General features: G+C 57.3%; 10 protein-coding genes across 16 annotated transcripts; 5 read left to right on the top strand and 5 right to left on the bottom strand.

Moving 5' to 3' along the window:
- Window positions 1–2,989: 2,989 nt before the first annotated feature.
- CD14 (CD14 molecule) lies at window positions 2,990–5,836 on the bottom strand. Its single transcript, XM_032447400.1, has one exon. The coding sequence runs from the start codon at window positions 5,815–5,817 to the stop codon at window positions 4,291–4,293; it is 1,527 nt and encodes a 508-aa protein (XP_032303291.1). The 5' UTR covers window positions 5,818–5,836; the 3' UTR covers window positions 2,990–4,290.
- Window positions 5,837–6,023: 187 nt separating this feature from the next.
- TMCO6 (transmembrane and coiled-coil domains 6) lies at window positions 6,024–12,715 on the top strand. Of its 5 annotated transcripts, none has more exons than XM_032447398.1 (12): window positions 6,024–6,619; window positions 7,634–7,764; window positions 7,903–8,012; window positions 8,088–8,271; window positions 8,467–8,571; window positions 9,190–9,275; window positions 9,737–9,853; window positions 10,087–10,198; window positions 10,282–10,456; window positions 10,927–11,018; window positions 11,551–11,718; window positions 12,164–12,715. In XM_032447398.1, exons 1-12 carry the CDS (start codon window positions 6,049–6,051, stop codon window positions 12,335–12,337), a joined length of 2,025 nt encoding a protein of 674 aa, XP_032303289.1. In that variant the 5' UTR covers window positions 6,024–6,048; the 3' UTR covers window positions 12,338–12,715. The 5 variants fall into 5 exon arrangements, 4 of the variants coding, with proteins under 4 accessions (XP_032303289.1, XP_032303288.1, XP_032303290.1 ...); XM_032447397.1 differs by having other exon boundaries at window positions 10,924–11,018; XM_015876260.2 differs by lacking the exon at window positions 6,024–6,619 and adding an exon at window positions 7,366–7,533 and having other exon boundaries at window positions 10,924–11,018.
- On the bottom strand, window positions 12,643–13,985 carry NDUFA2 (NADH:ubiquinone oxidoreductase subunit A2). Its single transcript, XM_015876266.2, has 3 exons — window positions 13,852–13,985; window positions 13,666–13,772; window positions 12,643–12,830 (listed from the first exon to the last, which is right to left on the bottom strand). The coding sequence occupies exons 1-3, from the start codon at window positions 13,953–13,955 to the stop codon at window positions 12,739–12,741; spliced, it is 303 nt and encodes a 100-aa protein (XP_015731752.1). The 5' UTR covers window positions 13,956–13,985; the 3' UTR covers window positions 12,643–12,738.
- A 28-nt stretch (window positions 13,986–14,013) lies between these two features.
- On the top strand, window positions 14,014–21,418 carry IK (IK cytokine). The gene is made up of 20 exons (XM_015876259.2): window positions 14,014–14,136; window positions 14,255–14,321; window positions 14,479–14,571; window positions 14,992–15,051; window positions 15,280–15,447; window positions 15,532–15,646; window positions 15,896–15,966; window positions 16,070–16,116; window positions 16,348–16,511; window positions 16,617–16,725; window positions 17,150–17,189; window positions 17,593–17,794; window positions 18,103–18,121; window positions 18,715–18,793; window positions 19,094–19,174; window positions 19,607–19,664; window positions 19,865–19,953; window positions 20,255–20,363; window positions 20,955–20,989; window positions 21,147–21,418. The coding sequence occupies exons 1-20, from the start codon at window positions 14,121–14,123 to the stop codon at window positions 21,172–21,174; spliced, it is 1,650 nt and encodes a 549-aa protein (XP_015731745.1). The 5' UTR covers window positions 14,014–14,120; the 3' UTR covers window positions 21,175–21,418.
- Window positions 21,419–21,594: 176 nt separating this feature from the next.
- On the top strand, window positions 21,595–23,706 carry WDR55 (WD repeat domain 55). Its single transcript, XM_015876130.2, has 8 exons — window positions 21,595–21,667; window positions 21,745–21,875; window positions 21,962–22,059; window positions 22,122–22,209; window positions 22,281–22,460; window positions 22,592–22,691; window positions 22,790–22,959; window positions 23,120–23,706. The coding sequence occupies exons 1-8, from the start codon at window positions 21,650–21,652 to the stop codon at window positions 23,439–23,441; spliced, it is 1,107 nt and encodes a 368-aa protein (XP_015731616.1). The 5' UTR covers window positions 21,595–21,649; the 3' UTR covers window positions 23,442–23,706.
- A 257-nt stretch (window positions 23,707–23,963) lies between these two features.
- DND1 (DND microRNA-mediated repression inhibitor 1) lies at window positions 23,964–26,951 on the bottom strand. Of its 2 annotated transcripts, none has more exons than XM_032447376.1 (4): window positions 26,483–26,951; window positions 25,515–25,632; window positions 24,951–25,412; window positions 23,964–24,868 (listed from the first exon to the last, which is right to left on the bottom strand). In XM_032447376.1, the coding sequence occupies exons 1-4, from the start codon at window positions 26,918–26,920 to the stop codon at window positions 24,360–24,362; spliced, it is 1,527 nt and encodes a 508-aa protein (XP_032303267.1). In that variant the 5' UTR covers window positions 26,921–26,951; the 3' UTR covers window positions 23,964–24,359. The 2 variants fall into 2 exon arrangements, with proteins under 2 accessions (XP_032303267.1, XP_032303268.1); XM_032447377.1 differs by lacking the exon at window positions 26,483–26,951 and having other exon boundaries at window positions 23,964–24,367; window positions 24,479–24,868; window positions 25,515–26,362.
- LOC107320369 (histidine--tRNA ligase, cytoplasmic) lies at window positions 26,708–33,911 on the bottom strand. Its single transcript, XM_015876127.2, has 13 exons — window positions 33,777–33,911; window positions 33,547–33,636; window positions 32,937–33,056; window positions 32,655–32,750; window positions 31,978–32,103; window positions 31,149–31,256; window positions 30,694–30,792; window positions 30,277–30,370; window positions 29,958–30,085; window positions 29,615–29,857; window positions 28,532–28,648; window positions 27,647–27,793; window positions 26,708–27,147 (listed from the first exon to the last, which is right to left on the bottom strand). The coding sequence occupies exons 1-13, from the start codon at window positions 33,849–33,851 to the stop codon at window positions 27,088–27,090; spliced, it is 1,503 nt and encodes a 500-aa protein (XP_015731613.1). The 5' UTR covers window positions 33,852–33,911; the 3' UTR covers window positions 26,708–27,087.
- A 50-nt stretch (window positions 33,912–33,961) lies between these two features.
- LOC107320370 (histidine--tRNA ligase, cytoplasmic-like) lies at window positions 33,962–38,499 on the bottom strand. Of its 2 annotated transcripts, XM_015876128.2 has the most exons (12): window positions 38,329–38,499; window positions 38,128–38,247; window positions 37,708–37,803; window positions 36,877–37,002; window positions 36,652–36,759; window positions 36,364–36,462; window positions 35,963–36,056; window positions 35,644–35,771; window positions 35,301–35,543; window positions 34,877–34,993; window positions 34,569–34,715; window positions 33,962–34,427 (listed from the first exon to the last, which is right to left on the bottom strand). In XM_015876128.2, the coding sequence occupies exons 1-12, from the start codon at window positions 38,461–38,463 to the stop codon at window positions 34,371–34,373; spliced, it is 1,470 nt and encodes a 489-aa protein (XP_015731614.1). In that variant the 5' UTR covers window positions 38,464–38,499; the 3' UTR covers window positions 33,962–34,370. The 2 variants fall into 2 exon arrangements, with proteins under 2 accessions (XP_015731614.1, XP_015731615.1); XM_015876129.2 differs by lacking the exon at window positions 38,128–38,247 and having other exon boundaries at window positions 38,329–38,498.
- Window positions 38,500–38,545: 46 nt separating this feature from the next.
- On the top strand, window positions 38,546–45,965 carry ZMAT2 (zinc finger matrin-type 2). Its single transcript, XM_015876132.1, has 6 exons — window positions 38,546–38,674; window positions 41,544–41,637; window positions 42,193–42,316; window positions 42,439–42,512; window positions 43,499–43,644; window positions 45,157–45,965. The coding sequence occupies exons 1-6, from the start codon at window positions 38,657–38,659 to the stop codon at window positions 45,298–45,300; spliced, it is 600 nt and encodes a 199-aa protein (XP_015731618.1). The 5' UTR covers window positions 38,546–38,656; the 3' UTR covers window positions 45,301–45,965.
- Window positions 45,966–52,808: 6,843 nt separating this feature from the next.
- On the top strand, window positions 52,809–58,622 carry LOC107320368 (protocadherin-10-like). The gene is made up of 4 exons (XM_015876126.2): window positions 52,809–55,757; window positions 56,709–56,767; window positions 56,864–56,952; window positions 57,169–58,622. The coding sequence occupies exons 1-4, from the start codon at window positions 53,280–53,282 to the stop codon at window positions 57,426–57,428; spliced, it is 2,886 nt and encodes a 961-aa protein (XP_015731612.1). The 5' UTR covers window positions 52,809–53,279; the 3' UTR covers window positions 57,429–58,622.
- The last annotated feature ends 2,693 nt before the right edge of the window (window positions 58,623–61,315 follow it).

Genomic DNA, 61,315 nt, shown 5'->3' with positions numbered 1-61,315 from the left:
CCACCTTTGGCTTTTCAACACCTGGAAAAAGGGACTGGGGGTGCCAGGAGCTCCAGGCACAAACTCATCCCACCCAAACCAGCTCAATGCAGACATGGGGCTGGGACACCTCACACAGCCAGGGGCTGGTGCTGCCCCACCACTGGCCGGGCCGTGGGGTGTCCATAAGTGTCTCCCACCTGCAGCTCCCGCAGGGCTCTCTGCAGCTCCCCCAGCACCCCGTGCTGCTCATTGCGTCCCGCTGCCTCCTGCAGCTCCATCCGCAGCCCTCGGATCTTCTCCCGTCGTGCTGCCAGCTCCCGTGCAGGGTCCCAGCGGGTGGGTGACACCGGTTTGTTCGCCCCCTTCACCTGCTCAGCCAGCGCCAGGGCAGCCCGGATCCGCTCTCTGGGGGTGTCTGGGGCAGCAATGAGCCCAGGGCAGCAGCTGTGCCACGTCCCAGGGCTGGCACAGTGCAACTGCTGGTGGGGACCTCGAGGTGCCAGCGCTACCTGGCAGCGTCACACACAGCAGCAGGAAGGTGAGGCTGTTCCCCTCCAGCAGCCGCTCCACGATCCAGGGCAGAGCTGTGCCTGGTGCTGGGAGCGTGGGATGGGGAGCCCTGCCGAGAGATACACGCACAGAGGGAATGGAGCGTGGAGCTGTGTGTGATGGCAGGGCCGGGCCCAGCTGCAGCTCCCACACGTACAGCTCAGTGCAGGCTCCCGGGGATGCCAGGATGCGCAGAGCCGAGCGCTGCTGCCTGCCGCCCTCCAGCTGCTGCTCCAGGGTGAGGGTGAAGAGGCTGCAGGCCCTGGGGAGAGGCTGCAGTGAGCAGCACTGCGTGGTGCCAGGACATGGGATCCCCACATGGGGCATCAGCTGAGCCCCCACCCCTGTGTGGCTGAGGGTCCGGCGGCTGGAGCAGCTCCCAGCCCCCACATGTAGATGCTGATGGCAGTTTGGGCATTGGGCACAGCAACCTCCATCGCCTCCTCCACCATTCTAGAAGCAGAGAGATGAGAGTGAACACAGAGAACCACGTCCTTTCACCTCTGCTTGCCCTGGCCCCTCGACCAGGCCCATCCCACAATGGGTGTTGGGGTCCCAGCCCCTGGGTCCGGTTACCCACAGGCCCAGGGGTGTGATGTCCATCATGTGCAGGGTTTGGCCATCAGGACGGAGCAGGTCCCAGGCTTTACCCTCAGCGCAGACCTGGAACAGGGCGGTGTTATAGGGAGGGTAGGAGGAGGAGGCTGCTGGCCAGCCCTGCTGCCATCGTACCTGCACCAGGCTGACTGTCTGCAGGTGTTGCATGTTGCTCCCTGCCACCTCCAGCTCTTGAAATACGGTGTTGATCACCTGGGGGCAAGCTGGGAGCTGCTGGTTCTCAGCATGGCTGTGTCTGACAGCTGTACCAGCAGGTTGGGACCCTGGAGCCCAGCAAGGTCCCATCTCCGCAGCCATTCCCCATGCCCTCACCTGCCAGATGATGTCCTGCAGTGGCAGCTGGGTCCCAGGACCATTTGGGTCCCACAGCATCAGGGACACACTGTAGCCAAGGGGCAGCAGAGCCAGCTGAGGTCGTGCCAGCTCCAAGACCTTCTCCTGGTAGAAGAGATGTATGTAGCAGAGGAGGAACAACCAGAACAGTGCAGGTGGCCCAGCACAGAGGACATTGGCATGGAGCAGAGGGCATGGCAAAGGTGAGATGGCAAGGGACAGCATGAATGGCACAGACAGTACGGCACAGCACGGAGACACAACCCAGCACCAAGAGGAAGCAGGGAGGGATGAGAAACAGCAGCAGAGCCATGTGTGGGACGAGCTCCAGGACCTGAGCACGCCCCAGGAGCCAGCAGGGACCACCAGCACTGCCCAGACAGGAGCCTGATGGCCGCCATGTGTCCATGGCTCGTCTGGCTGGACGCAGGGCTGCCCATGGTACCTGTCCTGTGTCCAAGTGGAAGATGTCATCCACAGCCAAGCAACTCTCCTGGCATGAAGGAGTGAAGACGTTCAGCTTCTCCCAGTATGACCAGTGCAGGGCAAAGGAAGGACTGGACACACTGGGCTGCTAATGGTTAGTGTGGCACAGAGGAGGGGGTGAGACTCCCAACCCTTCCCTGCTCTCATCTCAGGCCCAGGAGCCTTTGTCCCTCAGTGTCCCCACCCCGGCTGCTCTCACCTGGATCTCCTTCTCTGCAAGCAGCAGCAGCAGGGGGTCTCCACCGCCAGCTGCCCAGCTTTCCCCTGAAAACATTGGGCATGGACAGGGGTCACCCCAGCTGCCCCAGCTTTGCCCTGTACCCCGAGCACCAAGAGGCCAGCTCCCAGGGCTTCCCATTTCCCCGAGCCTTCTCACAGTGCCCACAGTGCTCAGGGTCACCAGGTGAAGGGAAGGACACGCTCTGCCCACCACCAAACCCCCCAGCACAGCTGCTGCTCCCAGCCCCACCTGCTGCCTGCTGCAGTCCCACGGCTGCTCGTACACACACCTCCTGCTCAGCTGGCGGGGACACGTGCATGGTGACAGGGACACGATCCAGCTCCTGCCCCGAGCACCACCAGGAGCTGGGTGAGCCCTGGAGGCCACCCCAAAACCAGACACGTGCGATGTGCCCTGCTCAGCTCCTCACCATCCACGGCTCAGACCCAGCACAGGGCAAGGATCGGGCTGCACAGGGGATCGTGTTCCTGTGCATTATTGATGGTGATTGGGTACAGCTGTGTCACAGCCAGGCAGGCAGGGGGTGAGGCACTTCGGACAATGTTATCCAGGGACAAGAAGCAGCCACAGCCCACAGGCTCACGTCTCCTGGAGACCAGTAGTACCAGGAGCACCCAGTTGGAGCTGAGGAGCTCTATTGGGTAGCAGTACAGGCTGAGGGGACAGGAGAGGGGTCTCAGGCCCTGCCTGTAGCACTAGGGTGGGAGCAGGCACACGTGCCTCTATCTGCCACCACTCCCTATAGGACGAGGTGACAGAGCTGGTCCTGCCCCTGAGCCAACCCCAGCGTGTGGTGTGATGGGATGTGAGCCATTGGGTGTAGATGGGGAAACCGCCCAGTGTGTCCAGCGGGAGCAGAGAGGTGCTGATAAGGGTCAGTGATTTCCAGTATGCAGGGACTTCCCTTCCTGCTCTGCTGGGTGGAGGCGCTGCTCCCAGTTCCCAGAACAAACCCCAAGGTGCAAACACAGATACCGTACACACCCGCTCACACCATGCATAGACAGCAGCGGGTGGGCAGCCTGGCCCCACAGCTACTCCCAGCCCAGCCTGCATGCACTGACAGCCACACACAGAGCAAGGAGAGGTGACACTAACAAGGCCCAGGAGCAGATTTTAATGGGAAAGCAGAACAGAGCATGGCACAATCACTGCCCACCCCCAGCCAGCCCCCTCTCCCCTCCCTGCTCCTTTCCCAGCCACTCGTTGCGATCCCCCTGTGCAGACATGATGGAGCCCACCAGCACCACAAGGATGATGGATGAGCCAACTGGGGTGAGGAGCAGCAGGGCTGGACATAAGGCAAATTGAACCTGGCACAGAGCACAGCAAGGCCCTGGGCTGTCAGGGGAGGGTCAGCCTCACCTCGGTGCCCAGGACTGTGATGGAACCGGTAATGTCAGGAGCCATCATGGACCAGTTAAAGGTCAGCCATGGGATCAGGCCCAAAGAGTTGTGGTCAGTGGAGTTAAATCCAGTTGGCGGCCAGTCATGAGTGGTGTCCAGTACTGGGACTCTTCTATTTAATATCTTTATTAATGATCAGTGGCTCCCTGACTTGGATCAGGAATGGTGTGCTGATTAGGGAGCTCATCCTGTACCCTGCACTGGTGAGACCTCACCTCGAGTGCTGTGTTCAGTTTGGGGCACCTCAGTACAGAAGGGACATGGTTGGTCTCTTCTACTGCTGACAGGATGAGGGGAAATGGCCTCAGGTTGTGCCAGGGGAGCTTTAGGCTGGATATCAGGACAAACCTATTTACAAAAAGGGCTGTTAGGCGCTGCAATGGGCTGCCCGGGGAGGGGGGTGAGTCACCATCCCTGGGTGTGTTTAAGAACCACCTGGACATGGAGCTCAGGGCCGTGATTGAGCTGAGGGCTGTTAGTGAGGGCAGGATGGCCGGGCTGCGGTTGGACTCGATGATCCTGAAGGTTCTGATTCTATCTCAAGAGATCTGTTCCAACCTTAATGTTTATAAGAGGATTCCAAAATTCACGTTGGGAAAACCATCCCTACTGCGGGACAGCGCCGGGTACAGCCCTGCCCGCAGTGAGTGCGCTGTGGGACACCAGGACATCCCTTACAATCGCTCCGCGCTGCCGCAATCATCCTGCCCGCGCCCCGGGCCACGCTGACACCGTGGCCGCACCCCCCGGCACCACAGCAGCCCGGCAGCCACGCAGAGCAGCGCCAGGACCGTGCAGACGGGAGCCAGCACTGCGGCGGGGCTGCACTGCAGCACGGAGGTGGGCACGTCCCGCAGCATCACGCCCCGGTAGCGGGCAGGAGCGCGGCACACGTAGCCCTGCGGCCACCCCCGGCCCAAACACCCCGCGGCCGCCAGCGCCTGCACGGCCCCGGCCCCGGAGCACGAGCAGTTGAAGGGGTTCCCGGCCGCCGTCACGTCCCGCAGGTTCCCCACGTCCCGCGGCAGCTCCGCGATCAGGTTGTTGTCCACGTGCAGCGTGAGCAGCGCGGGGCAGCCCCGCACCGACGGCGCGGCCGGCAGCGCGTTGTGACTGAGGAAAAGAGCCCGCAGGGAGCGCAGGGACACGGCCACGGTGCGGAGCCGGTTGGAGCTGAGGTCCAGCACCTCCAGGTCGGGCGGTAGAGGTGTGAGCACTTGGTCCAAACCGGCGCTGGACAAGTTAAGGACGCGCAGGGTGTCCGGCCAGCGGCACGAGGACGAGGCGGTGCCGGCGCTGAGCGCGTTGTGGCTGAGGTCCAGGTGCCGCAGCTCGCCCAGCAGCCCCACGGTGCCGCACACAGCGCGGAACGACGTCAGGTTGTTGTGCTGCAAACTCAGCACCCGCAGCTGCGGGAAGGAGCCCCGGCACAAGGCGGCTGCCAGGCCGGCATCCCCCAGGCTGTTACGGGCCAGGTCCAGCGAGCGCAGGGCTCCCAGCGCCCGGCCCAGGGCACAGGGCAGCGCGTCCAGCCGCGATGCGGTGACCGACAGCTCCCGCAGCGCTCCCAGCCACCGGCCGAGCGGGGACAAGTCCAGCTCGCGGCCCCGCAGCTCGGGGGCCGTCACGTTGTGGAAGCGCAGGGACACGATGGGCAGGATCCGACCATCCATGTCCGCCCAGCTGCTCCTCCCCACGAAGCTGCAGCTCTCAAACACCATCTCCTGCACCCGAGTGTAGGAGAAGAACCGCAGGACGCGGGCCAGGAGCACCTCGGGAACCACAAGGTCCGAAAAGATGATCTTCCTGATCTCCAGGGTGCCCAGCATGTCGATGGTGGAGTCGTCCAGCTCCTGGACGGGGAAGTCGGCGTATTTCTCCAGGTCTCCCCCCTGGAACTCCACGGTGGAGGCTGCGAGGCACTGGATGACGCTGCCGGCGCTCTGCTCGGTCAGCCTGTAGCACAGGCAGAACTCCTGCGTGCGGTTGAAGACGCACCGACCCTCGACCTGCTGCAGCCCCAGCGCCACGAGCAGCAGCGCGGCCCCACGCGTGGGGAGCAGCCTGGGAACCAGACGGCGCTGAGCGGGGCGGCCGGTGGGACTGCGGCCAATGGGGCCGCCCTGACCCACATCAGCCCCGCGGAGCGGCCCTTCCCGACCCCACGCTGCCCTCCCCGCCGGTGGGTGCTGCGCTGCCATGACTCAGAGCAGGGCTCCAGCCCCGCGCCGTCACCAGCACGACACCCCGCCCGCTCCACCTGCTCCTGCGTGGTGCCGCTCTGCCCCAAAACGAGACCTCAGCGGCAGCGGGGCTGCAGATGGGGCACGTCGCTGCTGGGTGCTGCCCACGAGCAGCCGGAAAACATCCCAGATTTGGAGAAACGAGAAACGCTGAGCGCAGCAGAGCCGGATCTGCTGGTTTGAGCCAATATGGGACAGCCGCAGCTCTGTTTCCGTGCAATCTGGGGCAGGAAATTGCAAAAGAGAGCTTTGTATTTTCCTTCTGCCGGTCCAGGGATGTTCCTCATTACCAGCCCCGACGGGAAAGAGGAAAATCATTTCTGGGGATGCCCGTCCCCCCCCCCGCCGGCACCACGTCCTGCTCCGCAGCCCAGAGAACTGCAGGCTGTGACCGGAGCAGTAACCTGGGGTACCCCGAGCTCCCAGGTTCGGCTGACTCGGCTCTGCCAAAAAGGTGCCGTGAAGGAGCCGGAAGGGCTCCGCTCCAGGGCTCCGCTCCAGCCCTCCGCCTGTCCGGCCCAGAGCAGCCCCAGCCCGCCCCGCGAGCCCCGCACACCCCCCGGGGTCGGAGCTCTCCCGGCGCCCACCTCCCGGGGGTCTCCGTGCCCGGCCGCTCCCACCTCCCCACCCCCCGCAGTTGGGCCGCGCTGTGTCTCACCGGGCAGCCCCGGCGCAGCGCTGTGCGCCCCGCGGTGCTTCCTCCAGCCGCTGCCAACAGCTCCGCGCCGCCGATCCCGCCTCCAGCGCAGCGGAACCGCAGGTGCGTCCCGGCCCCGGCGGCGCTTTTTAGCTCCGTCCGGCCCCGCTTCGCTTTAGCGGCTCCTCCCGCCGCTCCCGGCAACAGGCGGCACCGCCCGCATTGAGCTCCCGGCCCGGCCGCTTCCTGAGCGGGACGGGACCGCGGTGCCACGGGAAGCAGCGGGAGAGTCACTGTGCCGAGAGCGGCCCCGACGGCACCGCGGGACCGAGCGAGATGTGCGGGGTGTGCGGGATGTGCGGGGTGTGCGGGGTGTGCGGGATGTGCGGGGTGTGCGGGGTGTGCGGGATGTGCGGGATGTGCGGGGTGTGCGGGATGTGCGGGGTGTGCGGGATGTGCGGGATGTGCGGGATGTGCGGGGTGTGTCGGGTGTGCGGGGTGTGCGGGATGTGCGGGCAGCGCCAGCGCCCTGACCGCCCCGTGCTGCTGTTCGGGACCGTGTGAGTGTGTGTGTGTGTGTGTGTGAGTGTGTGTGTGTGAGTGAGTGAGTGTGTGTGTGTGTGTGTGTGTGTGTGTGTATTTATGTGTGTGTGTGTGTGAGGGCGGTGAGGCGCCGCACGGGGTGCACAGAGCGGTGGCGGTGCCCCATCCCTGCAGACAGACACGGTCCGGCCGGGCGGGCTGTGAGCACTGACGGGGCGGTGGGTCCCGGTGTGGGGCGGTGGGTGCCGCTGTGGCTGCAGGGGCTGGGTGACCTTTGGGGTCCGTTCGACACAAACGGCTCCCGGTTCCCAACAGCCCCAACCGACACCGCTCCGCTCCCATCCCCGCCCGGCGTTGTGGGCAGGGCCGGATCCGGTCACGCGGCGCCGCGCTCCGCCCCGCTCGTCCCGCAGCCATGTGGAGGAGGCGGCGCGGGGCCGGGCCCGGGGGCGGCGCGGAGCAGCTGCGGGAGCGGCGGAGGGAACGGGAAGCAGGTGGGGAACGGGACGAGGGACGGGGCTGCGGGGCGGGGCGGGTTGGAGCGGCCGCCCCGTCTGGGAGCAGCGTTGTCAGCCCGCACCGCTCCGCACGCAGCGCTGCGCAAGGCCCGGAGGGAACAGCAGCTGGTCAGCAAACGGCTCCTGCGGGAGGACGAGGCGGAGAACGGGCGGGATGGAGCGGGGGATGCGGCGGAGGCGGCCGTGGAACCGGCCCCGCAGGGCGAGGTGAGAGCGGGGCGGTCGCACGGCGGCGGTGGCTTCACGGGGCGGGACGGGCGGGCTGGGAGTGCGGTGCCTCGCGGGAACGTGCGCTGCGCCGCGGCGAGTCCTGACCCCTTCACCCCTTCACCCCGGTGCCGCCAGGTCTCGGAGCTGCTCCGGGGCGCACAGCGGGGCTGTGAGGATCGCAGGACGTGGCTGAGGCGGCTCCGCCGGGCGCTGCAGAGCAAAGAGACGCAGCAGCAGTTCGTCAGGTGAGCACAGCCCGTCCCGTCCCGTCCCGTCCCGTCCCGTCCCGCTGTGCAGGCAGTAGCTCCGTGTGCCCGCAGGTTGGACGGTGCCGTTCGGACGCTGGTCGGGCTGTTCACCTGCAGCCGGCCCGACGTGCAGCTGGAGGCGGCACGCTGCCTGCACGAGCTGTCCCACTCCAGTGATGCTGCCGTGGCCGAGGCGTGTGTGCCCGTCACCTCCTACCTGCTGACGTACCTCTCGGGACACAGCGTGGAGCTCACGGTGAGGCCATTGCCCCCTCTGACTCCCCATAAGCCTGTGGAAGGAGCTGTTCTGGCCGGCTGAGCCTGCTGCTCTCGTGTGGAAGTGTTGGTTGGAAGGGATGCTCTGGAGGGCTCTGTCCCTTTGGAGCCAGTCTGTGCCCTGCTCAGGTGGAGCTGGTCAGCCCTGCACGGAGATGACCTGCTCTCGTTTCAGGAGCTGTGTCTGTACACACTGGGCAACCTGGTAGTGGAAAGCAAAGTTGTGAGGAAGAAGCTTCTGCCTCAGGGCATTATTCCAGTGCTGGCATCCTGCATCCAGGTGGGTGAAGTAGCTCTTCCCACGCCCTTCCCCATAAAGAGACCTTTTCTTCGGCCTTCAGACACTGTCTGACTGAATTACCAGCCCTCCTTCCACATAAGCAGAGCCCCTTCTGCACAGGGCTGTCCTCTTGTGGGCAGGGGTCTCCCCTGGGCGCCCTGCACTGCTCTGTGTGGGCTCAGGTTACCACTTGTACCCCAGTCCAGCTGAACGTCTCATGTCCATCATCACCACGGCCTGCAGACATTCTCTCATGCAGTGAGCTGCAGGCGTCTTCCCTCAGTGCAGTTTGGGCTCAGCAGGTTTAGGAGGCCAATATAGTGAGCAGGGCCTCCCCTGCAGATATAGGGGTGCAGGGCAGCACCAATGCCATGTTTGGCTCCTGAATCCCCACAACCACAGCCCCTGTGAATGTGGGGGGAGGTGGGAAGGGGAGGGGATGCAGCTCAGCTTAAGTATAGCCTGTTCATGTGAGGCCTGAGCTGGAGTTACAACTCCCAGTCTGCTCCTTTGGAAGGCTGTGCTACATGCAGGCATTGCCCTTTCAGTGGCACACAGCTGGTGCTTTGGGCCCTCCTGGCTCTGCTGTGGGTGTCACTTTGTTCTGTTTGGTTGCAGTCCCCACATGAGGCCGTGCTGGAAGGTCTGGGTTATGTCTTGTCACAGCTCCTCCAGGCCAAGGAAGCCCCCACCGAGATCATTCCGTGAGTCTGAGCTTTGTACCCTGCACCACCACGTGCCCCGGGGCCCTGCGTGGTATTTGCGTGCCAGAGACAATGATGCATTTCCCATCCCAGTGATGTTAATAATTCAGAGCAGTCTCCTGCTGAACTATGGAGGCTGTTTTGTAGATCGGGGTGCCAGGATTGACTCTCTTCCCTCAGCTTAATCTGAGTGGATAGCTTTGGTATTTCAGTAAAGGACAGTGTGAATGGGGCAGGCCAGTGGGGAAATTCTGGCTGTATTTCTCTGGCTTTGGAAAAGATCAGTTTGACACCCAGTGCCAAAAATGTGACTGCAGCCGAGGTGTTTGAGTGCCCCCAGGACCTGCCACTGACAGGGGAGCATTGCTGATGCTGAGACTGTAGCCCTTATCCAAGAGGGTTATCAGTTATCTGTCCTGCTCTGGCCAGTGCCTCCATTAACTCTGCTGTTCTGATCCCAGGTTGGTTCTGGACTCCGTTCTACCCCAGCACATGCTTCGACTGGTTTGCTCTGGCCTCAAGTTTGGGACAGGAGCCGCAGTAGAGTTTGCATGGTGCCTCCACTACATTGTTTGTTGGTAAATGCATTTTTATCCTCAAGTTGAGTTCCCTGGGGGCAGCCAAACACAGAATAACAAAGGATCTACTGGCTGGAGCATAAGCCTGTGTGGAGCCCATGGTTGCGGGTTGGGATCCTGATTACCTTCCTTCACCCCTTTCCCTTTGGAAAGCATTTTCTCTTCCATCTGTACTTGGAGAAGGAGCAGGGCTGTTGTTTCCTGACCTACATAAGTAATGTTTTCCTTTGCAGCCATACACCCAACGTGGAGCTGATGTCTCTGGGGGCTGTGCCTGCTCTCACCTCACTCCTGTGTGACATCGCTTCTGAAATCTCTCAAAGTGATTCTGAGGGCCTGGAGCTGGTAAGACACAGGCAGGGTTGGCCTTTGTTTGTGTTGCTTTGGTGATGTGGGGCTGACCGAAAGGCTCTTCCATGCTGTCAAAGCTCATCTGCCCGGTTGTGCGGTGCCTCGGCAATCTGCTCGCAGAAGAGACAGGCCATGAAGCCCAGCCCCAAGATGAGCGCCTGCTCGTGGCCCTCTTCATCATCATGGAGTGCTGCCTGCAGCAGCACCCGTTCATCGTACCGGAGAGTCTCTGGCTGCTGAACAACCTCACAGGTGAGTGTCCCTGTGGGGCTGTAAGCAGAGCTTGAGTTGCCAGGATCTGCTCTGCCTGACTGCAGGCGTGGAGGTCATTGCACAAGGAGCCTCCAGCAGAGCCATGCTGTGTGGTGACACTGCCAGGCCCTGAGGGACTGCCAGGTGGCGTCTCGCATCATACAGATGGCACTGCGTTGGGGATGGAAAAGTGCTCTTTTCTAAGGCGTAACAGCAGAAATACTCCTGAATTAGCCAGGCTCTTCCCCTCACGCACATTTCCTCCTTGACTGAGTTTCCAGGATAGGTTTTGAGTTTGGTAAGGTGCAGTGAGACCCTGTCTGCTGGCACTTGCTTTGTCTAAGCTGGTCTGTCCTGTGCTGTGAGCATGCCTTGCACTTGCAAAGAGCAGTCAGCACATACCAAGTCTGTGCCTCGTGCATTGAGGCCTCGATTTCATTAATGTATTTATTCTCTGCCCATTGTAGCAGATGAGCCCTTCTTCTGCTCTGCTCTGCTCTCTATGGACTTGCTCCCAGCCCTGCTGCAGCTCCTGCCACATTCCCAGACAGTGAGCGTGTTGGTAAGGCCTTCCTTTGTGCCTCACATCTATGGAGAGCTCTGAACTTTCACAAACGTGAGTCGTGTGTGTGCAGTGCTCAAGTTGAAGTCAGCATGAGTCAGGTCTAACAACTTCATAGACAGTCTGGTGTGGTGGTAACGTCATTGTCTGTGTCCTCTGAAGTTGCTGCTTCTGCCTGGTCAGTCTTATCCTGGCAGAGGGATTCCCTGCCTGAGGACATGGGACATATGCTAACTTGAGACCAGGCCTGCCTGCACCTGGGCTGAGCCTAGGAAGGCCACTGCCACCTTCTTTTGGAAGCCTCTAAAGCTGAAGGGAAGGGTCTCAAGGGATGCTCTCCTAAGGGGTGATGAAACGGACTGCTCCAGAGGGATCCTGCTGAGAGAAAGCAGGACATGCAGACGAGCAGTGCCTCAGGGGATGGGAAAAGCTTTTGCAGAGCATTCAAAAGCCACCAGGAGGAGTTCTGAGGAATAGAGGAGGAGTTCTTTGCAGAGCGCTCCTTGTTCACTCTCGTGGCTTCTCCGTGCAGGTCTTGACAGTGCTGTGCAACATAGCAGAGAAGGGCCCAGCCTACTGCCAGCAGCTGCACCAGCAAGATGCCCTTCCTGTGCTGCTGCATGTTCTCATGGTACCCAACCCTGAGGTGGTGGGGCAGTGCCTGGAGCTGCTGCACCTCCTCTTCCTGCACTGGCCACAGGTGGGTGTTATCATTTAAACAGGAGTATTTTCACTTGTTCATTCTCTCTCCCCTCACTCCTCAGCACCCAGATACTCATCTGAAACGGGAACCACTTGTGTGACAGTCGGAAGCCTTTCTCTTGTCTCTGGGGGGCAGCTCCTTTATGATAATAATTTTTCTGTGCATGTTACTTGCCCCCTCTGTAAGTCAGAACTGTTATGTGGGGAAGCGTTGTTTTCCTTCCATTGTCCTCACTTTAAGCTCTACACACTCAGACCAGTGATCAGAAGAGCTGGATTTACCTGGTGGATCCCTTCAGCCCTGTAGTGTATCTGGTGGATCCCTTCAGCCCTGACCCCTGTGCTGAACAAGGGGAATCCAGGCCCAGCACTGATGGGGTAGATGCAGGCATGTCAGCCTGGAGCAGCATCCAGCCCACGCTCACTCCTCCTTCCTCACACAGGTTGCTGTTGACTTTGTCAGACAAGGAGGGCACCAGATGCTCGAGCAGCACCAGAACACCCCAGAACTCCAGGAGCGGGTGCGAGCACTGCTGGACATGGCCCTGCAGCCACTGGGTGCCTCTGTGTTTAGTTCTCCATCTGCTGCATCATCCACTTTCTCCCAGATGACATAACCTGTCCTCCTGACCTGAGGAAGAATAAACTGTTCACCCCGTGCCTTGCTCTCCTGCACCACTGCCTGAGGGCTCGTTGGGTGGTCAGATTATCTGCAAGCAGCAGTGCTGGCCCTACAGGAAATGCTGGTCATGGTGTCCCGGTCATGGTGTAAGCACTGTCAAGGTGCCCTGTGCCTCCCTGCTATGTAGGGCAGGGGCAGAGCTGAGCTGCAACCAGTACAGAAAGGTTCCTGTTGCTGCAGAGGAGGTGTACAAACACTGCTGGATTTACTGCTACAGTTTTAAAACCCAAGAAGCGATGCTCAGGAGAAGCATGTACATTTATGTGATTAAGTTAAGGACACACATCTTACATTAAACATTGCAAGTAAAGCATTCCGTGTGTTTGCTGGCTGTCTTCACACCTTGCCTTTCACAATGTTCTCCAAGGCCTTCGCCACTTCGTCCACACTGAGGTTATGCAGCGACACACTTTTCTCCTTGCCAAACTCTGCAGAAAAGAGGGAGGGTTGGGCTTCATTCTATTGTTCTGCTGAAGGGTGAACCAAGGCCTCGCTTTGGGTTTCCCAGGGCCAGTGTCACCACCCCTCAGCTCCCTGCTGTCCCCAGGTCCTTCCCGTGCCCTAGTTACTCTTTCCACCTTTCTTGACCCCGCTGCTCAGTGATATCCCTTGGAGAAACCAACGTACCCTACCACATTTGCTCACCTCTTAAAATCAGGGCACTGCAGCTGAGCAGAGGCCACTGTGATGTCCCAAAGTGATCAACCCGGTTTGGCTTTTGGCTCATGTAAAGACTATCACAACCCCCTCAGAAAAACTGTGCTGAAAAACTCACTGCTCCTATAGTAGCCCTTACTGGGGGCTCTATCTTCCTGCAAATCACAAAGAGACACAGATACCTGCAGGTTGGTGCTGGCACTAGGGTTCTCCTATTTGAAAGGTGAGTACATCTGGGGGGACCTCAGTGCAGCCTTCCAGTGCTTAAAGGGAACTTACAAGCAAGATGGAGAGCCACTTCTTACACTTTATGAGAACAGGACAAGGAAGGAAGGCTTTAAAACAGGGAGACTTGGGCCAGATGTGTGGAGGAAACCCCTCACCCGGAGGGCACTGAGGGGGCAGTGCTGCTCATAGCTGGGGGGGGGCCATTCTACGATGGGCCCTGAGCAGCCTGAGCTGGGGGGGAAGGTTGGGGAAGGCACTGAGCTGCTGCTGGCGGCTTTGGGACAAAAGCAAAGCACTCACAGCACACAGAGCACACACTCACAGCACACACACACCATACACAGCACACAGCACACTCACTCTCACTCACTCACTCACCGTATCTCGCCCACAGCCGGGGCTGCACCCCGGAGCACTCTCGGATGAGGATGGGGAAGTCGGGGTTCGCCTGCTTCAGCGTCACGTAGTGCTGCTCGATGAACTCCCTGCCAAGGGCAGCAGCCGTCACAGCCCGGTACAGCCCTATACGACCCTGTACAGCCCCCGTCCCGGTCCCGGTCTCACCTGACTCCCCGGCTGCCATCAGATCGCTGACACAGATGTACTCGCAGCTCCCTCAGCCCGCGGCCCAACCCGCCCCCGATGCCCCTCACCGCCGCCGCCGCCATCTTGAGCTCTTCCGCCGGAAGCACAAGGAGCGTGACCCCGGCACTCAGCCAATCGGAGCGTGACCCCGGCTCTCAGCCAATCGGAGCGTTTTTCCGGCCAAGTGGCCACTTCCGGCACTTCCAGCACTTCCGGCTTGACAGCTGAGGGGAGAGGAGTAGGCCGCGATGCCGGAACGGGACGGTGAGAGGAGCGGGGGGAGGGGAACGGGGGGTGTTGGTGTTGGTGTTGGTGTTGGTGTTGGTGTTGGTGTTGGTGTTGGTGCTGAGCCCGTTGCTGAGCGCTGTTCCGTCCCGTCCAGGTGAGCCGTTCTCCAACCCTTTGGCCCCCGATGGGCACGATGTGGACGACGCCCATTCCTTCCACCAGTGAGTACCGGGCGGAACAGCCCCGAGTGCTGCACACCAGGCACTGCCCTGCAGCACACAGACACTGCACACAGACATTGCACACAGTTACAGCCCCCGACCCGCCGGTCCATTGCACGTACTGGGAGCTGATGGCGGCTCTTGTCGTTTCCCCCAGGTCCAAACTGACCAATGAAGACTTTCGGAAGCTGCTCATGACCCCGCGGGCGACGCCAACATCGGCCCCGCCATCCAAATCCCGGCACCATGAGTGAGTTGGGGTCGTTCACTGCGCTGTGGGCACAGCATTCAGCCCTAAGGGTGATGGAGCTGCCTGGCTCCATAACCCCGTGCTCCACAGTGGGGTATTTAAAGTATTTTACTATGCTAGTAAGTGTGGATGTAGGGATGGGGGAGCAGAGCTTGACCCAGCTTTGTGCTGGGTGTGCAAGTTGCACGTGTGTGTTGTTGGACTTAATGTGAGAAACTGGTGGCTCAGAGCTGTTAGAATGTTTTACATGGATTTTAAGAAGCAGATCAGATTCTGCCAAGTGCAGATATGAGCTTTGGCCTCCTCTCCTCGTTGACACACTGGACTGTGCTGTTCCTGCCTTTGGGCTCTGTGATGTCCAGCTGGGACTCTCCCATCATGCTGTGCAGGTTGTAGCTGTTGTTTCTTACCCTTTTCCAGGATGCCCCGGGAGTACAATGAAGATGAAGATCCAGCTGCTCGTAGAAGGAAGAAGAAAAGGTAAGCATTGAAAGGACGTTCATCTTTTCCTTTTGGAAGGGAAGACTGAGCTCCTCATTACAACAGCTCCATCTTATCTGAGATGTTGTATCCCACAGTGCTTTATTTTGTGTGTGGGGAGGAGATGGAGAGTGGAACAGGCGTGTGCTGGGCATTAGAGGGTGCTGCACGAGCAGTGCATCAAGCACTGAATGTGTCACTAATGTTGGGCTGTTTCTCCAACCTCAGCTATTATGCGAAGCTGCGCCAGCAGGAGATAGAGCGTGAAAGAGAACTGGCTGAGAAGTACAGGGATCGAGCCAAGGAGAGGAGAGATGGTGTGAACAAGGACTACGAGGAAACAGAGCTGATCAGTACAACTGCAAACTATAGGGCTGTGGGGCCCACTGCAGAGGCGTACGTGAGCTTGTGACATGGCCTTCTTTTAACACTTTGCTCCACAGCAGCTGCCCCGTAACAGCCTCCGCTTTTGTTGCACAGGGATAAATCTGCTGCAGAGAAGAGGAGACAGTTGATCCAGGAGTCCAAGTTCTTGGGTGGTGACATGGAGCACACTCACTTGGTGAAGGGTCTGGACTTTGCCCTGCTGCAGAAGGTGAGTACAGGTATCACCACGCTGCTCTTCTGTTATCGTGGCCTGTCCAGCTGGCAGAGGTGGTGAGGAGGGGGTGGTGGTTCCTGCTGTCACATACTGTGGTGTTGCCAGCGCATTCCTGGAATGCATTGTCCTTGCATGGAAGGATTTATGAACGGCTGGGGACCTTGTGGCAGTGGCCTTTGTTGTTGCAATGAATGGCAGCAGTGTGACGTGGTCTGTAATGCACGGATCTACTCTGTGTGGTAGGTGCGGGCTGAGATTGCCAGCAAAGAGAAGGAAGAAGAGGAGATGATGGAGAAGCCTCAGAAAGAAACCAAGTGAGTGGTGGAGGGTTTTGCGTTGCTGAGTGCAGCTGCCTCTCAGAGGGGATGATGCAGAGGGGGTGAGTGCTTAGCATGCTTCGTTTCTGTGTCTTTCCAGGAAAGATGAAGATCCTGAGAACAAAATTGAATTTAAGACTCGGTTGGGTAAGGCTGTGTGCACGTGGCTGTGCCCTTATTTGTGTTGTGTTTTGGATGTGAGAGAAATGCTGAAGCGGATGGAAGGAGGCATATAGGGTTCAGGAATAATGAACTTGAGAGCACAACCGTGGCTCTTAGGAACTGATTCTGATGTTTCTGATCAAATAAACACAGTTCTTTATGGGCTTGTCCATTGCTCTCCTAGGAGCACCTTAAGAGCATTCCTTTTCCCTCCAGGTCGAAATATCTACCGCATTCTGTTCAAGAGCAAAGCCTACGAGCGGAATGAGCTGTTCCTGCCGGGGAGGATGGCCTATGTGGTAGATCTGGATGATGAGTACGCTGACACTGATATCCCCACCACGCTGATCCGGAGCAAGGCCGACTGCCCCACCATGGAGGTATCCAGCTGGTGTCCAGCTCCCCTGACTGTGCTGGTTTGAATTGCCTGGAGCAGGGCTTGCCCTCTGCAGAGTCAGCCACTGCCATGGGCATTTCTCTTTCAGGCACAGACTACATTGACCACAAATGACATCGTCATCAGCAAGCTGACACAGATCCTCTCTTATCTCAGGCAAGGAACTCGCAACAAGAAGCTCAAGAAGAAAGACAAAGGTAGGTGCTGAAGGGAGCCAAGTGGAAGGACTCATGCTTGAAGCATATCCCGAGAGAATGAGATACGTTTTGATTTCCCGCATTCCCTGCACTGTGGGGCAGTGAACTTGGAGGACAGTGACTTCCTGTTGCTCTCCAAACACTGCATCCTGAAGGCAGGGTGTTCACAGCTGAATAAGCGCTGAGAAAGTACAGCTGCAGGAGTGGCTTGTGCTGCTCTGTTATCCCCATTCTTAACCAGTTTCTTAGGGATCTGCCTTCTGTGGGGGAAGAACTTGATGGCTTGCTGAGGTGCTGAGCTGTGATGTGGCAACATAAGAGGAAGCTGGGAGGGTGTCCTCCAGGCCTGCCACTGTTTGGGCTGGGAAGCAGCACAGGTGGGGTGTGGAGCAATGTGCATCTTACTGCTGTTGTGTCCTTGCAGGGAAGCTGGATGAGAAGAAACCCCCTGAAGCTGATATGAAGTAAGTGCCCTTTTGCCACCAAAGGCTCAGGGCTATCTGCCTTAATGCCTTTTTGATCATCTGAGTTTGGAGAGTACTGGACTTAGTGTGTGTGGAGCAAGCTGCCTCTTTGGACATGCTGTTTTTAAGACAAGATGGCTAAGGCTGGAGACAAGCTTTGTTTTATCTCTTGATTGAGGCAGGCAAGGGCTGTCTTTTGTCCTGGTCCACAAGAGGCAAATTCAGACATCAGAAGAGAGCAGAAATGCAGCAGTACTTCTGTCAGGCAGAGAAGCCAGTTCTAGAGGGCATCCTTAGCTCCTTGTGTTGATGCTGCACATTCCTTTGTCAGGTTCCAGTTCAAAGGGAGGTGGTTGTGGTTTCTCTTACACCACCTGTAAGTATGGGCTCTTTTCCACTTTAGCATCTTTGAAGACATTGGGGATTATGTGCCGTCCACTGCAAAGATGCCCCGGGATAAGGAGCGGGAGAGATACCGTGAGAGAGACCGCGAGAGGGACCGTGAGCGTGACAGGGAGCGGGAGCGCGAGAGGGACCGGGAGCGGGACCGGGAGGAGGAGAAGAAGAGACACAGCTACTTTGAGAAGCCCAAGGCTGATGATGAGGTGAGTCTGCTTCTGAAGCACGGTGAGCGCAGCTGTAGGGTTGGTGTGGTCATACTCACAGTTGTGCCTGTGTCCAGCTCATGTTGAGCTCTGTTTCTCCAGCCAGGGGCCGGCGGGTGGTTGGGTGCTTGTCCTCTCTTTCAGCAAGCGAGGCAAAACTGGCACGGGCTGGTGGCTTTTGATTTGGTTCTGTGTGCATTTGATTGCCACGAACAATCTTAAAAGTGGAGCTGCAAGTCGTGCAGCACCATCATCTGCATACTTTCAGCCCTCCCAAGTAACACAGTATCTCTCCCTCTTCTTTGCAGCCCACAGACATTGACAAAGGTGAGTAAAGTCTTGTGCTTACTTGAATGAGACTGGATGCTGCAGTGAGGTCACATGCTGTTGCAGGCTGTTGAACAGCTGCTTGCCTTACCATCTTGCTTGAGCTCTGCTCTCCCAGAAACTGCTATGACAGAAGGAGTTGTCTGCTGTGGGAGGTGGGTAATGGAGTTAAAGTCTCTTGCCTATGAATTGCTGCAGGTGAGCCCTGGTTGAGGGTATACACATGTTTTTCTAGCAGCAAATTACTTATATGACCTTATGCCAGCTAGAAGCTGAGGAGGATTCAAGTTCTTCCTAGGATCAGCCTTACATGAATTCCCTCTGTCTGTGCTCAAACAGACGTTTGCTGCTCACTGTTGTTCTCCAGCTTCCCCTTTCCTACCTGGTGTGCAGCCTGTGCTCCTGTCCGCTACCCCATCCCAGTGTTGTCCATCCCACGTACCCTGCAGCAGCAGGCTGTACTTGCCTGCCCTAAGGCTGCCCTAAAGCTGCATGAACTGATCATACAGAAGGAGGCTCTTTACAGCCCCGGGTGTAATAAGGTGAGCTGTTTCCCCCCACCAAAACTCATCCTGCTGCTCTCCCTGCCCCAGGGCCTGGTTCTGCCAAGGAGCTCATCAAGTCCATCAACGAGAAGTTTGCTGGAGCTGCTGGCTGGGAAGGGACAGAGACATATCCTTTACTGTCTGAGCAGCCTGGCTGACTACAGGACCAGGCTTCCTCTGTAGGCCAGCTGTGCCTGAGTGGCTATTGGCTGTCCTTCCTTCCTTCCTGTGGGAGGGCTCTTCCTTCTGCAGTAGAGAAGTGCTGCTTGGGCCTTGTTACTTGTTATAAACAAAACATGAGCCCAGCAGCATCTGGTTTAGTTGTGTTGGGGCAGGTGTCTGCTGGGCGTGTAGGGGAGTCTGCTGTTTGCCTTAGCCTTAGCTGTACATGATCCTATCTGCTGTTGTTTTCCTTTACTGTTATTACATTGAAGAAGCCAGAAGACAAGAAGCAGCTGGGAGACTTCTTTGGCATGTCAAACAGCTACGCCGAGTGCTACCCTGCTACGTAAGGAAGCAGCAAGAAGCTGTGGGTTGGGAACAGGGTGCACCAAGGGGCCACTGTTCTATAGCAGCAGGAACTTGCTCCTCTGCACCACTGCTCCTTGCTGGAAGGAGCAGGCCTTCAACTGGCTGTGGTGCCTTGCCAGTCTATGCAACTTTTTGGTAAAATGCTCCTTGAGTCCTTGGGTCTCTAATCTTTGCTATAAATGATTCTTTGGAACCCCCTGCCCCTCGGTGCCAGGGAAAGCAGAGATGGCTGAGAATCTTCTGGGTTGGAGGAACTTCTCTCTGGTTAGCTTAGTGTTCAACCTGAGGACATGAGAGATGTCTGCCATGAGCTCACTGTCTGATTAGTATTGACACGTGGCTCCAAGATCCTGATCTGCGTCCCAGAGACCCACTCTGAGCACTTCCTGTGCTTTTTCCCCCCATACAGAATGGATGATATGGCTGTGGACAGTGATGAAGAAGTGGACTACAGCAAGATGGATCAGGTAGGCTGCCATAAGCTGAGGCCAGGTGGTGAATTGGGTATCACTGCAGGCCTCAGGATCTCTGAGCCAGGTCCATACTGGATGCATGAGTGTTGAACTGGGGCTGGTGATGTTCTGAGATCTTGTGGGCATATAAAAGGCTTGAAGAGTCCTGGCCAGTGTCAACTGAGGAGCTGCTGAATCATCTCTTTTTGCTGCAGGGTAACAAGAAAGGGCCTCTGGGCCGCTGGGACTTTGATACCCAGGAGGAATACAGTGAATACATGAACAACAAAGAGGCTCTGCCCAAGTGAGTGCAGCACTCGTGAAGTGCTAGATCCAGCTGAGGAACGGGTGGGTTCTGGGTGGGAATGGCAGTAGTTGCCAAGTCCAGGTGTTGGGGGAGCTTGAATCGAGAAGAGTAACCCCTTGTGAGGGCTGGAGGAGGAACCGTGGATTGTCTTTGCCCTTAAGAATGTCTGCCCAGGCAGCTTCCAGGGTTGTAAACTGGCTCAAGTGGATTACAGGCTTGTGACTGGGTCAGATGTGTCTGTTCTACCACCAGGACACAGAACTGCACCAGGTGCTGAGCTGTCTCATTCCTTCCGCAGGGCAGCCTTCCAGTATGGGATCAAAATGTCTGAGGGACGCAAAACCCGTCGCTTCAAAGAGACAAATGACAAGGCAGAGCTGGACCGGCAGTGGAAGAAGATCAGCGCAGTGAGTGCCTGGAGCTCTTGAGGGGCTTTTTTCAGGCCATGAATTACCAGCATATTCCTGGGTCAGGAGAACTCCCACCTGGCCCTTCACTTGCTGTGCTGGCATTTCTCTTTGGCCCAGTCCATGCCCTTGCAGCCAGGCATTGCTGCTGTGCGGGGGGGCTGTTTGCTTAGTACTGTGTAGCAAGTGGATGTGCCTCAAAGCTGCAGCTCTAAGCTGTTCAGGTGGGCTTGGAGGGGACGAGGCATGTTTTGTGGCTTCCTATTTTTTAAGAAGCAGAGCTGGGCCATCCAGGAGGAGGAGGTCTTGTCAGGGTGAGCTGGCCATGAGCACCCCCAGTACTGTGGGGTGGGTAGGAAAAAGTGAGAACAAAAGTGGGACTTGTCCTTGATGGCCAAAGGGGGAACAGGCCAAGTTTGTCCAGGCTTCAGGCAGCTTGTGGACAACATTGCTCCAGCTGCAGCTCTCACGCTGAGTGTATCTTGCCACCCTACAGTGCTTCTGCTGCTTGTTTTGTCCTTATGGAGGAGAGGGGCAGTTGGGTACCTGTATGTGCACAAAGAATAACAGGTGTTTTTGTTTTCTCCACAGATCATTGAGAAGAGGAAGAAGCTGGAGGCCGATGGGTTAGTAAAGTTACCTTTGCTGTCTCCTACACACCCTCCTGGGGGCTGCGGGGGGCAAAGACCTGTGCTGCCTCTTGGCAATGGGTCTGGAAGGAGGGGGGAGAACATTCAGCCCCTCCTGCAACCTCACCGGCCTTGTGCCCGTCTCTCCTTCCAGGGTGGAGGTGAAGAGGCCCAAGTACTGAGGCTGTAGCTGCCTCCATCTGCTCCTTGTGCAGCTGGAGCCTCGTCCTGCTGGGTGCAGAGTTCCCTCTGCCTGGGCTGCCATTCTCCTTCCTCCCCACACTGTCTTACTGCCGGCCTGCTCTGGGCAGCACACGTAGCCCCAGCCTCATCTGTGTGGCTGTGCTGGGGCTCTCTCCTTGAGTTTGTTGTACAGCTTGTGATTTACAACCCTCGTAGATGGAATAAAATTACACTCAAGGCTTCTGAGTGTGTGTACATGTGTGGGCAGCGTTGGGTCCGAGGGCAGGAGGGGGTGAAGGGAGCTGAAAACGGCAACACGGGGCGAGGTGTTGGCTGGGTCTGGGGAGGGGGGCGGGGGGAAACGAGACGCTCCGGGTTTCGAACTCGCGTCCTCCGCTTCACTCCGCGCTGCCGTCGGGGGGCGCCTCAGCAACGGCCGAGCCCGCGCATGCGCAGCAGGCGGCCCGCGGCAGCATGGCGGCGTCCGAGGAGGTGCGTGTTGGTGCGGGGCGGGATGCGGGGGATGCGGGGCTGCATCTCGCCCCTCCTGACCGCGCTCCCTCCCGCAGGAGCCGCCCGCGGAGCCGCAGCTCCCGGACACCCCCGTCGACATCTGCCTGGAGGCGGCGGCCAACGCCATCGCGCTGCACCCGGAGCGGGAGCTGCTGGCGGCGGGGGACGTGGACGGCGACGTGTATCTGTGAGTATCTGAGTATCCGCAATGATCCCGCACTGACCCCGCACCGCCCCGCCCCGCCCCGCGCTGCTGACGGCCGCATCCCGCAGGTTCTCGTTCCGCGCTGCAGGGCCCGGCCGGCAGCTCTGGTCCTCGGGTCACCACCTCAAGTCGTGCCGCGACGCCGCGTTCTCCGCCGACGGGCGCAGTGAGTTGCGGGGCGGGGGGCGGGGCCGGGCCGGGGCTGCGGTAACGGCGCTCGGTCCGCAGGGCTGCTCACCGTGAGCAAGGACAAAGCGCTGCACGTGCTGACGGTGGAGGACGGGCGGCTGGAAACGCGCATCGCCAAAGCGCACGGGTGTGTAACGGGACGGGACACGGGGACAGCGGCTGCAGCTCGGCCCCGGGCTGACACGCGTGCTCCCGCAGCGCCGCCCTCAACTGCGTGCTGCCCATCGAGCAGCACCTCGTGGCCACGGGCGACGACGGCGGGGAGCTCAAAGTGTGGGACCTGCGCAAGGGCAGCGCCGTGCTGGAGGCCCGGCAGCACGACGAGTACATCAGCGCCATGGCCGTGGATGCGGCCGGGAAGATCCTGCTGACCGCCAGGTACCGCGGGGCGGGGCTGCCCGTGAGCCCGGGGCTGCCCGCAGTGCACCCAGTGCTGCCCGCAGTGCACCCAGAGCTGCCCCTGGAGGCCCCGGACCCCCCGTCCCACGGTGCTGTTCCATGTCCCGCAGTGGCGATGGCACCATGGGAGTCTTCAACATCAAAAGGCGCCGCTTCGAGCTGCTCTCGGAGCCGCAGAGCGGGGACCTGACGTCTGTGGTGCTGCTGAAGGTAGGACGGGGCTGCAGCCCAGCACGTGCACGGCCCCCTCGTTTCCTTGCCATGCTCCGGCTCCTTTTGCCTGTGCTTTGGTCTGTTTTCTTGCCCAGCGAGGGAGGAAAGTGGCGTGTGGCTCCTGCGAAGGAACCATCTACCTCTTCAACTGGAACGGGTTCGGGGCCACCAGCGACCGCTTCTCTCTGAGGGCTGAGTCTGTGGACTGCATGGTGCCCGTCACAGACAGCATCGTGTGCACAGGGTCCCTCGATGGGGTCATCAGGTCAGCGCTGTGGGTGTGGGATGCAGCAGGGGGGGCTCTGGGGAGGGCAGGGTGAGCAGAGCTCCCGCTCAGGCTGTAAGGAACACATTGAGCTGGAGGGCTGGGCTGCCATGCCCAGGGTGCTGCCCTTGCTGGGCTCCATCCATTCCCTTTTCCCCAGGGCAGTGAACATTTTGCCCAACCGGGTTCTGGGCTGCGTGGGGCAGCACCTGGGGGAGCCCATCGAGCAGCTGGCCGTGGCTCCGGGCGGGCAGCTCCTGGCCAGCTGCGCCCACGACCAGAAGGTGAAGTTCTGGGACATCTCCTCGCTGGGCTCCATGGTGGTGGACGAGTACCGCAAGAAGAAGAAGCGGGGCGGGCAGCTGAAAGCCCTGAGCAGTAAAGCTGTGGGCAGCGGGGAGGACTTCTTTGCAGACCTGCGAGAGGAGCAGGAGGCCACGGCAGAGGCAGCAACAGGGAGCGACAGTGACGACAGTGACTGAGGGGCTGCTGGGGCTGTGGAGGTCCTGAGATTGGGAACAAGGCAGGGTGACAGTGGTAATGGTGATGGTGGGGCCTGTGGTGTGGGGACAGCAAAAGGAAACGGGGCAGCTCCCATCTGCTGTGAGATGTGATGTTCCACAGCGTCGGTGGGGACTGTGTCGCATCCCCTGCAGGCTGCAGCAGGGCAGATATATCAAGCATCAGGCAACTGTTAAGCTTAGGCATCAGGTGTATTAAAAACATAGTGCCTTTTGGTTTCTAGCAGCTCGTGCTGATGGCTTGGCTTGTCCAAAGTTCCCATAAGTTCCCTTATGTCCTGTCAGAGCAGACCCTGCCAGTCTGTCCCCTTCCTTATTACAGCCCCAGTTGATTCCCACCTCTCAGTCTGGGTCTCTGAATGCCCCAGGAGCTGTGTGTGCAGCTGACAGCAGGGTGACATCGGCAGGTGCTGCAAAACGAGGCTGAAGAAATGGACCCACCCCGGGAAACCACAGCAACAAAACACATCAGAACACCCCCAGTGCTTCCCAGGCTGCTTTAATAGCCAGCAGTGGCCACAGGCCTCCAGGCTGCGGGCAGTGCCTGCAGACAACCCAGGGCACCCAGCTGCCCCATAGAAACAATGGGGCCCAACACAGCCCCCCCAGCTCGCATCCTCCTGAGTGCCCTGCAGCACCACAGCAGCACAAAACTTCATCAACAGGAGAACACAGAAGCAGGCAGGGCACACCTGCTGCCCACAACAGAACCAGCGCCAGTGGAGACGGGGCAGCACCCGCATCCTCCAGATGGGCCTCAAACAAACTCCAACAAACTGAAAACAAGGCTGAACAGGAACATGGCCCGGCTGGGCCCAGCTCTGCTGCACGGCGTGACGTCAGGCTCGGGTTCATTTCATAGTGTGCCCGTGTGCGCCCTCAGTGCCCTGCAGGAGAGAAAAAAGTGCTGGTGCCACACGGTTCCTTCCATCCCATCCACCCCCCGCAGCCACCGGCCCCAGGAAAAGCCCCAGGTCGGGAGGTGGGAATGGACTCACCCAGCATGGCCAGCGCCAGCTGTGCCACCGCCTCTTTCATCTTCTCGTGCCCCACGGTGCCCGGCGCGTCCTCCGGCACCAACAGGAAGGTGCTGCAGAGCACGGAGCAGGACGGGGTCACCACCTGGCCCCAGTAGCGCTGCCAGCCGCTGGAGTTGGCCTGCTCACAGCGGGTGAAGAAGCGGGGGGTCCCCATGTGCAGCCGTTGGCACAGAGCCCCCAGGCGGCACAGTGATCCATGTGGCTCCAAGGATGGCAGCACCCGCTGGGGGCTGCCCATGCGCTGCATGTTGCTGGGGGGCGGCTCCTCCTGATGCTCCTGCAGCTGCTCCTTCAGATCCGGCTTCAGCCACTCCACCTTCACCTTCTTCTTGAACAGGGCGATGTTCCCTGGGAGAGCCACAACTGCATTCTGAGTCCATCCCACCTCCACCCCCAGCATCCACCCCATGGCCCCGCAGCCCCCTGGTACCTTCCAGCAGGGCTTTCTTGGCCATGGCAGCAGCGTGGTGTGAGCTGTACGTCAGCACGGCCACCTTGCCCTGCCTGCGTCTGGGGTCGGTGTGCAGCATTAAGTGCAGCAGCCCCTCGGTGGCCTCCATCAGCACAGCAACCAGCTCGGCGCGGCGCATGGTGCCGGGCAGCCTGCTCACACTCAGCTGGCACTTCTCGAAGCTGCGGCACACCAGGATGGCGTGGCCCTGCTGCACCTCCCAGTTGTTGAGGGCGGCGATGGCCTTCCCTGCGCTGTGCTGGTCGCGGTACTTGGCGTAGGCGAAGCCACGGTTGAGGCCGCTGAAGGTCAACATGAGGCGGAACTCGTAGAGCTGCCCCACGCTCTGGAACAGCGGGATGAGCGTGTCCTCAAACAGGTCCCGCGGCAGTTTGGCGATGTACACCTCGGAGCCGGGGGGCGGCACGCTGCCCACCCACCCTGCAGGCACACACACACACACACACACACACACACACACACAGTGTCACAGCTCTGCCCGTCGGGACCCCCCCCGGGCAGCACCGAGCTGATGGTACCCACCTGGCGGGGGGCCGCCGTAGCGCCGCTGCCCGTTCACCTGCACCAGGTGGATGCCGGTTTCTCTCACCCAGGTGAGCAGAGCCGTCCTGCTGCTCGGGCTGACGCCAACGCTCCATTGCTGAGGACAGAGGGAGGAGGTTGGAGCCGCCCTGGGCGGATCGTCCCGCTGCCCGACCGACCCCCAGCGCATCCGGCAGGAGGAGCCGGACAGCAGCGGGGGAAGGAGCGCGGCGCCGCTCTGCCCTCATGGGGCACAACCCAGCAGCGATCGCTACACGCGGCGAAGAGCAGCAGCTCCGCTCCAGCACGTGCGAACCGACGGCATCACAGGGCACAGCGCGAGCAAAGCGCGGCTCGGAGCGCGGTCAGCTCCGCCCCACGCGCGATGGTGGGACTCCAGCCCACCGCCCGGGCACTGCAGCCACAGGGAGGAGCCGAGGGCGCTGCCCACGCGGCAGCTCCATGACCGAGCGCTCGTTAAGCGCCGCCCGGCCGCAACGGCGCCTCTGAACCGCGGAGGTGGCGCGGCGGGACGCGGTCAGGGTGCGATGGGTCGATGACCGTGGAGACCTTTTCCATCCTTCAGGACTCAACCGCTCTAATCCCAACACACGCTACAATCCCGCCTGGTTGCGTTTCAGCCCCGCGCAATTCCGTCTCTTTGTACCCGCCGGGCTCCGCGTTTCCTGATGCGCAAAGACCCCCCGGACGCAGACACGGACCCCGCAGGGGCGGCTCCGAGCGGGTCCCGGCAGCGGCAGCGCTACATGGGGCTCCCAACCCCAGCGGCTCTGAGCCCCGACGGGCGCACACCCAGCCCGCAGCAGCCGCTCCGAGTCCCTGCCCGGCCCCACGCGCTGCCCTCGAGCCGCGCTGTGCGAAGCCCCGAAACAAGCGGGGATCCCCTGAGCGCGACCTCGCCCCGCATCCCCGCCCCGCACAGCGCCCACCTCCCGGACAGCGCCCACCTCCTCCTCCGCCATCGCGGCTCCTCGTGGCTCCCACCCGGCTCTGGAACCTTCCGCCGCCGCCACCACCCACCGCTGGGCCGCGACCGCCCCGCCCCGGGGAGGGAGGAGAACGCGGAGGGTGGGGGTCGCAGCACAACACAACACAGCGCAGCCCCCTCCCCCGGCAGCGCTGCGTTCCTGGCCGCCGAGGAACAGCCGGGAGCAGAAGGGGGCAGGTGAGCGCAAGGAAGGAACGAGATTTATTGTTTGTCGGAGCGTTTGGCGTGGGATAAGGTCAACCCCTGCAGCCAGAGCGGAGACGCCGGGCTGGACGCTTATTGAACGCGAAGGGCACGAGGAGCTGCAGCCAAGAGCCCGGGGGCTGCTGGCAGCGCGCGGCTCCTCCGGGCAGGGAGCAGCTGCAGCGTGTAACAGAGCCACGGCCGAGCGGTTCATAGGAGCCAATGCGGCCTCTCCGCTTCTGCTGGGAAGGGGAGGAAGCAGGACAAAGAATAAACACAACCTCCAAGGGCTTCCCCGGCCCTGCGCCTGCCGCCACGTGGGAGGTGGAGCCGAGCAGCCTCGTGGTTACAGCAGTATGTCTGAGAGCCTCCGGGTGGGCGCTAGGGCTGACTGGTTTGCCTCCTGATCTCCTCCACGAGGCTCTCCCTGCGGATGTTGACCTACACAGAAAGCAGAAGGTTCCATGAGTACAACACGAGCAGCTGGTGGTCCCTGAGGAATGGCCCGTGCTGTAACTCATGGCCTTTGTCTGATGAATTGTGCCACCGGGGCACCAGTCCCTCTATGGGATCAAGCAGACGGCAGCAAACACAGAGCTGAACCCTGTGCACTGTCAGTATCCCTCCCAGCCAGTGACCAAGCTCAATGCTCTGCCGCTCTTTCCAACTCAGACCAGCACACAGACAGTCGCTGTTCCCCTCCTTGTTCCAGCAGGGCAGCTCCAGGCCCCTCACTGATACTCCCATACCCTGGAAGGAACATGGAGGCAGCCATAGAGCAACACTGACCCATCCCTCACTGCAGACCCCTGAGCTTTCTCCTCTCCTCTGGGTACCAAACCCAAAGTGTGGGCCTGCACCAGCTCCCCTGCTGCACACAGGCTGACCCTGTGCCACGGAGCAGCTCTGTGCTGTGATGGGAGGCCAAGCAGCCCCTCACCTCCTCCCTGGTTGCCACAATGCGCAGCTTGACGACTCCATCCTTCAGCTCCTGCTCTCCCACAATGGCCACGAGGGGGATGCCCGTGTCCTCGCAGTACTGCAGCTGATTGAGGAGCTTGGGGTTCTTCTTGTACAGAACTTCTGCCTGGAAGGGAACCAGAGCACAAGTCTGCTCTCAGCACTGGCCTGTTGCTCTGTGCCCCATTGTCACACTGGCATTCCCAGGCCAGTCCAATTGCTGTCCCATGAATGGGAGGCGTGCTCGGACTGGCAGACATCAAAGGCAGCTCACTGCAGCTAGAAAGTAACACAGCACAGCTCAGAGGAACTTGTAAGGCACTGCTGCCCCAGGGAGAGCACCAGGTTGTCAGTTCTAGTGTGAGTCAGACCAGGAGTGACCCCTGTGGTGTTCCTTTGGCTCAGGAGCCCTATGGAGCACCCTTTCTCTGCTGGGCATCATGGCAGACCTGCAGCAGGAGCAGCGCACAGACACAGGTGGTTTTTTGTACAATGGAATATCCAGACCAGGCTCCTCCCCTCCTTACAAGGCTCGGCAACATTGTGTTTTCTGTTGGAGCCGCAGGACATCACAGCTGCCATTCAGCAGAGGCTGAAGTGCTGCCCTGCTCTGGCAATTCATCCTGAGCAAAGCCACAACAGCCTCTGCAGTAGCACAGGGCCAAGCACGTTGTACCACCCAGCACCCCCTGGAGAACATCTCTTCTAGGGCATAGAGAGGCAGCTCCTCTCAGGAAGGCAGCCTGCTGCCCACCCTCTCCCTACGGCTCCTTCCCAGAGCAAAGCCAGATGTGGTCCATTTCCAGGCATAAGAAAGAAGACAGTGGATCAGGCAGCTCCTGACTTGGCCATCTCCTGGTTATACCTTGATTCCAGCATCCCACAGCTCCGAGACGAGCTTCAGTCGCTCTTCAAGGAGCTTCTTCTGAGCAGAGGCCACGAGCACTTGTGTCTCTGTTGTCCTGATCTTCTCCTCAGAGGCCTAGAAAGGGGATGAGACTCGAAGGATTCTACCGACACACAGACATAGTCAGGGCTCTAAGAACAGCACTCTGGGCAGCCAGAGACCCATCCTAGAATCACAACATCTGTGACTGTCCCATGTTTTGGGGTTTATCCCACCCTTCCTCCTGTGCTTGCAGCTGTGCACAGGTGGAGAACATGCTGAGAATGAGTAATTTCACTGCCAACTTCAGTCTAGAGATTGTCCCTCCACACCTGAGGGCCTGCAGCCTTTGGGAAATGAGAGAGGCTGAGAGCAGCAAGCCCTGCAGGAGTTGCACAGAGTCAGCTGCCTGCTATACAGCTGGGCTGGGAACTACAGGTTAGGCTAACAGCAGCAGCTGAGATGTCCCAGCCCTGTCAGTCTCAGCTGGGTCTGGCTGCCAAGAGCTCCCCACAGCAGGGTTCTGGGGTAGGGAAATGCACGGCAGTGTTTTGGAATCCTAACCAAGACCTCTTTAACATCCACTGAATGGGACTGAGAACAAATTGGTAGAACAGCTTTGAAGAGGGAAAACTGTACCTGAGACCCCGACAAAGGCACTGTACCCTCTAACACGGGACATCCAGCCCCTATCAGGTCTCTGTAATGCTCTCGGTGACTTTGTAGTGCTCTCAAAGACTGTTTGCCCCTGAGCCTCGCAGAGAAGCATTGGCCATGAAGGCGGTGTGGTCACAGGGATGTCTACTGCAGGGGGAACACTGAGGCATCTGACCACAGCACCTTATACAGCTGGAGGCCACAGTGCTCCCTCCAGGTGGAGCTGCAGCAGGGAGGACCTTATCTGAAGCCAAACAGGAGACTGACTTCATTCTGACATCCTGCTGTAGAACACAGCAGGGGCCTGGATAGCTTATCCATCAAAGACCAACTTCAACATTTGCTGGAATGGAATACATGGGGAGAATGTAAACCCTGTGCTTAGCTGAGTACCAATGCACTCACCTCCAGTTTCTGCTCAAGGATGGAGAAGATCCGCTCTATCCCAATGCTGACCCCCACACATGGCACCTTCCGTCCCTTGGGATCAAACATTCCCACCAGACCATCATAGCGACCGCCTCCAGCCACGCTCCCAACACCCACTGACTCCTCTCCGTGGTTGTTCTGCTGCTGCAGCAGGACAGCCTCATATATCACCCCTGTGTAGTAGTCCAGGCCTCGTGCCAGGCTCAGGTCAAAGGAAACCTACAGGACACAAAAGAAGCCCCTTCAGCAGCTGCGCTCAGGGGCCCAGGGCTGTTAGGCCAGCAGGGCAGTAACCCCTCCTGCCTCTGCTCCTCCTCACCTTCCCCGTGATGCCAAACAGCGTCAGGTACTCAAAAAGCAGCTTCATGTCCTCCAGCCCCTCCTTGGCCATCTTGTTCTGGGACAGCTTTGGGTCCTGGAGAAGCTGCTCAATCAGGTCCATGCCACCTGCAGGGACAAGTTGTGCCTCAGGTCAGCAAGTGCAGCAGCACCTGCAATAATGTGCTGCCTTTGTGTCCCCCCATCCCTGCCCAGAGCACACCTGCCCCGGCCTGCCTGGCATGGAAGAGAGCAGCTGCACTCATGGGGAGCGTAACAGAGCAGGAGGGAGGGCAAGGGCTGGATCCCACCGTGCTCACCATGAAGCTGGACGTACTCCCCAATGCGATCTGCAGCCTCAGGTGAGAGTCCCTTCTCTCCTACCATCTCACTCCTCACTTCCTCCCACGGCATCTGTGAGGGGTGAGAAGAACATCAGCCACTGCCTCAGGGATGTGCTCTCCCCTGAGGAAGGTCTCTGATAGCACTGCCCCATACAGGTGATCAAACACCTGCCCCACTCAGCACATCTCCACACTGCAGAGCTCCCTCAACATTGGGGTAGTTAAAAGGTTTATGAGTGAAGCAGCAGATGAAATGCCCTCAGGGCACGCTTGTAACTCCATCTCTTGCACTTCTGCACGGTCTTTTTGTATCCTAATCCTGCAGTTAACTTGAAATCCTGACAGAGACTCACAGAGAGCCCCACAGGGGCAGCCTGAAGCTGCAGCCCGTACCTTATCGAGTTTGTCGACGCTGGAGCAGATTGTTCGGAACTTGCTGTCTGGGACACCACAAACTGCAAACATCCCATCAAGGATGCGCCGATCATTGACCTGGGAGACAAGGAGAAAGCCCACAAGTCATCTGATATGTGGATTTGTCAGAATAGCTCAGGAACAGGCCACAGATTCAGGATATTCATTCACTATGTCCCGTGCACTGCCAGTACAAGAGAACTCTGCTAACTATGGCCTCAGGAGACCTCCTCATGTTTCCACCTAAAAGGGGTCCTGAGATGAAGCACAGCCGTTCCACATAGACACCACAAGAGGGCGGAGAGGCAAGATGCTAAGTGCTCTGGACCCGGCCTCGGTGGGCAGGTACTACTGGGTACAACCACAGGAACAACCATCACTGCTCCCAACTGCAGCCCAAAGAAATCCAGCCGAGGATCCAGTCCTGGCCTCACCTTAATGAGGAAGTCCCCAAGCTGCAGGTCACTCAGGATCTCGTGCACTATCTTCAGGCACTCGGCATCTGGAATCATTGGGTCAAACTGCCCCGCAATGTCAAAATCCTGAGGCACAAGAAAAGGCAAAGAGCACCTCAGCACTGCTGGGCATGGCTGCAGCCACTGCTTCAACCCTGCTGAGTGGCCTCCATTACGGATCACCAGAGAGAGCACCACTATGGACAGCTGCAGCTTCACAGCAAGATGCCTCAGCAGGCTGCTGCCCCATGGTAGGAAAACAGGACAGATAGCATCAAAACTCAGAGAAGAAAAACACAGAAGCAAAAGGAAACCTTCTGCTCACCTCCAATTTACAAACCCCAAATGCAGTTTTTCTATCAGATTTTGAGGAAGAGAACAATTAGGGACAGGGGATGGAATGGTGAGTAAATTTCAATGTGGTTTCACCAGCTTCCAAAATAAAACAGGGCAACAGAGAAAGAAAGAGGTGTGATTGCATCAGTCTCTGATAGCTGAACGTGAGGAAGGATGATGCAATTCCCATGGGAGCTGGGCAGGACATCCGGAAAGAAAACACAAACAAACACCCAAGGGCTGCTTAAAGCTCTTGGAGCAGTGTCAGGACACTGGAACAAATCCAGTCCTCAGGGCTACCACACTTGTATGGGAAAGTCACAAAGGAAATGGCTTTCTGTGTTCTGTAACATGACCTCTAGGCTTTCCCTTACTTTGAAATAAAATGGACTAATCATGGGATGTCCACAGTCCTACACCCCGACAACCACTGCCCAGCCTCCAGCCCCGCACTGCAGCTGCACACACTCACACACTGGTAGAACTCCCTGTAGCGGCCCCTGGTCATGGCCGGGTTGTCCCGTCTGTACACCTTTGCGATGTGGTACCTCTTGATGTTGGTGATTTTGTTCATTGCCAAATAGCGAGCAAAGGGCACCTGCGAGCACAGGGTTAAGGATGGGAACGAGGAGGGATCACCCCACCCAGATATCAGTCACAGGCAGCGCTGTAGCCTCACTATCTCCCCAGCACAGACACGTGGCTCCACACATGGCACACACCTGTGGGTCAAAGCAACAGCTGAGACATGCTGGACTATCTGCAGCTCCTTCTCGAGGTCTCCACAAACACCCCAGATACAGCCTGCACATCCTGCCTCTACCAAGGGGGCATTTACCCTACGGGCATCTTTCAGCACTGCCTTAGGTGAGACCTGGCCACCCAGTCTGGGTATCCTGCTGCAGAAACAACTCCGCTCAGCAGAGATCTTCCTTCTCTCTACCTAATAATTTAAGCAATGGCAGCATAAGTAACTGAGCAACAGTTCTGCACCCACTGTAACACGTTACCTTTCCACATTATCCCTGCCTGGAGGGGGTCAGTACCAAGGGGCTGCCCTCCCACCCTGCTCCTCCCTGCAGGCAGCACTGCCACAGGAGGAGGGCAGAAAACATGACAAAACCTCTCACACTGTCTGTTGCAGGATACAGTCAGGTCATAGCGCAGGGACAGCAGCTCTCCTCCCTGATCTTTCAAATCATAGATGAGCTTCGAGTCCTCTCCATATTTCCCTGTCAGCGTCTCCTATGGAAAAAAGAAAAAGGGCACATGAACAAACAGCATCTTCAGTGTCAAGTGATGAGCCCGAGAGCACAGAGAACAGAGAGAAAGAGAGGGCACCGAGGAGATGGAAGGAAAACAGTCAGCCCTCAACATGGGCTTCCAAGTGCAAGGTCCCCATCAGCTCCTGTGTGTGCTGCACTCACTCACCTTCAGCTCAAACACCGGCGTGTCGATGACTTCTGCCCCGTGGCGCTTGAAGCAGGTGATGATGGCGTTGAAGACTCTCTCCCGAATGGCCATTTGCTTGGGACCATAGTCCCGCGTGCCCTGCCACGAGGTGAGGGAAAGGAAAGCAAACAGCACGACGGGTTAGAAGTGTGCAGTGGGAGACAGGGGTGAGAGGATGCAAAGAATCCATCGCTTAAAAAGCCAGAAGGATCAGGCCTGTATTTTGACAATTTCATACATTAAATTCGCCTGCACGGGTCTCCTTGTAATCTTCCCCACTGTTAAGGATCACTGAATTACTGCCGTGAAAGCCTTAATGTTTCCAGGAACCCATAACTCACTGCAATTAACTGCACCTTTCGCTTTCGAGGGCCCAACAATGAGTGGAAGCCGAGCAGGAACACCCCACCCAGGGTCACGTAGCACCGAGGGGCTCCCAGCGCTGCAGTGGTGCAGCTGGAAACACAAACTGCTCCTCCTGACACTCACAGAGCCACAAACCCTCATTCTGTGTCTCTGAGCAGTGAGACCTTTCTCTTCCCCAGCCCCACAGCACAGTCCATGTTTGTTACAAGGGAACATATCTCACCTTGGGGTTCTTGAGCACGAACTTGTGTTTCCCCTCATCCCCCCCCAGCTCCGCCTTCATCTCCAGCAGCTTCGCCACCTCCTTGGCGACCTGTGAGGGACGGAACGGCCCAGTCAGCGCATTCAGCCCCGCCATCACACACCGCCCCGGCTCCTGCCGGCCCTGCTCAGCCCAGCCCAGCTCAGCCCAGCCCAGCCCGTCTCCCCGTCCCCCGTCGGATCGCTCCGCACCATGTCGGGCTCGGCCTTGTCCTGCTTCATCCTCCGCACCAGCTCCGCCTGTTCCCGCAGCGCCTCGGCCGCCATCACCGCCGGACTGACAGCGACCGGCACCGCGCATGCGCATTGAGCTCCCGACCGCCCCGGAACCGCGCCTGCGCAGTGCGGAGCCGCTGCCCACCGAGCGGAGCCGTGAGTGCGGGGCAGTGATTTGTGCTTTATTTCTAACGGCACCGGGACCAGCCAGCACCGACCCGATAGGATTCATTCATTGATGGATCCCAGCCCTGCCCCGCCTCGGAGCGCTGCCTTCACGGGGTGGACCCCCCTGTGCCACCACTGCCGGCACCGCCCCGTCCAGCAGCGCCGCCACCCCCTGCACAGCCCCACATCGCGTTGTCTCAGAGCACAGAGCTCGGGCTGCCCAGCAGCTCAGCAGGGTATGTATGATCAGGCGCTGTATGATGAGCCCTCAGACCTGCCTGCTCCTCATGAGCACGCTGCCATGCAACCCTAACCACAGTGAGCACTGAGGAGACTCCAGCAGGAAGGTAATGGCTGGGAGCTGTGGGGTTTCCAGTCCTGCACCTCCAGCCAGAACAAGTCCTATGGCTCCAGCCTTCTTCTGATCTCAGCAGCAAGCTCCTCTCTTGGGATATTAACCTACAAAGCAGGCAGAAAGGAGCAGTTATCCGCCAGATCCACAATACCCATCTCCAGTGCAATTCCAGTTAAGCCAAGAGCCTTTTGGAAGTGGCTGCATTTTAGAAGCACCTCTGAGACTTGCCGTAGAGACATTCTCACCTCCTCTCTTGTTGCAACATCTCGCAGCTTGACAACTCCATCCTTCAGCTCCTCCTCTCCTATAATGGCAACAAGGGGGATGCCGGTGTCTTCACAATACTGCAGCTGTTTTAGCAGTTTCGGATCCTTCCTGTACATCATTTCTGCCTAGAAGGAAGCAGTGGTGAACCATCAATGCAAATTTGCTCTGGTGGGTCTCGGAACAAAACAGCAGGGACTACAATTGCACATAGATCTCATTGCTCCTGCAGCCAGAGTTGCCTTTAATGCTCTCAGGTCTCCAGATCTCACACAGACCCTGATTTTACCTTGATTCCTGCATCCCAGAGCTCAGAGATGAGCTTCAGTCTTGCACTGAGTAAATGTTTCTGAGGCGTAGCCACCATCACTTGTGTCTCAGTCGTTCGGACTTTCTCCCTTGAAGCCTGTAGGGACACATTCATGGAAGCACCTGTGTGAGCTGAATGTACCTTGTAGCAGGAGCTCACTTATTTCATCACACTTGACGTGAAAATAACTGAGGTGCTTTCTCTGAAATCTCCTTAGTAATTGCTACAGAATGCTTCTCACAACCATAGCCTGATGGGCTCTATGTTCTGCATGGATATTTAGGCTTGAGATGACTCATCCTCACCTACAAAATCCTTTCCTCCTCAACACTGTAGAGCTCAAGTTACAAATAACTGCTTCTGAGAGCACTCCCCCACACATAACACTGCCAGCAGCACCTACCTTCATTCTGTGCTCGAGGATGGAGAAGATCCGCTCTATCCCAATGCTGACCCCCACACATGGCACCTTCCGTCCCTTGGGATCAAACATTCCCACCAGACCATCATAGCGACCGCCTCCAGCCACGCTCCCAACACCCACTGACTCCTCTCCGTGGTTGTTCTGCTGCTGCAGCAGGACAGCCTCATATATCACCCCTGTGTAGTAGTCCAGGCCTCGCGCCAGGCTCAGGTCAAAGGAAACCTACAGGACACAAAAGAAGCCCCTTCAGCAGCTGCGCTCAGGGGCCCAGGGCTGTTAGGCCAGCAGGGCAGCAACCCCTCCTGCCTCTGCTCCTCCTCACCTTCCCTGTGATGCCAAACAGCGTCAGGTACTCAAACAGCAGCTTCATGTCCTCCAGCCCCTCCTTGGCCATCTTGTTCTGGGACAGCTTTGGGTCCTGGAGAAGCTGCTCAATCAGGTCCATGCCACCTGCAGGGACAAGTTGTGCCTCAGGTCAGCCAGTGCAGCAGCACCTGCAATAATGTGCTGCCTTTGTGTCCCCCCATCCCTGCCCAGAGCACACCTGCCCCGGCCTGCCTGGCATAGAAGAGAGCAGCTGCACTCATGGGGAGCGTAACAGAGCAGGAGGGAGGGCAAGGGCTGGATCCCACTGTGCTCACCATGAAGCTGGACGTACTCCCCAACGCGATCCACAGCCTCAGGTGAGAGTCCCTTCTCTCCTACCATCTCACTCCTCACTTCCTCCCATGGCATCTACAAGGTGAGTAAAGAGTATCTGTCACTGCAGAACTTTCAGCCGCAGCTTCCAGAGGCCCATGTATCCATAACATATGCTGGAATATAACATGATTCTCAGTGAACAATTCTTACTGTGTACATCTCACAGAGATTGTTAACTAAGATCACTGAAAATGCCAAGTCTTACTTCCAGCCACTGCTCTTACCCAGAATATCTTTGTGTCCTTTACAACTACTAATGGCTTAATTCTTAAGACAGTGCCCAGCACACAAGATCCAACCCAAGACTGGAAGTGATGTGCTGTGAGAGCACAATGCTCACCTTGTCCAGCTTGTCCAGAGTAGAGCACATAGTGACGAGCTTGCTCTCCGGGATGCCACAAATGGCAAACATGCCATTTAAAATTCGTCTGTCATTAACCTGGGGTTGGAGAAACACACTTAGCTCAGGGAGGTGTTCCACTGCAATTTCCTCCTGCCCTCATCCAAGGAGCGCTAGAATCTGCTGGGAGTCTGCTTGTGTCCTTTGACTGGTGTCTCAATCCCACAGCACACTAGAGCCAGGAAGTGAAGGCACAAATGTGTGAATAATACCTGCCTCTGGTCTCACCTTAATGAGAAAATCCCCGATCTGCAGCTCGCTCAGGATCTCATGCACTATCTTCAGGCACTCAGCATCAGGAATCATAGGGTCAAACTGGCCAGCAATGTCAAAATCCTGAGGCACAAGAAAAGGCAAAGGCTCTGGCACAGCCGGGGAGCTGCTGAAGTCTGGCTCTCAGCTGTTCCCCTATGCACTCTCCCCAGTCCCCTCACACAGGGCCACAACACTCACGCACTGGTAGAACTCCCTGTAGCGGCCCCTGGTCATGGCCGGGCTGTCCCGTCTGTACACCTTTGCGATGTGGTACCTCTTGATGTTGGTGATTTTGTTCATTGCCAAATAGCGAGCAAAGGGCACCTGGGGGACTGACGAGTTAAGGATGGGAACAAGGAAGATCCTCTGAGTGCAAAAAGCTAAACCTCAAGATCCCATCTTTGTTTCACTTCCAGAGCTGGTACAAACACCTGAAGCACGGCACAGCTGATGATGAGTATTGCTGTAATGAGAATGCTGTGCTCCTGTAGCTCAACTGCACTTCCTCCATAACCACAGCATATCAACACCTTACTGACATAGACCTTTACCAGGTCATTTTGCTTTCTTAAGATGCGACAAAGAAAATACAATATATAATAGCACAAGAGCTTTTCAGGCATGTTGTGGAAATGGAGAAGGCCCAGGATGGATGCCTGCTTTCTACCTGCAGCAAACACTGTTGCTTTCTCAGAACTACCACAACAATACCCTGCACAGGATGGCACAGAGCTGGGCACTGTAACAAGGAAGAAGTATGATCAGCAGTGCGGAGCACACTGGATGAGCACAGTAGGGATGAATGAGAAGCTTTGCGGCAGATATCAGACTGACTGGAAAGGATGTCCACTGGTTAATGGGAAGGAGCTTTTTGCCATCCTGATGGGACAAAGCTGGGATCTGCAGACAGGCCGGGACACTGATGATCTACCTAATGCCTTTAAACTAGGCAGAGGAAGCTGTAGTCTCAGTTTGTCTCTGTTCTTGCCACCAAAGCTGCATATTCTGTGTGCAGTAACGGCAGGATACAGTCAGGTCGTAGCGCAGGGCCAGCAGCTCTCCTCCCTGATCCTGCAGCTCATAGATGAGCTTCGAGTTGTCCCCATACTTCTCCATCAGCATTTCCTACAGTGACAGTCAGAGGAGACAGGGCACAGTGAGACACCAGGCGTGCAGTGCACAGCACGGAGCACAAGCGGGGCTGTCTGTGGTCTGTGGTGTGTGATCCCAACCCACAGCTCAGCTGGGAGCCATCACTGAGGCAGGACGTTCATTTTTTGGGCTGAAGCCCGTGAGAGCAGCGTGGCCTCCCCATCCCCCTGGGGACCCCCAGCCCCCGGTATAAAGGACAGGGCACAGAAAACGGGGTGCTGCCCCCGATCGAAGCCCGTAGGGCAGCGGGGCAGCCCGGGGTCACCCCGCAGCTCCCATTGCGGCCCAGGTCCTCACCCGCAGCTCCATCACGGGGGTGTCGATGGCGGCCGCCCCGTGTCGCTTGAAGCACGACACCACGGTGCCCAGCAGCCGCCCCAGGAGCGTCATCTGTGCGGGGTGGTGGTCGCGGGTGCCCTGGGGGGGAATGAACGGGGGCTGAGCACAGGGACCGGACAGCACCGGGACAGCACCGGGACGGGACGGTACCGCCCTTACCTTGGGTGTCTTCAGCACCGAGCCGCGCTCAGCCGAGCCCGCCGCCCGCACCTGGCGGGAGAGCAGCCCGAGCAGCAGCGGGCACAGCCGGGACAACCGCACCGGGCACCGGGCGGCGGGCAGCGACCGCAGCATGGCCGGACCGTGACCATAGAGCTGCCGCACAGAGCGCCGCTGGGGGCGGGGCGCTCCAGCCGGAAGTAGTAGGCCGCCCTGCCGCTCTATGTGTTAGCGCGGCACTTGGTGGTGTTTGGGCGGACTGCTTCGCTTTACGGCACCGATCGGCGCAGCGCGACAGTTCCCGTTCCCTGGGGGCCTGGTGCTCAACATGGCGTCGGGCAGTGGGGTACGTGCCCAGCTCCCTCCTGCACGGAGCCTGGGGGGGCGCGGTGGGACGGGCCGCTCTGGAGGCACGGGGCGCTCAGGGTGGGAGCGGGACCGGCCCGGGGCGGCCAGGCCGAGCTCGGGGCCTGTGGGCGGAACGCGGGTCGGAGGGGTCGCGTTGGGGCCTATGGGGAACCCCTCGTGTGTACGGCTCCATGGGCTGATGGGGGCGGTCAGGGATCGCAGAGAGGCTGAAGGGGCGGCAGGGTGAGACCAGCCCCATGTTCCCCCCCGTCCTGCCCGGCCGCTTCTCAGCCCTTCCAGGCAGCGGACAAGGGCCTGACCTGCGGTGTGCGGAACCAGCTGCCGGCTGCTCTGTGCTGCATGGGGAAGCATTACCCACGGCTGTGAGATGTGACTGTGTGGGGTTGTTCGCTTTGTGTGTCGGGCACTGAGCTCCTTTGTGGAGCTGCAGGATTTGGGAATGCTGAGATTGGGTGAATGAGGCACATAGCGCTGCTGTGACCTGACTGGGCAGCCAGGCTCCTCTGATACCCAGAATGGTCAGCACTGCAGGGCTTCGTTCTTCTGCTGCCTTGGTAAATCTTTTGTTCGCTTGAAGCCACCTGCTGAAAGCAAACAGTGCAGGGAGAGCAGACAGAGCAGGATGTCTGCCAAGGAACCAAGAGCTGATGTTTTGTTTTCAGCTGCTTGGGGTTGTGATCCCATTTCTTAGAGCTGGGGCAGAGGCTCCTGTGCCCTTGTGTGGGCTTTGGCACCAGTAGTGGGTCAGTCATTTGGTGCCAGCATCCACAGTGAATGTGGAGCTGTGGGGCAGTTTTGTTTTTCAGTTGTTACTTGGGAAATGCTCTGTTAGAAAAAGAGGCTGGCGTTGCAGTAATCCTCATCTCCATCAGAACAATTAAGAGAAAAAGTTCTTTGGATAGTATCAGTATGGCGACAAATAATGAAAAGATGGTAATTGTAAATACCCAAAAAGTTATTTACAGGAAAAATTCACCCAATGGAAGCCTTCAGTTTGCTGGGAAGCACTGAGGAGTGATCCCCAAGATATGCTGCCTTAGTGAGGGTCAGCCCTTCAATGGGGTCTAGAGGAGGTGGAGAAGGCTCCACCCCTTCCAGGAGCACAGCTCCATTACTCTCACCTGTGCTCCCACAGCTGACCCAACACTTGCCCCAGCTGATTAATCAGAGGTTCAGGTTGTAATTACCAATGTCGCATACAGCATCTATCCAAGCTCTTGTCAGAGGTGCCCAGCTCACAGCTGGATTTGCTTTCTTTCATTGCGCTGGCACCGGGGAGATGGTAAAAGATCCACAAACAGCAATTTCCCTTTTATTACAACAGGAGAGTAGAGCAGCAAGGAAGTTGTCTCCTCTCGGGGCTCTGATTTGTGATAATGTGCTGCTATGCAGGAGGATGGAGGTTCTGGAAGATACCCCACACCATTAATTTGCACTCTGTGATATTTTCTTGTCTTTTGCTCAGGGTGGTTAATAAAACCTGTTATGACATGCTTAAAGTGCTTTAGAAGCTCTGGGAATAAATGAGAATTTTTCTACACTTCCCTAAGGTATTTTCGTTCTTATCAGTAGTTGTTCACTCCATTTGAAGGATTGCCGGAGGAGAAATCATTAAATGGCTGCTGCTGCTGCAGCTATAGCTTCAAATGGGATTTATTTTCTTTGGATTGTGATTGGGTTCTTGATTTGGCTGAGCAGGGAGGCAGTGGGTGGGTGTGGGTCCTCTTTTCCTGGAGGTGTTTTAAAATACATCCCTAATTTTCTTTTTAATATGAAACCAGGAGCCTCTTGCTGCCATTCTGAGTGAAATGCAGCTCTCTGGCTCTATGGGATCCAGCTGTCTTCTTAAGCGGGTAGGGAAGTGTGTGAGTTGTAAGCTCATCCATTGCCAGATGTGGTGACTGTGGCCCTCGCTGCCCAGTCATTGGGATGGTGCTGTGCCAGGCTGGTGTGTAAATAGAAAATAGTGTTCTTGGCAAGTCACTTCTGCCCCCAGCAGTGATATCTGTTGGATATGGGGACTTTTACCCTAATCATTTTATTAATCTGGTGCCAGCTTTACCTGAATTCTGCCTCTCTTCACACATTTTACCCTGTTGTTCCCAGTCTGAAGTGTTTCCAGGGGCTGATGGAGGGCCAGGCTGCCTCCAAGATGCTAATTCCCTTCCCTGGTTGACTTAAATGGGGAGTTAAAGGAGTGGGGCAGCTCGCTGGGTGTTTCAGAGTAACCTTTCCTAGTATTTCCATGTCCCTCTGTGTCTTCTGGAGTGTTCTGCTCCCATGAATATCTCAGTTTAAAAACTCAAATTGGTTCCTGTGATTCAGGAAGTAAACTCAGTGCTTTGGTTCCCATGGCAGGTGAGTGTATTGCTGATACCTTTGAGAGCAGGGAGACACATCCTTCCTCTTTACTCCTGCATCTTCCTGTCTCACTCATCTGGTATTTGTAACTGGGATTTAATCTTTAGAAGAGATGTATGTAATCTGCTAATGACTGTCCTGTGTTCATCAGGTGGTGCCTGTGCAGTTTTGTGTCTATCAGTTTCAGTGCTGTTTGTGCCTGTTTTTCAGAAGGAGGTGATGGGTGATCATTTTGGGAGCTATTGAGATCAATTCATTACTTTATTCAGTTCTAACAAATCCTTCTAGAAGAAGTAGATATAGGCCTGTTCAGTGTTATCCTTTTAGTTCCTAGGTATGAAAACAGAAGATGTGGGAATGTACTGTAGTGCTCCTAAGTCGCTGCAGTGGCCTTACAGGGCAAGCAGTTCCATGTTTTTCCTCAGTCTCCCCTTATCACTAATCAGACTGTATGATAACGTTAATATACTTTGTTTCATTCTCAGACTAAGAACTTGGACTTCCGTCGAAAGTGGGACAAAGATGAATATGAGAAACTTGCAGAGAAGCGGCTCACGGAGGAGAGAGAAAAGAAAGATGGTGGGTAGTGAATTGACTGCAGGCAAGCTTTGCTCTTTTGGCAGTGAGTCACCCAAACCCTCTTGGGAGGGGTAGAGCAGCTGGAAATGAAATCTCAGAGGGGAAACAGAAGCAATTCAAGGCTGGTTTGCTCTGCTCCTTTTTTCCTGTGCTAGCCACTGACTATTTTTTTTCTCTGACAAAAATAAGTACTGAGAATCTTTGTCTCTGTTGGCCTCTTCTTTGTGGAGGGAGAGGGATAATCAGCCCCTGGAAACAGGAAGATCTCAGGAGTACAACCCAAGTCAAAGCTGGAGATACCTCACAGATCTGCCTGTTTCTTATGACAGACTTAATTTTAGCTTACCTAATGAGGTGGTATCCTTTACTGACTTCAAAAGCAAAACAAAAAACAAGCAAACAACAAAGCAAACAGAAACTTGAGTGCAGTTTCTGCACAAATCACATAGTTTGTGGGTTCCTGGCAGACTCCTCTTTGTCAAGGGCTGATTGAAATCCAGCAGGGTAAGCTTGACATTTTCTGATGAACACCTGAGACTTTTGCTTATGTTTTAGGCAAACCGGCTCAGCCTGTCAAAAGGGAACTTCTGCGGCACCGAGACTACAAAGTGGACCTGGAATCGAAGCTGGGGAAAACCATCGTCATTACCAAAACTACCCCTCAGTCAGAGATGGGAGGGTATGTCCTGCCCTTTTTGTTTGGATCTGAGTTCTGACTCTGGAGTCTGTGGTAAAGCATCTTGTCCTCCTCCCCTCGTGCTTTGGAGTTAATGTTTTCCTTTTCTTACTCTCCCCTGCTAGGTATTACTGTAATGTATGTGACTGCGTGGTGAAAGACTCCATTAACTTCTTGGATCACATCAATGGCAAAAAACGTAAGGACAATTATTCTGCATTGTTGGAGTGCTGGTGCAACTCTGTAGGCTGTCCCCTTCATGCATCACCAGTTTCTGAGAGCTGAACATTTACATGTAGATCAAAATGTGCTTTGGTGATTGGGGTCTAGGCAGAGTTTACTCTTTAGAGCTGTGAAGATGTTGTCTTTATTTCATGGCAACTTCTCCAGGCTGATGGACTGTTTGTGTGGAATAAGCCCAGAAGAAATAGTGAGTCTTTTATTCTCAATAGATAGAGTTATTTTTTCCACTCAGAGTGTCTGCACCACTTGAAGTTTGAACTTCCTAGTGCTGCTGCAATCCTGGGACAGATCTGTTCATGGCTGCAAAACGACATTGAATTAAAGGCCTGTCTTAATATCTTTAGCTGGAAATGTCCCATATACTCAGGGTCTCCTACTGCAAGCTGCTTCTTTAGCTTCTCCTGCAGCCAAAGGAAGCCAGCTTGCTAGTTTAATTCTGACTCATTTTTCAATACTCTGGTCCTTATTTCCCTGGTTCAAGATAAAAACTGCCTGACGTATCAGAAAACCAACATGGTCAGGAGCTCCCTAATATGGAACCTTAAAATAAAAGGTTGCATCTTCCTCCTTGGTATGAGTAATACAAGGATCACTCTAGCCACTGACTGGTCTGATTTATGGTATACCCTTAGATCCCACCTGATCTTCTCTGACGTAAGAAATCCCAATGCATGCAGTGTGGACCCAAATGAAGGCAGGAAGCATATGCCTTTCAGGGGAGGAGGGGAAGAGGGCACTGCTGTGTAAGAGTCCCCATGTTGGATCTGAGCTACCTGACGTGTCCTTAGGGAAAGATGGTGTTGAGAGGAATCCCTGGTGTCTGGGCCTGTGCTTCGAGTGGTGGCGGGATGCTGTGCTAACTGAACTGGGAGCAAGGGGGGGTTCTGTGTGCAGACCTTTAAAGGCTAAGGATGTGCTGAACGTGGCTCTGTGTTCCTCCAGACCAGAGAAACCTGGGCATGTCCATGAGGGTGGAGCGCTCCACGCTGGACCAGGTGAAGAAGCGCTTTGAGGTGAACAAGAAGAAGATGGAGGAGAAGCAGAAGGACTATGACTTCGAGGAGAGGATGAAGGAGCTCCGTGAGGAGGTGAGTGTGGGCAGCAGCTGGCAAAGCTGAACCCCTGAGGAAAGCAGCCCTGGTTCCTTATCCTGTTTAACAAAGATCTTGTACTTGGTAGTGTGGGCTTCTTATCTGCTGCACTGACCGGGTCTGTGTACTTGCTGTTTGTTTTCTTAAGGATAGTTTCTGCTCTGGTCCCTGGAAATCCTTTTTCCTTCTCTATGCATGAGGATAACTTTTGATACTTCAAGCTTCTGCTAAGAGTACTGAAGCCCTGACGGTGCACCTGCTTTGTGTCCCATTACTTGTGTTTGAATTTATGTGCTTTGATAAACAGACCCGTGTGCTTGTTCCTGATCGTCGTGTGGTGTGCTGTGGTTCTGGGGGTTGCTGATTGATTCCTCCTCCATGTGGCACATTGCTTTTGTGTGGCTTTCCCAAGTGAAGAAGGGCTTCATGAGTGGTGTGCTGTGCTGTGGGATGTGTGTGGAGGCAATGGAAAGCATCGGATTCCTCTCAAATCTGGGCTTAAGTGCCAGTTCCCTGAAACAGAGATCAAGTTTATGTCTGAGAAACAACTGACAGAGCTCTGACAGTTAAGGAGCTTCTCTGCATGCTTCTCCTTCAACAGCAGTCATACAAACACCAGACATGCTGCATGTTTGTCTCCCTGCTGAAGCCCCCAGCTTTGCTCCACAGGCTGCAAGTCCTAGTGCTTGGCAGCCCCATGCTCTGCCATGAGGCCTTGGTGCTGCTGAGCCTGCTCAGTCGGGAGAGGCAGGAGACTGCCTTAGCAGTGCTGAGCGTGCAGTGGGTGAAAAAGCTATTGCCAATCTATGCATGACAACAAAGAAAGCAGCAGCAGCAGCTTTTGGTGCGGTTTTCTTCAGGGCCTGGCTGTCTTCAATAGCTGCAGAGCAGTGGATGGTGATGGGAATGGCAGGTTCAGTTGCTAAGTCGGGAGCTGGAGCCATACTTGTGTGTCGCCCAGTACCAGCCTGGCGCTGTTCCAGGGCTTGTGATCCTTACAGAGCAAAGCACTTTGATTAGTGCAGTGCAAAATCTTTGATGCCAAAACCCCCACAGCCACTTAGAGCTCAACTTCTGTTCCAGTGAGCGGCTGTCACTCTGCCGCGCTGACAGCCAATGGGCAGTGACATTCCACATCACAGCCCTTGGAACAGGGCACTTTGTGATGGAAATGCCTCTTGCTTTACCAGCAGCCCCTTCTCAGTGTTGATTCCAGGTGAAATCTCTGCCATCTGCTTGGACGTGAGAGCTGTTGATTTCACGGGGCATCGCTTCGGCTGCATCCTCTGTGTGCGACTTCCCTCCTGGGGTGGGAGTGGGTGGTCTGTAGGCAGTGGGAAACCTCCTGGGAGGCTGCAGACCAAGATTTCTGCTGGCTGTTTTATTTCTTCAGATACAATTTGGGTCATGTTGGTTGGATTTTGAGTTAACTGTGCAGTGCCCGACATCTCAAAAGCTTACCTACCTCAGGAGGTTCAGGTTGTTTTGCTGTTCTCTTCCTCGCTGCAGGAGGAAAAGGCCAAAGCCTACAAGAAGGAGAAGCAGAGAGAAAAGAAAAGGAGGGCAGAGGAAGATTTGACTTTTGAAGAGGATGATGAGATGGCGGCTGTGATGGGCTTCTCTGGCTTCGGCTCAACCAAAAAGAATCACTGAGAAGCTCTGGACTCTTTGTTGAAGCAGATTGTTTTTACCGGGGGGACTCTGGATAATTCTTTTAAGACTTGACTGAGGACTTGTATGTAAATCTCCCAGTAGAAGTTGGCCAGAGGAGTTGAAAAGCGATTCCGTGCTCTACCTGCAGAACAAACTCCACCTGTCTTTAGCTTCCCATCTCCTTCTGTGTCCTAGATCTGGCTGCTCGTCAGTGCTCTTCGGCCTTGTGTGTGCAGGGGAACGTTCTGCTGGGTGCAGTTTTGTGTCAATAAAGTGCAGCAGTTCTGTACGGATGGCATTGTTCAGAGTTATTGTAGTTGTCAGCTGGGCATCGTTGTTGTGAGGTGGTGAGATGCAGAGGCGTTGGGCTTCTTTTTGGGTCAGGTGACGGAATTGTGCCATGGTGAGCAGTGCTGTTCTGTACAGCATGAACCTTTTGGCTTGTGCTAAGCAGGGCTGGGGGCTGCTTGGAGTCTGGGTTACTGAAATTTTCCTACATATTTTATCTGTAAGGGATACTTCCCTGGTTTCCTTTGTGTTTTGTGCCATAACTTTGATATCTTTAATCCAAGGGAGAAGCTCCTCCCCAGGGCTGATCTAGGATAGAGCAAATGAAAGAACAATGTGTGCGATTTGCCCAGAATAAATGGATAGTTCCAATTGGCCCTTTGGTGGGAGTTTGAGTCCTTTGTTTTGATTGCTGCTGCCTCCTTTGAGAAGAGCTGCCGATGTCCCCTGCGGTGCACAGAGCTGCTGGTGGCCTTCAGGGGAGCTCTGCAGAGGGAAAGGCAGATCTTGCCTGTCCTCTCCCTTGGGGCTGCTTGCTCAGCTGCCAGCTCCCCGCTCTGCAGGCAGTTGCTGCCATTTTTTCACATTTTAACGTGGTTCTTCAGATGCAAGTGAGAAATGGGGAGGTGGACAGCGCTGGGGACCTGCATTTCCATTGAACAGACCAGGAGCAGACCAGGGTGCATTCCAGAATTTACCAGCCTTCATATATCACGGGCCACTTCTACCCTGTCTGCTGGCTCTCAGTGTCATTTCACCTCTGCCCTCCCTCAATCCTCTTCATTCCTGCTTTTATTTACTTCAGTCAAACCTTGTGTGACTCATTTTGGGCTCCGGTTGGGGTTTATGTTTTACGTGGCTGGGTTTTTATAGCTCTGCCTTTCTCTCCTCTCTCTTTCATGCACGTTGATGAGATCCTTGTTCTTGCCCTTCTCTGTACTTTTATGAAATTTCCGACCCGAGGAAGGCTGCAATGTGCTCAGCCTGCTCCTCCTAATACATCTCCAACAAATCCTGTAATGCTCTGCTGCTGTTTTAATTCCTTAATCTTAGACTGCTGACAGCTTCATTGCCTCAGGTCTTTCCACTTCAATTCAGATTATAATCCCCGTTGAAGATGCTATTGAAATGATATATAGCCAGTCAGATACAACTGTCCTTGGAGATTTGACCCTTTTAACTTGGCAATCCTCAGACTTCAGCAAACACTCCCTGAGCACTCGAGCTGGAAGGCAACTTTCATTCCAGCCACGTAGCCAGCGCTGCTCAGACTGCAGCACGTGGCTCCTGCTGAATGGGAGAGAGGAGACGCTTGTGCCTTTGTGCCCTCTGGGGCAGCAAAGGGATGCTGCCATGGTTCTGTTTCATGCACATTAAAAGTTCAGGTTGTTTCAGACAAGATTTAGTAGCAGCCATTTTATCTCAGCCACCAGCTCTGCACACAACCAGACCCTTGCTGCCTGAATTAAGATGACTGGACAATTGCTCCTGGGCCGTGCCATGATCCAGCAGAGCCCTCCTGGGGAAAGGACAGGGGCTGCTCTGCACCTTTTGGCTTTCCCAGTTTGTCACCTTGCTTTCCCCACTGAGCACACAGAACATGTTGGGGTGAGGGACTCCTCCAGCCCTTCTCTCCTTTCCAGGTCTGACAGAGCCTTTCAGAACCCGCTGCCTGCAGCTCTGCATCGCTCTGTGCTTCACATGGGAGGTGTGGGAGGAAATCCCCCTGCAGTACAGCTGCTAGGAGAGGGCTTTTCTTCTTTTTATTCCTTTTTTTAAAATCAGATTCTGCCCCAGCCCTCAAAGCCCCTTCCCTAAGCTCCATCCTGGGGCCGTTGGCAACCTTGGACCAAACCCCCCTGTGGCACTGAGGGGGACCAGCTGCTGGTCCCTGTGCTGGGGCTGCTGTCCCTGTCCCAGGGGGAGCACGGCTCTGCCTGCACGCGTGCTGGGAGCGGTGGTGTGTGCAGCCACAGATACAAGCTGCTGCCGGATTCCCAGCAGCGGGAGCTGCCTCTAGCCAAGGATGAAAAGCTGGTTTCATGGGAGGAAATAATATTTAGAGAAGAGACAGATAGCATTCCCTGCACACTTTGTGTTAACTCTTTGCTCCCACTGCTGCCTGGTGCTGCTGTAGAGTCTTAATCCATTGCTCTCTGCCCCCAGCACTCAGGCAGAATTGTCCTTGGCTCTTTGCTGGCACCCTCACCTCCTGCTGCTCTATGAGCTGGATGGTGCTGGATCTGCCCTTGCAGATGTTGGAGTTCCACCAGCAGGAGGTGGGTCTCAGCTTGGTCTCTCTCCCTCCCTCTTCCTGCCACCTGCAAATGGTCCCCAGCTGTTCTATGCCCTCTGCCTCCCACTCTGGGCAGCCTTTCCATGGGTTAGAAAAGGCCCAGCTGGGAGCTGGCAGGAGCAAAAACCATCATCAGCTGGAGTGCAAACAGCCCCAGGCTGGAGAAAGAGAAAGATGGGGCGGAGTGGAGGAGCGTGGGCCACGGGGCTGCTTTGGGGCAGCTGTGCTGCCAGGGCAGCCTTCAGCTGGAGTCCAACCAGACCCCACGTGTGTGGGTGCATTGGGAGCTCCTTGGAGGGCAGGAGCTGGCCCCTGCCCACAGCAGTGCCATCCGCCGGGCAGCGTGGAGCCCAGCAGTGTGGCCGTGCCTTTGATCCTCCTTCTCTTTCTTTTCTACCTCCAGATTTTTCCTCTGCTCCCAGCCTGCTGTGTGTGCGTCACCCCCTCCCTGCCCACAGCCCCTGCCTGCTTTTCCTTCCCCTCTCCAAATACATCCTCCTTGGTGCTGCTCTCCCTCCACAGATCCCTTCTCCTCCCCTGCTGCTCCCCGCACCACCACCGCCTCGCACACTTGCTCTCTTCTCCCCCACCGCTGCTCCCTGCCTCCCCACATGCCCTCCTCTCCCCTCCCTGCCCGCTCCTCTCACTCTCTGTCTCCCTTTCTCTGACAGTTTGGGGGAATCTGTCTGTGTCAACGCACGGATTCCATTATTTATTGGCTGAGCGAGGCGAGGTCCTACACTCGTCTGTAATTGTCTGCAGATCAAAGCGCCTGCTGATGGCAGCTTTGCCTTCCCGCACAGAACACCACCCCCAGCCTCCCGGGGGGGGTCGGACTCGTGCGTGTCGGTACCTGGGAGACTGATCTCCCGACAGAGAGGACAGAAGTAGGGCTGGGGGGGTGAGGGATGTGCGGAGCTCCTGGGAGCGGGCGGGGGTGCTGGGGGCATCTCAGGGTGTTGTCCTTGGGGGGATTGGGGGGAGGTAGGGGTAGTGTCTGTCCTGAGTGTGAGGATGTGAAAGAAGGTGCAGGGGGGGGGGGTTGGGAAGCTGGAAAAATTCCCATGGCTGTTCAGTGCTGGAAAAACTGGGATTTCCTCCCCACAGATGAGTCCCAGAGGTCCACGGTGGCTCCACAGAAGCAGATGGCTACAAAACAAATGGGGATGGAGGGGAACGTGCCTTCTTTTATTCTGCCTTTCCTTCCTGAAACAGCCAACCCAGCCCAGAGACTGGGGGCTCTGAAGGGAAACGCAGACACGTGTTTGTTGCTGGGGTGGAGATGCAAGGAGGTGTGTGGGGAGCAGGCAAGGACTCGTTGAACCCAACTCCCATGAGGACAGGAGAGGTTTCAGGCTTTAGGCTCAGGATCAGGGCACTCCACCAAGGGAAGTGCTGGAGTTACATTAGAGTTCTGACCCTTTGGCAGCTGGCAGCGTGCATCCTTGTGGCTGCTGGACCGTAAGAAGGAGCAGGGCAAATTTCTTGTAGCATCACTCACAGAGTGGGGACAGCTGTCGTGGTTCCTGTGCTGGAGGATGTGAAGTCACTCTGAACCCCTCCCCCCAGGGCCGGTGTCCCCATGTCATCCAGGTACTCTGGGGAACATGGGTCCGATGAACACAAATCTGTTCTATGTTGATCTGAGGACACCATTGACAGTCCAGACAGTGTGAGCCCCTCTGACCCATCAACACATAGAGCTGTAAGCCCATGGGGGTCTCTGTGCCTGCAGCTCAACTCTTACCCCCGGTATTTCCTCCCTGTGACACCTCCTTGGCTCTGCAGTCAGCCCTCCTTCTTTCTGCACAATTGAGGCAGCCTCATTTCACCTCCCCCCTGGAAGTTCTCATTCCAAGCCTTACATCAGTTGTTTCGTTGTTGGTCGGTTTTATCTTCTGCCAAAACTTGGGACACAGGCACCGTGTGCAGCATTACAGGATCCCACTGCCCGACAGAGGAGGCGTCATCTCTCTTCCAAGAGAGATTCCATTTCTCTGCAGACATCTGGAGCTCTCCTGTCCCAGCCCCACTCAGAACAGGGCTGGTAGATCTGCTGTATCAGGGCCTCATCAAGGATGGTGATTCCCAGCCCTGCCAGGTCCCTATGCCAGAGTTTTACCATCCTCACACTGAAGCTCTTTTCCTGGTATCTAACAGAAATGTCCCCTGTCCAGACTGTGCCCACAGCTTCTCATCCTGTCTCTGTGCACCTCAGAAGGGAGATGGGCTCCATCTTCCCTTTAGGGAAACAGAGAGCAGTTAGATCCTGTTCCTTGCTGCCTTCTCCAGGCTGATGCAGCCTCAGCCTCTCCTCAGGGCGCTGCCTGTATTGCTATCAGTGGCTGCCACTGCACTTGCTCCATTTTATCAATGTCTCTCTCATACTGGGGATGCCAGCACAGCTGTAGCATGGCTTGATGTATGTTTAATGCTTCACATCCCAGCACTCAAGGGCAGGCAGGGTGTCCCACCAGCACCGATAACACACTGGGATGGCCACCACCCCCTTCAGGGCGCTGCTTTCTCCTCCCAAGGGATGGCAGAAGCAGAAGCTTCAGCAGAGAAGGATCCTGGTGGCTCCCAGTAGTCAAGCCTCCGGTGTCTGACCCCGTGCTGCTCATCAGCTGTAGGCCAGTGAGCAGTGGGCTCATTCCCAGCTTCCAGCAGGAGCCCTTGCTGTGCTTTCCCTCACGGGCAATGCAAACTATAGCTGCTCTCGCTTCCAGCAAGAAGGAAGCAACAAACCCATACGCATGGCTGGGCACACGGGTGCCTTGGGGAGCTGGGGGAGGGGATACGAAGTCTGACAGGGGCTGATTCACTTTCAGACCCTTCTTCTGCCCCAGAACACGGTGGGCAGTGCGGTGCCTCCCCCCTCTTTGCTCCCTGTGTGGCTTTTCCGAAGCGGCTCAACCTGCGGCATCTCCTGCTGCATCCCGACCTGCCAGCCGCTCTGCCAAGGCGCATCAGTGCTGACCCGCGGCAGCCGGCCACCCGCCGCTGTGCCAAGGCATCTCACAGCAAGCCAAGCCCCCCTGCTTGTGGCTTCCAGCGCCTTCCCAGCCCAGCTTCTAGCTGTGCTCTGGCTCCTTATCCCATGAGAACCAGGGCTGAATGCTCCCCTGGATGAAAGAGAGAACATAAAATCTGTGCCACGTGAGCGGGCTGTTAGGGGGGGTGCTGGGCTCCCCCCATCCCATCTCCCCCATTCTGCTGTCCCCTGTCACAACCCCCCTCCTCACAAGGAGGTCTCTCTTGAGTCCTCATCCCCCTGCAGCACCCACACTCACCCCACAGCCCGTGACATTTCCCCCAGGAGAGGGATCTTGAGGACAACCCGTGTCGTTGTCCCCCCCGCCCCCCACCCTCCTCTTTTGTCTTTGGTCCACTGAAGTCTTGGACATGGGGAAGAGGAGGATCCGGAGGGGCTGCGAGCAGCGAGTTTATATGGTTGGTAAAGCACAGATATTGGAGAGGGTTGGTGCTGCAGAAGGACACCGAAGGAGGACTGGGGGGGAGGGGGCAGAGTTTGGGAAGGTGGGGAAGAGGAGCTAATGGGGATGTTCCATTGCATCCCATAGGAAAAAAACAAAAACACAAAAACCGAGGGAGAACAGGGATCGATTCCTCCCTACCTCCCCAGAACAGGAAAAGTGATGAGCTGCGCTGGGGGACATCGCACAGTAGAGCTGGAGAAACGCAAACAGGACCGAGCCGAGGGGGGCGGGGGGAGAATTCCGCCCGGAGCACATCGCACCCGAGGGGAGGAGAATGAATATTGAAATGTGAATTAAACAAAAGGGTGAAAACAGCTCCGAGGATTTCAGGGAACGCACTTGGCTGGAAACGGGGGTGGGAAAACGAGACCCCCACCGCCCAATTCCTCGTTCGTCTTAGCTCCTGTAGAGCTGGGGGAGATTCGGATCCGCTATTTAAGGGGTGTAAGGGAAGGTTGGGAGGTTGGGGGGGGGAACACGACACGGCCGATCAGGGACGAGGGGACAGATCAGAGGTTGTGGGGTCACTGCAGGGATAAGGAAGGTGAAATGGGGAGGGGTGGCTCTGGCTCGGAAGATGGTGCAGGGAACGTGCCGGCAGCGATCGGCGCTTCCGATACAGCTTTGGCTTCGCTTACCAGGAGCCGTCCCGATCCCACTGCTCCCTCCCGGGTCCGAGCCCACGCGTGACCCGGCGACGCCTCTTATAACCCGTCCGCTGCTCTCTGCCACCCCGCTGCCACCCCGCCCTTCCCCGCTGCCTTCCTCGGCAGCCCCACGAGTGCCGCGTCCCGCGTGGGTCGCGCTGCGCTCCCGGGGTCCATCTCCTCCCTCCCCGCCCCACAACGCCCCCAGCTCCGCTGCCTGCAGGATCGCCCCGCACGCCGCCTCCCACGCGGGACTCCCGAGGTCCGCCCGGAGCCGGCAATTCCCTTCCGCGGGAGCCCGCTGGGGACCGGGAGGCAGAGACAAAGGCGGTAAAATATCCGTGCTCAGCTCAAGCCGCTCCGAGCTCCGCCGATCCCTTAACTAGATCGTTAGGGGATTATCCGGGACCTCAGCGCCGGGGGGCGGCTGTCCGCGCCGTCCCGCTAACGGGAGCCTGCGGAGCGACGGGAGAGAGAGCGCGGCGAGGATCGACCACCGGGTCCGGTACCGGGCGGGGCGGGGGTCGTCCTGCGGAGGCAGGACGGGAACCGAGGCTCTGTCCGCGCCCTCCTCCCTCTCCGGGGCCGGCGGAAAGTTTGTGCCCGTGTTCCCGCTGCGGGGGGAGCCCTGAGCTCCGATCCCGGTGGGATCGCGGACGGGGACCGGGAGAGGGCTGCACTCGGTACCGGCGTGAGCGGGGCTGCGGGCAGAGGGGGGTGTCGGGGGCGGAGGCAGGCGGGGGTCGGGGGGGGGGGGGGGGGTCTCTCAGCGCCTCCGTGCCGATGGGCTCAGCTTTATCCGAGGCTGTAATCCCCCTGCTCCGGTAATTAAAAACTCCGCATTACAAGGAAAACGGTGTGCGGGGAAATGTAATCAAGTCTGGAGGGGCTTAACCATCTGCTAAAGGTTAGGACCGGCACGGCGGGGGACGCAGCCGGGGGATTTGGCAGCCGCTGCGATCCGCGCTCCTCTTAATCTTACCGCGGGGACGGGCTCTGCAGCTGAGGGGTAACACCGGTATCCCGGGCCGGGGCAGCGGTCGGGCTCACCGGGGCTCGGCTCGGGGTCAGCCCCGTCCCCTGATTAAGAGCGGCTCCGGGGAGAAGGGGTTAAACGGCGACCGCGGCGGGGGCTGGTACTGCGCGATCGGAGCACCGGGAACGGCCCCCGCCGATCCCGGCAGCCCGGAACCCCTCGGAAGCACGAGAACGGGCACGGCGGGTGGACTCCGGGGGGGCTGTGTGGCTATGGGGGCCGGGGCACGTTGCGGGAGGGGGCAGCTTTCCCTCCCCTCCCTCCTCCTCCTCCTCGCTCTCCCGGCTGTTCCGCACTCCACGGGCGGGCAGCTGCGCTACGCCGTGCCCGAGGAGCTGGAGCACGGAGCCTTCGTGGCCAACCTCGGCGAGGACCTGGGGCTGGACGTGTCCACGCTGTCGGCGCGGCGGTTCCGCATTGTGGCCGGGGCCGGGGCGAGGCAGCACCTGGAGGTGAACCTGGAGAACGGGATCCTCTTCGTGAACGAGCGGATCGACCGGGAGGAGGTGTGCGAAACAGGGGGCACCTGCCTGCTCCACCTGCAGCTGCTCGTCGAGAGCCCTCTGGAGCTGTACCGTGTGGAGGTGGAGGTGCTGGACATCAACGACCACGCTCCCACCTTCCCCTGGCAGGAGTACGTGCTCGAGGTGGCCGAGTCTGCCGTGCTGGGTGCCCGCTTCCCACTCGAGAGCGCCCAGGATTCCGACATGGGCACCAACTCTGTGCACACCTACCAGCTCAGCCCCAACAGCTTCTTCTCACTCGAGGTGCAGACACGCAGCGATGGCAGCAAGTTTGCAGAGCTGGTGCTGGAGCGCGCCCTGGACCGCGAGCAGCAGCGCACACACCGGCTGCTGCTCACTGCGCTTGATGGTGGCATCCCCAGGCGCTCGGGCACAGCCCAAATCCTTGTCACCGTGCTGGATGCCAATGACAACGTTCCTGCCTTTGACCAGCCCTCATATGGAGTGAGCCTGCCTGAGGACGCCCCCGCCGGCACCCTGGTCATCCAGCTGAACGCCACCGACCTGGATGAGGGCCCCAACGGGGAGATCGAGTACTCCTTCAGTGGGCACGCACCACCAAGTGTCCGAGAGCTCTTCCGTGTGGAGCCCCGCAGCGGGCAGGTGCTGCTGAAGGGCCCCCTGGACTATGAGCGTGCCAGCCTGCATGAGCTCTACGTGCAAGCCAAGGACCGCGGGCCCTCAGCAGTGGCTGTGCACTGCCGGGTGCTTGTGCACCTCCTTGATGTGAATGACAACGCTCCTGAGGTGACCCTTACCTCGGTTTCCACACCGGTGCAGGAAGATGCCCCACCGGGCACCGTCATTGCAGTCATCAGTGTTCTGGACCGGGACTCCGGGGACAACGGGCGTGTGAGCTGTGAGCTGAGTCCCAGTGCGCCCTTCGAGCTCCGCTCCTCCTTCCGCAACTACTACACACTGGTTACCACGGAACCACTGGACAGGGAGGCAGTGTCTGAGTACAACATCAGCATCACGGCCCGGGACATGGGATCCCCCTCTCTGCTGACCCGCAGCACCCTCACCGTGCCGGTGTCTGATGTGAATGACAACGCCCCGCGCTTCCTGCAGCCCTCATACAGCGTCTATGTGATGGAGAACAATGCGCCGGGGGCTTCCATTTGTTCTGTCAGTGCTCTGGACCCTGACTGCCAGCAGAACGCCTACCTGTCCTACTCCATCACTGACGGGCACATCCATGGCATGCCCGTGGGCACCTACGTGTCCATCAACTCAGACAGCGGGCACATGTACGCCCTGCGCTCCCTCGATTATGAGCAGATCCGCAGCTTCCAGATCCAGGTGCAAGCGCAGGACGCGGGTTTCCCCCCGCTCAGTGCCAACGTCACCGTGCACATCTTCGTGCTGGACCAGAATGACAATGCTCCTGTCATTGTGTCCCCCATGCCGCGCAATGGCTCCGTGGCCACCGAGTTGGTGCCGCGCTCTGCTGGGCCTGGCTACCTGGTGGGCACAGTGACGGCAGTGGATGCAGACGCAGGGCTGAACTCCCGCCTGTCGTACCAGCTGCTCCAGGCCACCGACTTCACGCTGTTCAGCCTGGCACCAGACACAGGTGAGCTGCGCACCCTCCGTTCCTTCCTGGAGCAGGATGCGGCCCGGCAGCGCCTGCTGGTGCAGGTGAGAGACGGAGGGCAGCCAGCACTCTCAGCCACTGTGTCCCTCCTTCTCTCCGTGGTGGAGACCATGCCACAGACTCTCTCTGACTTCAGCAACTTCAGCCTCCCCCCAGAAGCCTCCTCCTCTCCGCTCACCCTCTACCTCCTGGTGTCCCTGGGCTCCATCTCCTTCACCTTCCTGTTGGCCATCCTCATCCTCACAGCCATCCGGTGCCGTGGGATGCGATACCCCTGGCAGGGTGATGGCTGCAGCTGCTGCCCGCGGCCCAGACGCTCTCCTGATGGTCTCAAGACATCCAACCTGGCAGCACAGCCCGGTGCCAGCACGGCCGCCCACCTCGATGTGCCCGATGGTGGCCCCCCGGGCTACTGCTACAAGTTGTGCCTCGGGCCAGAATCTGCCCAGAGTGACTTCATGTTCCTGAAGCCCTGCAGCCTGCCCCGCAATAACGAGAAGGGCCCTGGGAACCTGCCTGCTGCTGGGAAGCGGTCCCGGCCAGGGCAGCCCCTCCACGGCCCCAAGCAGGTGAGGTGGGCACAGGGCTGGCACCACACTCCTCCATGCCCCCTATTCCCAGGGATCTCACCCCTCAGCCCACAGGAGGAATCAGACATGGTCCTCACAGAGAATAGGGTTGGGTGGTGGGGAGGGTCCACTGAGATTCCCCAGAGAAAAGCAGGAGTGAGATGGAGTCCCCTCCCCATCACCTTCTGCGTGCATTAGAGGCCATGGAGCTGCTTCAGTGCCTGGAGTCGGGGGGGGTGAGGGACCATCTCCACACCAGTACACCTCTGTGCTCCCCCATGCCAGGGGGGACCCACTTATGTCCGCATCCAGGCACCACAGCCATGGGCTCTGCTGCTGGGGAGGGAGTGGGGATCTCAGGGTGGTATTTTGATGTCAGCATTTATTAGGTATTGAAATCAGGGATGTCTCATTTTCCCAACGAGAGGCTTTGTCCAAAACATGATTACAAGGATGGAGGGTGATGAAGCGTCTAATCCATTTACTCTGGACTACTAATGAAACAGCCCTGCATGGAGCACAGGACTTGCTGCCAGCAGGGTCTCCCTCTGCGTCTCCTTGCACCACTGGCCTTGCCTGATGTGTTAATGGGATATTCCCCTGGTAGCTGCAGCCTCAGATCACTGCACACACCGCCCATTCTGCACCCTCACCCCTGGTGCCCGAGACCTGGGTGAAGTCATCATCACATCTGCATCAAAGGGTTGTTGGAATTAAAATCCACTCTCTCTCCCCAGAGCAGAGCTTGGCAATGGAACATCCCACACAGGTGGTGAGCGAGTGACAAGCCAGTGTCCTGAGTGGGGGGCCCAGAAGGGAGGGGGCTGGATTAGCTCTGCCTCAGTTTCCCTGTCTGTAATACTGGAGCTTCCCACAAGAAAAGGGGATGGAGGAGATGGGGCCTTGCTGGTTACTGAAGGCTAACAGACATTCCCCACTCTGTGTTTCCAGATAAAGCAGCCCAACACAGACTGGCTGCCCCCCAGCGTGCAGCGACCTGCTCTGAAGAGGTATGGGACCTACAGGCACAGATGGAGGGGCTGTGGGGATGGGGAGGCTCCCTCTGATGCAGCACTGAAATGGTCTCCTCGGTCTCTTCTCTTTAGCTCCCAGAGCCTGGAGGATGTGGGGGAAATCCGCAGAGCCCTGCAGAAGGAGCACGAGAGGCTGTGCACGCTGGTGACCCCGGTCTCTGGTCAGTATGGGGCTGCCTGGGTGGGAGACCAGAACCAGCCGATGTCCCTGGGGGAACACAGCCCTGCCCCCAGCAGTGTGTGCAGGGATGCCCAGGGCCCTGGGAAGGAGGGAGGGTGGTGGTGACACATGGGTGTTCTGGGACATGGGTGGGACCATCCCCCTGACAAGGGGTGCAGACCCCAACAAGCCGTCCTCACTCCAGTCTTTTCTCCAGAGTTTCAGAAGGCTTCAGCGGGCACCAACAGCGTCTGGGCACCCCAGTATGGCCCCCTGTACCCCGGGCACGTCCCAGCCCCTGACTACCAGCACAACGTCTACATCCCCGGCACCCCAACTCTGCTTTCCAGTAAAGATGCCCCCCTGGTTCCAGGCCTGGAGAGCAAGAACAGCTTTTCCACCTTTGGCAAGAGGAAGAAAATGACAACATACTACGACATGCCTGATGGTGTGGTTATCAACAACGACCTGAAATAGCGTCCATTGCAGGGCCTGGATCACCCATATTACACCTTACTTCAGCTGCTGGGTCCATCTGCAGCACACAGCTCCATGCATGGACTGCTCGGGAGTTTATAGGGCTGCCTGTGGGGGGGGGGAAGGAGCAAGAGGATGAGGCAGGACGGGAGGAGGGGGAGCAGGCATTTCTCTCGTCCCTTGCAGAGCTGTGTTGGCAGCAGGTGCTGCTGGGTGTCCAGATGAGCAGATTTCAGCAAATCTGCCTTGAGTTTCCCCACTCCCACGTCCCCTTTAGGGGCGATCCATCTCTGTAAATGTTGTCCCTTTGTCTTGTCTGGCTGTGTGAATGTGCTGTGCTGCATGCCTGTATTTCTGCCCCAGGAGGTAGGGAGATGTACACAGAGCAAGTGTGGCATCAGTGAGCGAGGCAGCGACCAGTGCCTTGTTCCTGGGACCCAGTGGAAATGCTGCACATCCAGAGCTGGTGTCTGAGTGCAAATCCCAGCCATTATGTGGGCTGCCCATCAAACTGCCACCCAACACACACAGAGCTGTGTAGTCCAGGATGCAGCCATGCCTGGGACACCACCAGCCCCTGCTCTGCAACCAGCACAGGATGGCCAGAGGGCTGTTAAAGATACACAGGGTGAAGACCTGCTGGGAAACTCCAAGGCATCATCCTAGAGGAAGTTTCCTTCTTCAGAGGAGTCCCAGCACAGTGACAGCTCTCTCCTTCTCCTGCTCTCACTTCCATCTCCATTTTCTCAAGTCCTGAGCACCTTGGTTAGCCCCACCTGTGCAGGACATGCAGCTCTCACTGCTCTCTCTCCTCTTCAAGGACTTCCACCAGGCTGCCAGGAGCCCGAGGGCCGGGCTGCAGCCCCACACCTGTGCACCCACTGTCTGCCAGCATTGCCGACTGCTCGTCTGTGACCAGATAGCTCCAGTCCAGCCCATCTGTGCAGAACACAACAGCTCTTTCTAAAGCAAGTTTGTTTCATGATGTCTGATTTGTACCAATAAATGGTATTTTGCTAGCTCACCCTGCCTGCTGGCTTTCCCGAGCCCCAGCTGCACCTCATGGCAGGGACCATTACTGAGCTGCAAAGCAGGATTCAGCTCCAGCACATTGCAGACCCCATGGCTTTCTTCACTGCTGGAGCAACCTAGGAAGGTTCATTCATTCCTTTCACCCAGAGGCTGGGGGCTTGAGGTCCCCTCTTGCTGCACTCAGACCTATGCAGGTCCTGGCAGAGAAGCATGAGCGGCAATGGAGACGCCTGGAGCTGCTGGGGAGGAGGGGTTGGATCTGGCTGTGGATTATTGTTATTGTGCATTGCTTTCTATGGCTCATTTCAGCTTTCCCCTGGCTGCTCACCGCCCACCAGCTTGCTGCAGGAATAGGAGCACAGGAGGAGATAACCTGGATGTGTCTGGGGGAGGGTCCAGCAGGGAACAGGGAAGGCAGTATCAGCTGGGGGCTCATTGCTGGAGGCAGGAGGGGGCTCAGCCTGGGGTGAAGTGATGGCCATGCTGTGGCTGTTCCTGCTCCTGTCCCTGTTTGTTCGGGGCTAGGCCTGAGGAGGCTGCAGTGCAGCTCTTGGGATTAACCCAGAAAAGACCTTGTCTATGTGTAGGTAATGGGCAATGTGGTGGGAGGGGGCAGGAGCACATCTGGGGCCTGTGGGAGTCAGAGCCCCAGGGGGAATGGACTGTGGGCATGAAAGGGACCTGGCTGCTGCTGCTGCCTCCAGTCCCAGCTCGCATCTGCCTGGCTGTGAGCAGATGAAAGATTCCCTGTCCCAATTAGAAGGTAGGGTGAAGGATTTGTTGCTGCCGAGTGGATTCTGCAACGGCCTCTGCAGAGTGCTAAGGGTAAAACAGAACACAAAACAGCTGCTGCCTGAGACCCTGAACAGCATTAGCCTGTTTCACTGCTTCAGAAGACAAAAGAATTATGCAAAGTGATACAATAAAATTAATAACAGCCTCAAGAAGCAATAAAAGCATCAAATGGACTTGACTCCCTGCGGGGGCAGCAAGCATCTCTCCCAGCTTAGCTCCAGTAATAACTTCCCTGCTGTTGTCAGGTGGTTCAGGCCAGATACTAGGAGAGTGCTGCAGCCCCTCTGTGTGCCTGGTGCACGAGCCCCACAGCATGCTGGATATAATGGCATGGAACCACTGTGTTGCATTGGAGTTGCAGATGTTGCATCTGTATGGGAAACTGTTGATCACAGCCTGAACCTCTGATTAACCATCTGGGGCAAGTGACGGGTCAGCTGTGGGAGCACAGGTGAAGGTAGTTCAGCTGTGCTCCTGGAAGGGGTGGTGCCTGGCTCCACCTCTCCTAGACCCCATGTAAGGGCTGACCACCACTAAGGCAGCATCTTGTTCTGGAGTTTGCTCCTGTGTGGAGTTTTTGTGGTGAGCCTCAATGTTGGTGAGCATCCATCTCAATTGTGAGCCTCAGCATTTGTGAGTCTTTTCTTATATACCCTCTGACTATCCATTCACTTTGTAATTGCAACTATGCATTTGTGTAACTACAACTATACAGCATCACAAAGGGATGTCTCAGAATTGAGCCCTAGACCATAGGCACTGGAAACGGGCAGTTTGTATGGTGGTGTCTCACCCAGAAGGAGCCATTGAGGTATATGTGCACCTGTACTTCCATCTGACCCCCAGGTATGCAGCTCAGGTCTCCTCTGAGAGCTGTCAGCTCAGCCCCATCTCAGCCTCCCACCTGCCCTGAGCATTGTCTGCCTTACTGGAGGAAATCCTGCACTAAAATGGTTCAATTCTAATATAAATAAAAGGAGAGACTTGTCATAGCGGGGATAGCGCTTGAACCTGATGGCAGCTACAGCAATGCCCCATCCACACAGGGCATGGCTGGTCAGAATGGTCAGCCTGACAGCTCTTCCTCCTTTCATATTCTTCCATAGGGACTGGCAGGCATTAAAAATGCAAGCTCTCTACCCTACAACCAGTTATTTTTACAGCTCTTCCTGTGCTTATATTCCTGCACAGCTCATGGGCATTAGCTTGTCTCTGTAGCCTGGTAATGCATTGGGCACGAGAGCTGCTTCAGAGACACGCTCAGTGCTCTCCATCCATGCACTCCTCTCATACATCCCAGGTCTTTCAAAGATCCAGAGGCAAATCCTGCTTTCAGGGACCTGCCAGGCAGCCTGAGATGTGCGTCTCCAACATTGGGAAAGCTGCCATGTGGTGCCGTTGGCTGCAAAGTGCTGCGGGCTGCGTTAGGCAGCAGAGAATGCTTCTGGGCACCAGCTCAAATGGGGCTTTTTTGTGCTCTCACTCCTGCTGAATAGACTCTTTGGATGGAAACATTACTATATCTCAGTAATGACTTAAAAGCGTACAGCAGAGAGACAAATTGAATCCAGAGGCAGAGAGAAAAGAGGCCAGAAAGGGCCCAGAGGGGCTGATGTTCAGCTCTACCCCAGTTTGCAGCGCACGGAGCAGAGCAGCATCCAAAGAGCCCCAGGAAACCTCCATGGGGAGCGGGCAGAGCCGTGGGCACGTGTGTGCGCCGCTTGTTGGAAAGAGCGGGGTCAGTAGGAGTGGAGGGGCTGCACGTTGGCCCTGGGTGAGTTCTGCATTGAGCCCGAAGTTGTGGATTCATGGTTAATCCCCAGCTCCAGTGAGGCTGGGCATCATCTTGTTGTGTTTTCTGACCTGAAGATGCTGCTGGAACGATCGTGCCTCAGTTTAGCTGAGAATGGATCCGGGCCGTTCCCGGTATCTTTTCAGATTGTCTCAGCGTCTTCACCCCCTCTCCAGGCTCCCCCTGCTGAGCAGCGCGCAGCTCCTGCAGCATCCCCCTCCCGCCTCCTTTTGTTCGGCAGAAACAAACATCCTCCAGCTTTTGTCAT

The sequence above is a fragment of the Coturnix japonica genome, chromosome 13 (assembly GCF_001577835.2).
Source record: "Coturnix japonica isolate 7356 chromosome 13, Coturnix japonica 2.1, whole genome shotgun sequence".
Classification (NCBI taxonomy): Eukaryota; Metazoa; Chordata; class Aves; order Galliformes; family Phasianidae; genus Coturnix; species Coturnix japonica.
The sequence above is the reverse complement of the archived record's forward strand: the minus strand, read 5'-3'. Positions and strand labels throughout refer to the sequence as shown.

What these genes read in the sequence shown, in the direction of transcription:
- CD14 (XM_032447400.1), bottom strand. Translation starts at nt 5,817, where the DNA reads ATGGCAGCGCAGCACCCACCGGCGGGGAGGGCAGCGTGGGGTCGGGAA.
- TMCO6 (XM_032447397.1), top strand. Translation starts at nt 6,049, where the DNA reads ATGGGACAGCCGCAGCTCTGTTTCCGTGCAATCTGGGGCAGGAAATTG. An exon ending in GACACAGCGTGGAGCTCACG is followed by an intron (nt 8,272 to 8,466) that starts GTGAGGCCATTG and finishes CTCTCGTTTCAG; the next exon opens with GAGCTGTGTCTGTACACACT. An exon ending in CTCCACTACATTGTTTGTTG is followed by an intron (nt 9,854 to 10,086) that starts GTAAATGCATTT and finishes TTTCCTTTGCAG; the next exon opens with CCATACACCCAACGTGGAGC.
- NDUFA2 (XM_015876266.2), bottom strand. Translation starts at nt 13,955, where the DNA reads ATGGCGGCGGCGGCGGTGAGGGGCATCGGGGGCGGGTTGGGCCGCGGG. An exon ending in GATGGCAGCCGGGGAGTCAG is followed by an intron (nt 13,773 to 13,851) that starts GTGAGACCGGGA and finishes TGCCCTTGGCAG; the next exon opens with GGAGTTCATCGAGCAGCACT. An exon ending in CCGGCTGTGGGCGAGATACG is followed by an intron (nt 12,831 to 13,665) that starts GTGAGTGAGTGA and finishes TCTTTTCTGCAG; the next exon opens with AGTTTGGCAAGGAGAAAAGT.
- IK (XM_015876259.2), top strand. An exon ending in GTGGGGCCCACTGCAGAGGC is followed by an intron (nt 15,448 to 15,531) that starts GTACGTGAGCTT and finishes TTTGTTGCACAG; the next exon opens with GGATAAATCTGCTGCAGAGA. An exon ending in CCCCCTGAAGCTGATATGAA is followed by an intron (nt 17,190 to 17,592) that starts GTAAGTGCCCTT and finishes TTTCCACTTTAG; the next exon opens with CATCTTTGAAGACATTGGGG.
- WDR55 (XM_015876130.2), top strand. An exon ending in GTTCTCCGCCGACGGGCGCA is followed by an intron (nt 22,060 to 22,121) that starts GTGAGTTGCGGG and finishes CTCGGTCCGCAG; the next exon opens with GGCTGCTCACCGTGAGCAAG. An exon ending in CGCATCGCCAAAGCGCACGG is followed by an intron (nt 22,210 to 22,280) that starts GTGTGTAACGGG and finishes GTGCTCCCGCAG; the next exon opens with CGCCGCCCTCAACTGCGTGC.
- DND1 (XM_032447376.1), bottom strand. Translation starts at nt 26,920, where the DNA reads ATGAACCGCTCGGCCGTGGCTCTGTTACACGCTGCAGCTGCTCCCTGC. An exon ending in CCGCGATGGCGGAGGAGGAG is followed by an intron (nt 25,633 to 26,482) that starts GTGGGCGCTGTC and finishes CTCTGTCCTCAG; the next exon opens with CAATGGAGCGTTGGCGTCAG. An exon ending in CAAGAAAGCCCTGCTGGAAG is followed by an intron (nt 24,869 to 24,950) that starts GTACCAGGGGGC and finishes TGGCTCTCCCAG; the next exon opens with GGAACATCGCCCTGTTCAAG.
- LOC107320369 (XM_015876127.2), bottom strand. Translation starts at nt 33,851, where the DNA reads ATGGCGGCCGAGGCGCTGCGGGAACAGGCGGAGCTGGTGCGGAGGATG. An exon ending in TCGTGCTCAAGAACCCCAAG is followed by an intron (nt 33,057 to 33,546) that starts GTGAGATATGTT and finishes ACCTCGTGGCAG; the next exon opens with GGCACGCGGGACTATGGTCC. An exon ending in TGTTTGGCATCACGGGGAAG is followed by an intron (nt 29,858 to 29,957) that starts GTGAGGAGGAGC and finishes TGTGTCCTGTAG; the next exon opens with GTTTCCTTTGACCTGAGCCT.
- LOC107320370 (XM_015876128.2), bottom strand. Translation starts at nt 38,463, where the DNA reads ATGCTGCGGTCGCTGCCCGCCGCCCGGTGCCCGGTGCGGTTGTCCCGG. An exon ending in ACAGGGAGTTCTACCAGTGC is followed by an intron (nt 36,760 to 36,876) that starts GTGAGTGTTGTG and finishes CTTGTGCCTCAG; the next exon opens with GATTTTGACATTGCTGGCCA. An exon ending in TCCTCGAGCACAGAATGAAG is followed by an intron (nt 34,994 to 35,300) that starts GTAGGTGCTGCT and finishes GTGTCCCTACAG; the next exon opens with GCTTCAAGGGAGAAAGTCCG.
- ZMAT2 (XM_015876132.1), top strand. An exon ending in CCTCAGTCAGAGATGGGAGG is followed by an intron (nt 42,317 to 42,438) that starts GTATGTCCTGCC and finishes CTCCCCTGCTAG; the next exon opens with GTATTACTGTAATGTATGTG. An exon ending in TGAAGGAGCTCCGTGAGGAG is followed by an intron (nt 43,645 to 45,156) that starts GTGAGTGTGGGC and finishes TCCTCGCTGCAG; the next exon opens with GAGGAAAAGGCCAAAGCCTA.
- LOC107320368 (XM_015876126.2), top strand. Translation starts at nt 53,280, where the DNA reads ATGGGGGCCGGGGCACGTTGCGGGAGGGGGCAGCTTTCCCTCCCCTCC. An exon ending in CCCTCCACGGCCCCAAGCAG is followed by an intron (nt 55,758 to 56,708) that starts GTGAGGTGGGCA and finishes CTGTGTTTCCAG; the next exon opens with ATAAAGCAGCCCAACACAGA. An exon ending in CAGCGACCTGCTCTGAAGAG is followed by an intron (nt 56,768 to 56,863) that starts GTATGGGACCTA and finishes TCTTCTCTTTAG; the next exon opens with CTCCCAGAGCCTGGAGGATG.